Source organism: Marmota flaviventris, chromosome 11, assembly GCF_047511675.1.
Source record: "Marmota flaviventris isolate mMarFla1 chromosome 11, mMarFla1.hap1, whole genome shotgun sequence".
NCBI lineage: Eukaryota > Metazoa > Chordata > Mammalia > Rodentia > Sciuridae > Marmota > Marmota flaviventris.
This window is the reverse complement of record NC_092508.1, coordinates 117,829,410-117,887,289: the sequence shown is the minus strand read 5'-3', so window position 1 is coordinate 117,887,289 and position 57,880 is coordinate 117,829,410. Positions and strand designations below refer to the sequence as shown.

Below are 57,880 nucleotides of genomic sequence, written 5' to 3'. Positions count from 1 at the left end.
CTGCTGGTGCTGGGGCTGTCATCATCGGACATTTGCTTACCACTGGCCATTTGATGAAGTTATCACTTGGAAAACTTTTTTAAAGAGAAAAGAGAAGAGGGAAGAAATGTTAATCTAAGAAATCAATCAACAGCTTTTCCTTATCTTAATATCATTCCCAAATTGTATCTCTATAAAAAGTCTTCAAAAGTGTTCACATTTATTGTATGAATACATTACTGGGGATAGGATGAATCTTACAATGCCAGCTCTCAGGGATTGTCCGAAATCACAATTTTCTCCATTCCTTGGATAATCTATCAATTGTCTACTTTCTCAGAAGGCATGAAAAAGATTTGCCGGGGAACTGAAGGCAAGGAGTATTAACAACATAACTGTAAATAACAGTTTCATAAATAACATTTATGAAATGTTTCATAAATAACATTTACGAAAAAATGTTAAAAAGTCACTACACGTCTAAATATTCACAGACTGACATGGGTCAGAGCTACCAAATTCCCTTTCCCAAAGGAAAACATACCCTGTTAATCGCTCATATGCTTATTTAAGGTGAACATTCCTCTTCTATGCATGTAAAACCTTTAAAAACAACAATGGGAAGTTTAAAACTCAACTAACAAGCTGCTCTAGCCTTTTCCACGGCCAGCAGTGAAGATTCATCCAGCCGCCATCATAGGAAAAGCAGAATCCAACCTGCACTTTCGGCAAAGCTCCCCACATCACGAAGGTTCCTTGCTCAATCTTTACATCACGGGGGACATATATATCCAAAATTAACGAAAAGAAGGAGGAATAACGAAGCGGCCGCGGCAGGGAACGAGGCCGAGGCCGCCACCCTGGCTGCCAATATGGCTGCCACCCTCACTCCGACACCGAAGCCGACTCCCACCCACCCCGCCCCCCGCCGACACCCCCCCAACCGATGCCGACACCGACACCGACCACCACCCCCCCCAACACGAACCCCGCCACGCTGACCCCCCTACCCTCGCCGCTGCCTTAACTCGGGGGAATAACGAAGCGGCCTCGGACAGGAATGAGGCCGAGGCCGCCACCCTGGCCGCCACCCCCACTCTGACGCCAACGCCGAAGCCCAACCACCCCGCCGACCCCCCCCACCGATGCCGACACCGACACCGACCGCCACCCCCAACCCGAACCCGCCCCCCGCCGCTGCCTTACCTCGGGGAAATAACGAAGCGGCCGCGGCGGGGAACGAGGCCGAGGCCGCCACCCTGGCTGCCACGCCCACTCCGACGCCGACGCCCACCCCCTCCCCGGCCGACCCCCCCCCCCGCCGACCCCCCCCCCCCCGCCGCTGCCTTACCTGGGGGAATAAGGAAGCGGCTGCGGCCGGGAACGATGCCGAGGTCGCCACCCTGGCTGCCACGCCCACTCCGACGCCGACCCCGCCCCCCGCCGACCCCCCCCACCGATGCCGACACCGACACCGACCACCACCCAACCAACCCGAACCCCCCCCCGCCGACCCCCCCCCGCCGCCGCTGCCTTACCTCGGGGGAATAACGAAGCGGAGGCGGCCGGGAATGAGGCCGAAGCCGCCACCCTGCCTGCCACCCTGGCTGCCACCCCCACTCCGACGCCGACGCCCACCCACCCCGCCGACCCCGCCCCCCGCCGACAACCCCCACCGATGCCGACACCGAACACCACCCCCCCAACCAGACCCCCCCACACGCCGACCCCCCCCCCCGCCGCTGCTGCGGCCGGGAACGAGGCCGAGGCCGCCACCCTGGCTGCCACCCCCACTCCGACCCCGACGCCCACCCAACCCGCTGACCCGACCCCTTGCCGACCCCCCCCCACCGATGCCAACACCGACACCGACCACCACCCAACCAACCCGAACCCCCCCGCCGACCCCGCCCCCCGCCGAACCCCCCCCACCGATGCCGACACCGAACACCACCCCCCCAACCAGACCCCCCCACACGCCGACCCCCCCCCCGCCGCTGCCTTACCTCGGAGGAATAAGGAAGTGGCGAACAAGGCCGTGGCGGCAGGTAACGAGGCTGAGATGGCCACAGCCACCCTGGCTGCCATCCCCACGCCCACGCCGACGCCCACCCACCCCGCCGACCCCGCCCCCCGCCGACCCCCCCCACCGATGCCGACACCGACACCGACCACCACCCCCCCAACCCGAACCCCCCCCCGCCGCTGCCTTACCTCGGGGGAATAACGAAGCGGCTGCGGCCGGTAACGAGGCCGATTCCGCCACCCTGACTGCCACCCGCACGGCGACCCCCAACCCCCGCCTCTGCCTTACCTCGCGGAAATAAGGAAGCGGCGAAGAGGGCGTGGCGAACGAGGCCGAGGCGGCCGCAGCCACCCTGGATGCCACCCCCACGCCGACGCCGACCCGCTCCCCCGCCGACCCGGACGCCGACCCCCACCCCACCCCCCGACGCCGACCCCCACCACCCCAAGCCGACCAACACCCCCACCCCCGCCGCTGCCTTACCTTGCGGTAATAACGAAGCGGCCTCGGCCGGGGATCGAGGCCGAGGCCGCCACCCTGGCTGCCACCCCCACGCCGACCCCCCCTGCCGCTGCCTTACCTCGCGTTAATAACGAAGCGGCCGGGAACGACGCTGAGGCCGCCACCCCCACGCCGACCCCCACCACCCCCCGCCGACCCCGACCCCCGCCGACCCCCCCACCCCCACCCCCGCCGCTGCCTTACCTCGGGGGAATAACGAAGCGGAGAACAAGGCCGTGGCGGCCGCAGCCACCCTGGCTGCCATCCCCACGCGGACCCCGACGCCGACCCCGACGCCGACCCGCCCCCCGACCCCGCCCGACGCCGACCCCGACGCCCACCCGCCCCCCACCGACCCCGACGCGGACGCCGACCCCCACCCCACCAAGCCGACCACCCCCCCCGTGGCTTGGTGGATGGAGCCCAGGAATCATGGGCTAGGCGAGCGCTGACCCGCGCCCAGCCCCGTCCAAGTTCACGAGCATCCAGCACCTAGCACTTGCTCCTGACCACACTGCCCAGGGTCCTCGACACAGGAGCTGACCACTGTGTTGCTGTCGCTGATTTTTTTGCTTTTTCTTGGTCCTGGGATCCAGCCCAGGGCCGCGTGCACTGAGCCACGCCGGTCCCCATGCCCACTCCATCTGCTAGCCAGCCTCCTGCCACAGGAGGGAGACCCAAGTTAACCAGCTGCAAGGACGAAGGCTAATTTGGGCTCACAGGTTCCTGGACTTGGTCCAGGGTCCCCAGGCCTCCTGTTTGAGCCTGCGGGACAGCACCATGGCAGAGCCCCCTTCTGTCACACCTCATGCTCCCGCCAGGGCCACTATGCCCTTTGAAAGCACATCCCCAAGGACAGTCCTCTCACTAGCACCAACTCCCAGTAGTGCCCCAGAACGGCCACCGAGCCCTTAGGACATGGGCCTCTGGGGGCTTCTAAGATCCATGCTGGCTGGGCACAGTGGTATGGCTTGTCATCCCAGCGGCTCTGGAGGCTGAGGCTGGAGGATCGCAAATTGGAGGCCAGCCTCAGCAACATCGAGGCCCTAAGCAACTCAGGGAGACCGTGTCTCTAAATAAAATCCAAAACAGGGCTGGGGATGGGACTCAGGGGTCGAGGGCCCCTGGGTTCAATTCAGACCCCGTTTTCCCGAGTCTCCGCAGCGCCTTCCTCGCTCTCAGTGAAGACTGAAACGCTCCTTTCGCTCAGTGACAGCGGCCTCCCGTTGAGGCTGCTAATGAGTCCTCAGGGAAGCTGCGTGTGCTAATCACACACGGCATACAGCTTAGCAGGCGGGAGCCCGTCCCCAGCCCACGGCTGAAGCCTGGTCCCCGCCTTTCCCTCTCTCATTAACTAATAAACTGTTTGCTTTATCTGATGTCAAAACCGCCTCCTGAGAACCAGTCATTGGGAAAAACACTCAGAGACGTGTGCATCCAGCAGGCACAGCTGTGGACCTGCAGGGTCCGGAGGAGCAAGGACGGGGGGTTCACTCAGCCATGCCTTCCTGACCCTGGGCCTCAGTTTCCCCATCTATGCAATGGGAGGGTTGGACGGGGTCATGGAGTAGTAAAGTTTTACTTAGGGGGCTGGGGTGGAGGTCAGCAGTAGAGGCTCGCCTAGCACGTGTGAGGCCCTGGGTTCGATTCTCAGCACCGCGTGTAAATAAACAAGTAAGATAAAGGTTTGTGTCCATCGACAACTAAACATAAATTATTTAAAATAATTAGAATATATAAAGGCTCATCAGCAACTAACTCTATATAAAAACATCAAATAGTAGCCTCCATCAGTTTGCTCTGTGGGTGTAATAAGCTCCAGCACAGTCATGAGCAAACATGGTGCTCAATCATTGTCAAATCTTCTACCATCCTTTCCCAGAGGGGTCCAACACAGTCCACAAATCCATATCAATCAGGAGACGGGCATGTCGGCTCATGGCTGTCATCCCAGCAGCTCGGGAGGATGAGACAGGAGGATCAAAAGTTGGAGGCCAGCCTCAGCAACTGATTGAGGCCCTGAGCAACTCAGCGAGACCCTGTCTGTAAATAAAATGCAAAATAGGGCTGGGGACGGGGCTCCGTGGTCAAGGGCCCCTGAGTTCAATCCCTGGTGCCAATATATATATAAATCCATGAACCAGGAAGAGATGCCAACCCACGAGAGCCCTGACCTTGAGTCTTCACCCACCTTCAGCACCATCTACCTGTGACACTATAGCTCCTCACAGGTGGCCTCTGTCCCTCCAACCTTTGGTTCTGGATTCAGACGCATGGCTCCCATTGTCCAGTTGAATGAGGACAACATGCCCCTCCCGGCCTCACCCTCCAGAGGTGACCAGTGTTTCCACACAATCTCTGGCACCTTGGTCGTCACCATGGGAGACAGGAGGAGGAGGGACACATGGGCAAGGTGCTCTCAGCTGAAACTCGGCCTGAATGTCAGCTGACACCAGATATTGATTTGGGGGAGACATTTGTTACACGGCGATAGTTAACTGATACATCGAATGCTAAGCCGGGCACGTGAAGCTGTTTTAGATCTCTCTTTGGCTCTGACAAAGAAATAGCTTAAAAAAATAAACATTTGGATGGAGAGCAGATAGCGCTCAGAGGGAAACAGGAATGATCAATAAACAAATAAAAGCTCATCCTTTTTTGTACCATCAAGGAATTTAAATCACTCATAAAATTCTAATTTCCATCTACCAAACCAGTAAAGATAAACACACACATATGGTGATATTGTGTGTTGGCAAGAGTGGTAGAAACAAAATCTCGTCCCCAGCTGGTGGGTGTGCAGATTGATACAATGCTTTGCAAATGTGGTAGCATCTACCAAATTGGTAATGGGCATGTGCCATGACCCAGTAATTCTACTTCTAGAGAAACTCCCGCCTCTGCACCTCTATTAGTCAGCTTTGCATTACTGTAATGGATTACTTGAGAAAATTGACTTATAAAGAAAAAAGGTTTATTTGGGCCCATGGTTCTGGAGGGCCCAGGCCAAGATGGAATGGCTTCCTGGTTACATCATGAGTTCAAAAGCAAAGAGAGAGGATAGACAGGGTCCCACAGTCCCTTTTTAAAAAATTATTTTCTTTTAATTGTAGTTGGATGCAATACCTTTAATTAATTAATCTATTTTTATGTGGTGCTGAGGATTGAACCCAGGGCCTCACATGGGCTAGGCGAGCACTCTACCACTGAGCCCCAGCCCCAACCCTATAAAATAACTTTATGGGAAAATTCTCTTAGAAATTATTTTCTTGCTGGGCACGGGGGGTGCACACCTGTCACCCCAGCAACTCGGGAGGCTGAGGCAGGAGGATTGAAAGCTCAGCGACTTAGCGAGGCTCTGTCTCAAAATTGAAAAAAATAAATTAAAAGGGGCTGGGGAGGTGGCCGTGACGTGAGAGCATTTTTTCTTAGGAAAATAATTTTTCTTTTTCTTTTATTTCTTGGTACCAGGGATTGAACCCAGGGGTGCTTAAGCACGGAGCCCCATCCCCAGCCCTTTTTAGATTTTATTTAGAGACAGGGTCTCGCTGAGTTGCCTCAGCGCCTCACTAAGTGGCTGAGGCTGGCTTTGAACTTGGGATCCTCCTGCCTCAGCCTCCGGGCCACTGGGATGACAGGTGAGCGTCACCTGATGAAATATTTTTTTTCTTATAAAAACTTTGGGGCTGGGGCTGTGACTCAGAGGCAGAGTGCTTGCCTCACAGGTGTGAGGCACTTGGCCTGGCCTCGAGGCTGGGCTGCTGACCAGGCCTCCCTGCCTCCTCAGGCACGAGGCACGTCCTGGGCCGGCCCTGTGCCAGGTCACAGAGGGAACCTCCCGCCTGGAGGGGACGTGGGATGGCGAGTGCAGGCGGGTGGAGGGGCAGCCCTGCTGCCCAGGAGTCTGAGCGGGGCCCCTTCCCTGGGAGGCCCCTGTGACCCCAGCAGTTCCGCTCCCCACCCCCATCCGGGAGTGGGCAGGAGGCAGGGCTGGTCCCTCAGACCCTCCAGCCTGGCTGCTTGGCCTGGGTGCTTGCCCACTCTGACCCTCAGTCTTCTCCTCTGTGAAATGGGCCCGGGGAGGCGGTAGGGCAGCACTCAGCCCGGGGACAGACCCAGCCCAGGAGGAGGACGGTGGCACCCCAGCTGCTGTTCTGAAGGAGGCCGTGGGGAAGCCAGAGAGGGCTCCCGGGACTGGCTGCCAGGTGGGCGCCAGGTGAGGACACCATCTTTCCGCCAGATGTCCATGGTCACTTCTGCTCACCGTGACCACCACGTGGTCACCTGTTGACGTCTAGCGGCAAAGAGGGTGGGGAACCAGGTGGCCTGGGGATCTTGGCTCAGCTCCAAGGCAGGTGGAGCTCAGACCCTTGGGAAGAAATGGGGATGGACCTCAGGGACAGTGGGCAGCAGAGGCCCCTTGGCCAGGCGGGGAGCAGGAGGGCCCAGGAGCTGCCGAGGGTCGGGGGCGAGGAGGGCAGCGTGGCCGGGGGTGTCCAGGCCATGGAGATCAGCAGGGGCCAAGCAGGCAGGGGCCATGGCAAGGGGACATGCTCAGTTGACATTGGATGACGTGGTGGCAGAAGGGCAGGCCCGTCCCCCCGCGCAGAGCCGCTGGCTCCTGTCCCCAGCTGGGTTCCCTAAGGAAGGGTACCCTGGCCACAGTGGCCTGGGCTCGCCTGGGCTCCGGCGACAGGACGCGGGCAGCCCCGCAGTGACCACAGCCCTCGTGAGAACAACCACAGAACTTTATTGACCACACCAGGAGCCGGCCTCCGCGACATCCAGGTCGTCAGTGTGAGCTCAAGTAACAGGCAAGGCACAAAGGTCTCCGTCCCCAGCTGCAGAGCAGTCAGTGCTGTTCCCAGCCCCACGGTGGGCCTCAGAGGCTGAGCACTCAGCAGACACGTGGCGTGCAGGTGTGGCTGGCTCCAGGCGCACGGTGCACAGCCTGGATCCAGGGCCTGCCCTCCCTGGCCCCAGACCTGGAGGGGGCACTGGGCACAGCGGGGTCTGAGCTGTCCTCTGGTGGAGTCCCCTCCTGGAGGGCAGGTCCTGGGTGGCCGCCCAGCCTCCTCGAGGCCAGGGTGGGCTCGGGGCCTCCAGGAGGCTGCCCGGCGGCAGTGCGGGGCAGGGGAGGGGATCTCAGGCAGGAGGGGACACCGTGGCGGGGGGACACTGCAGCTGGGGGACACTGCAGCTGGGGGACACCGCAGCTGTGTCTGGCTCGGGTGGGCCGAGGTATTGAGCGTGGCACAGGAGCGGCAGGGACGCTGGGTCTCTGTGCTAAAGGGACAGCAGAAGGCCCCATGGGGGCTCAAGGACACTCCAGGGACAGGCTCAGGCTGTCCTGGGGGGCAGAGGTCACGCGGAACCAGGAGTTTCTACAAAGACGCAGAGCCACTGTCACAGTGGCCCCCGGAGGGGACGGAGCCGCCCTGGGTGCTTGGCTCTGGGCTCAGGCGTCCAACTGGCTCGGCTCCTGGTCGTGGCTGGGGACAGTTCCTGAGGTAGGCGGGGCTGGCCCAGGACACTGCTGTCCCCGGCCTGTCGTAGCAGCAGCCACAGGGAGAGTCTTCACGGGGAGGAGACACACAGGCCAGGCGCCCCACAAGCCCCAGCGTCACCAGAGAGCCCTTCCCTGAGACCACGAGGGTGACACACGGGTGACTCGCCTTGCCACGGCCCAAGGTTCTGAGGACGCAGCGCTTTTTAGCGGCAAGGAATACAAACACGAGGGTGTACGGGCTCCTGGTGGCCGCACGGAGTGGGCCGCGGGGCTCGAAGGAGGAGGGACACAGCACACTGACCGCGGGCTCCTACCCACGGGGCGCTCAGGAGCTAGTGGGAGGCGTAGGCTGGGCTCCAGAGCCCCAAGCGGGGGCTGCCTCTGCGACCAGGAGGCAAGGCATGGAAGGAGGCCGGAGAGGAGGCCGCTGGATCTAGGGAGGAGGGAGAGAGAGAGTGAGCAAGGGACCCTCTGGGGGAGTAGACGTGTCTTCAACCCTCTTAAGCCAAAAGAAGCATTTATGAAGTGCCTGCTGCATGCCTAGGACACTTTCCTGATGAGGCCTGAGGCCTCCAGGAGGCAGCAAAGGGAGATCCTCAGGGGTATGATGTGGAGAGGGCGGTCATTGAGATTGTGCAGTGCCCAACCTGTGCAGCTGTGCAGGGTGCCCCTGTGTCTCCCTACTCAGGGGGCTCACCCCCTGTAAAGGGAGCCCCTGGGTTATTTCCCCACTAACCCTCTGGGGTGTGGACAGGCTTCCAGGGGTCCCTGGGTTTTTGGAAGAGGATGTACTTCTGTAGACAGAAGCACTCTTCCAGGTGGGAAGAGGTGAGAGCCTACCGCAGGTATGGCTGTAAGGGAAGTGTGTCATCGAGAGCTCGGTGGCTCTCCTAGGTCCCGCGTCACAGGTGAGAGGCGTGGCAGGGCAGGGGCTGTGATTCCAGGGGCCAGGACATGTGTGGCATCTTACTTCCAAGGAAAATGCTTCTCTCTATGAAACTCTGCCCTCGTTCAAAAAGTCCAGTCCCCAGCCTCCACCCGCGGCTGCCCAGGGCCAAGCCTGGATGGGGGCCCCTGGGCGGCGAAGGGGAGCCTGGACCCAGAAAGGGGTGCCGTGAACAGCTGCACAGGATGGGCACTGCAACCCCGTTAGATGGTGCTCCCAAAAGGATGTGCCTCTGGAGGCCTGTGGGGTCACCAGGCCTGTAGGGCCACCAGGTCTCAGGTCCCTCGGAGACGGAGGGGTTTTCAAAGGAATAGGCTTTGCCCTTTCTCCCTCTGGGGGACCCCTCAGGACTGCCCGGACCCCCCGCCTGACTTGGGTCCCACGAGGCAGTCCCAGAGTGGACACCTGGGCCAGCATGGGCAGGAGCCCGGGGCTGTCCCCCCACACCCCGGCCCCGGGGCTCAGGGACCCCCCAGTCTGCCCATGGCGGGGACTACTCACAGTGGGGACTGTGCCCAGGGCTGGCTCGGGGCGTGAGGACCACGGGGCCAGTGAGCTCCCGGGGCCCATAGACCGTGTGGTAGGCTGCGAGGGCAGGCGGGTCAGCGTGGTCAGTACGGTCAGCAAGGGTAGGGCAGGCGGCACCCCCGCGACACCCCACAGCACCCCCCGGCTCACCTATGACGGTGACGGCCGTCCCGGCCAGCAGGGTGAAGAGCGAGAAGAACAGGGCCTGGTAGGAGTCCAGGAGGTGCTGGAAGAGACCGGCCCCGTCTGCGCGGGGACACCGTCAGCAAGGCCAGGCCAGGGCCACCCCAGGCCCCCGCCAGCCCCGCCCATCTGGAGGGTGGCCTGCCAGTGTCTGCCGGCCCCAGGATGCCCAGCAGGGCCACCAGGGCAGGGGACCCGCTCAGAGTCCACCCTGCGTCCCCTCTAGGTGGGAGGTTTCCCGTGGTGACCTGGCCCAGGGCCGGCCCAGGACGCACCTCGTGGCTGAGGAGGCAGGGAGGCAAGGAGGCCAGGAGTCCAGCCTCGAGGCCCGGCCAGCTGGGGAGACCCGTGGGAAGCCGAGCCATCGTCACGCTGCCCATGACAGGCGGCTCTGGCAATGGTGTCCGGGGACAAGAGGGTCGAGGGGTTTGGGAGCCAGAAATGGCTCAGGAGGGCGGGTCCCAGGAGGGGAGGACGCTGGCCAGGGCCCCCCGGGAGGAGGATGCTGTGGCCGGAGTGGGGGCCGTGGGGGGTCACAGGTGGACAAGAAGCCAGGGCCTGTGGGGTCCCATGGCCACTGCGGGGACCCAGGCCCACCAAGGGCCTCAGCGGGCCCAGGCACCTAGTGACCCCGACTCTGGATAAAACACTGGGGGGGGGGTTGCAGGGGCCGGAGTTCAGTCCTCGGTACCCAAAAAAGGTGACTGTCACCTCGAGGGACACCCTGCACTTAGGACCCTCCAAGTCTGCATCTGACCACAGGTTTCCACTGACCCCCAAGACCACGCTGGCCGTCCCTGCCCCTGCCCCCCCAGGTCCCTCCCGTGACGTCCCGTCCCGACACTCACAAGGACCAGCCCCACAGCGATCCAGCACCAGGGCCACCGTCACCGGGATGGTGAGGGCCTGGTTAGTGGCAGGGCTGGAGAAGGTCAGGGCGGTGGACAGAGGGCCCTGGCTGCCCGCCCTGGGGTCCGAGACGCCGACCGTGTAGGTGATGAAACTGGGCAGCCCTGGTGGCACCGCACAGGACGGACTCCCAGGAGGGCCCTGGGCCAGGCTGGACAGCGGTGAGCCAGGCCATGACCACCGGGCAGCCCAAGGCGGTGGGCAGAGCCCCTCAGCCCTGGCTCACCCAGTGGGACGTCGAAGTCCGGCTCGGCCAAGAACACGTCTGTCACTGGGAGGTCGAAGACGTCTTGCTGGAACCGAAGATGGCAGCTGAGGAGGGCCTCGGGCCCCAGAGCCAGGATGGCCGCCCTCTGGGCCGCGGAGCACTCGCCTGCAGACGGGCGGAGTCAGGAGGCCTGGCCAGCGGCCACCACACCCGGCCACCCAAGGCCAGGGACAGGCGGGCCCCAGGGAGGCGAAGGTGTCGGCCAGGAGCAGAGTGTCCCCTGGGTGGGGACAGCTGGCCAGGCGCAGCTTGGAGGCAGAGCACCTGCCCAGCCGTGGGGTCCTAGGCTCTGGGTGGCCTCTGGGTTCAGGGACACTGGGAGCCACCTCCCCACGGCATGGACCTCTCAGGTTAGAGCTTCTGTCTCCCACGGTGACGGTCACTCTGGAGGCTGTGGCCTCCTGGAAGCTGGCCTGGGCCGTGTGGACACGCCGGGCCACGCTCCTCTGGGGGACACTGACCACGATCTGTGGAGGGCGAGGCAGCTGGTGAAGAGCCGCCCGCTGGCCATCCATGCTGGGCCCCCCGTGACCCCTCCTGAGCCTGCGGCCTGAGGACACCTGGCCCCAGGTGACAACAGGACCAAGGCCTGTCCACCCGGCCAGCACAGCATACACTCAGTCCGCTGGACCTCATGACCCGGCCTGCGCCCCTCTCGACCTCATGGCACCTGTGACACCCAGATGACACACCAGTCAGGAGCTCCTGACCTGACCTCGCAGCCAAGAGGACCCACGTTAGTCTCCTGTCCTTTACTCGGAGTCATCAACCCCCACTGAAGGCCACAGGCAGAGGCCACACTGACCCCAGAGCCCAGGCACTGCCTCCTTCCAGGTCCCCAGGGGCCAGCTGGACAGGGCTGACCACCACAGCCCCGGACAGCACTCCTGGCCCTGGCTCCGCCCCAGTCCGTGTCCCACTTGATGCCTGTGGCTGGGCCTCGTCCCCAGCCCTGCGCCCAGCCCCTGTGTCCCGCCCACCCTCGGGGACACAGGAGGCCCCAGGTTTCCTGGCAGCCCCACGTGGAGGTGCGACCCCACCTGGACCCCCTGTGACCCCCACTGTGGTGCCCACCCCCTGCCCCGGCTCCCCTCAGGAAGGGCCGTGGGCGCCTGGTCAGCCACGTGGACAGGGTCACCCCAGCCCTGCTCCCTGAGGCCACCTGCGCTCAGCCGCGGGACCAGCTGCCCAGACCTCACGCCTCCAGGATCTGACCAGAGACCGGCCAGGCCCAGGACGTGCAGCCCTCCTTCCAGCAGCCACCCAGGGCCCTGCGCCCCGGGACCTGCCTGCTGGGCCCTTCCAGGAGGCAGGACACGCCCAGTCCTTGGCCACCCAGGCGTGGCACTAATGTGCCACCGGGGTCCACGCTGACCTGTCCTCAGCCGGACAGAAACACGGAGCCAAAGGGTTGCTGCCTCTAGAAGGCTCTGAAGGTGACCTTGTGGCTTCACTCTGTTGGTGACGTCACATCATTGAGCTTCCCTTGGTGGCCTCAGGTGGCCTCGGTGGCCTCAGGCAGCTCAGGTGGCCTCGGTGACTCAGGCGGCCTCGGTGGCCTGCGTGTCTTTCTAAGATTCCCCTGAGAGGAGCGGCCTCTGAGGAGGAGGCCCGGGGGTCTTGTCCCCCCTGAACAGCACAGCATGGTCACAGGGCACACAGTGCTTCCCTGCTGTCACCAGCCACCCGGGGACGACTCAGAGTGGACGCAGGGCTGCACAGGCCACAGGTCACACTGTGCCGTAGCACGTGAGGGACCTGACTGAGCACCTGCAGGTTTGGGGACCCAGGTCCTGGCCGACCCCTGGACACACGGTACTGGTTTAAAGGACAGGCGTTCCCAGCCACAGGCCAGGGCGCCGCTGCCCGCGGAGGGTGGGCCAGGCCCGGCGCCCACTGCCCTACCTCCTTTTAGGTCCTCAGGTGCCCGGAGACCTCGTAGTGCACCGTCACGGACCCCGCGTCCCGGGCCACGGCCACCCCCGTCTTGGGGTCGACCTGGAGGATGCTGTCGGCTGAAGAGCTCCAGGTTCCTGGGGCACCTGGGAGGAGAGGCCCCATGTCACCCGTCCCCCCCCCCCCCACAGAGGACCGGCCGCCCATGACCTCTTCCTGACCCCTGCCCACGAGGGGCCTTGTGGTTCAGCCTCCCTGCCCGCCTCCGTGGCCACGTCCTGGTGGCCCCTTCTGGCACACCTGCTCTATGGACTGTGGCTGCCCAGCAGACCGTCCCCAGGGGTGCCGTCACCAGGGGAACTGTCCCCAGGGCCACCCTCCCCAGGCGCCCACTAGGGAGTGGCCCTGCTACCAGGCAGGTACATCTCCAAAGCCAACATGGCCTATGTGGCCCTCTGGTGGCCTTCCTGACCCCTTCAGGGCACCCCAGGGTCCCCCTCCCACCCTGGCAGGCGCGGTGACCCCGAGACCGCCCTGGTTGGCTCTCTCACCCTTGGGGCCCATGAGCGCAGTGGCCAGGCAGAGGACATCCCCGACCACCACGGTGCCGGGCAGCTCTGGAGCGATGGCCGGCAGGACGGGCAGCGGCACGTAGTCGGAGAGGCCAGGGTGCTCGGGGTCCCACACGCGCAGCAGCGTCAGGCCCACGCTGACCGTGCGCAGTACGCAGATGTTGGTGGTGCCCTTGGTGACCTGCACGAAGTCCTCTCTGGGGACAGGGAGGCGCTCAGCTGGAGGGAGTCCCAGGGCTTCGCAGGCCTCCTCACGCCTTGCAGGACAGAGGCCACAGCCCCTGGCCACCCAGGGCCAGCACCGCCACCCCACACCCAGAAGGGAAGCCGCGGCCAGGAGGAAAGTGACCCCCAGAGAAGGCCTCTGCTGTGGGACAGCCTCGCCACGTCCCCTCTGTGCACCGGTGACACTGTGCCTGCCACGTGGCGTGACGGGCGCGCTAAACGGCTGGCGCTTAGAGAGCAGCTGGTGCCCGTGTCTCCTAAGGCCCCACTCTGCCAGCTCGGCCACCGGCCGTGGGAAGCCCAGGCTGCAGTGGTCACCACCGGCAGGATGCTCCCTCTGCTCCCCCAGACCCTGGAGACGGTCTGCTCCCTCCGCCAGGCAAGGTGGCCCCTCCCTGGGAAACCACGAGTGACCCCAAAATAAAAACAGATTTGAATTGGACAGCACTGGGTCCTGTTGGTGGCTGAGCCCAAGTCCCCACCTGTCGCCACACCGGGTGGAACCAGGGGCACCCCGGGTGGGGCTGTGACAACAGTGTCACCCACACCCTACCTGTTGGTGGCAAAGCTGAGGACCGAAGTGTGCGCGTGGAAGACGTCTCCAAAGTGGTCGTGGAAGTGGACGGTGAAGGTCACGGTCATCCCCAGAGGCAGGGCCGCCAGGGCCTCCTTGTCCTGGGTGTGCAGGACCAGGCTCATGGACATCCTCAGGTAGGAGATGGGGGACACCTGGAGGACAGGGGCAATACGATGACACCCTTGAGCCGGGGACGGGCCTCCAGAGCGCCAGGCCTATGACCCAGTTCCCGCCTCCAACCGTGCAGGCCAAGTCCCCCGGGTGCCACCCAGGACACCCACATCAGGACCTGGAGAGACCAGAGTGCTGTGCTCGTTGCTTAAGCACCACCGGCTGTCACCTGGCTCTTGGGGCACGTGAGGCGGGAACAATGCCCCTTGGGTCAGAGAGGAGCCCCAGGTGACGGAGGAACCCGAGTCCCATAAATCGCAACTCAACAAATCTCTCTGGATCCCAGGCAGAAACCTCCTGGTCACAAAGCCACCCCTCCCCAGTCCAAAGTCACCGCAAAGTCCCGGGAGGCAGTGGCTGGTATAGTTAGCGCTCAGCACGTGCGTGCTGAAACAGGATGAGCACTTAGCCACTTTCATGAGCTTGAAAGTATCGTGGGGGGTCCCCGGCAAGTGCACCGTGTTTGGTCAAGGATTGACCTCGCTCTTCCCTGGGTGGCCCCCGCAGGGGCTCCACTCCCAGGGGTGGCCACGTTAGGGATCAGGCACGTCAGGCAGTGTACCCTTGGGCCGGGGGGACGGGGCACCAGCCCTGGGCCCCCGGGCTGATCCAGGCCCTCATTGGACTTGTTTCCCATCTATGAAACAAGGTGGGTGGAATCGGTGACCTCTTGGGGTCTTTGGCTCCAACGGCCACACACCTGCCCAGGATTTGTCCCTGGGTGACTCTTACGTAAATCCCTACCCACGGTTTACAGCTGGAGAGTGAACACATACTTTTTTTTTTTTTTGGGTACTGGGAAACTGAACCCAGAGGTGCTTAACCCCTGAGCTCCATCCCCAGCCCTTTTTGTATTTTATTTAGAGACAGGGTCTCCCTGAGTCGCTCAGGGCCTTGCTAAGTTGCTGAGGCTGGCCTCCAACTGGCGATCCTCCTGCCTCAGCCTCCTGAGCTCCCGGGATCACAGATGTGCACCGCAGGCCCCCGGCTGGGTGAACCAGTTTTACACCAGAAAGAGGAAAAACGTGCCTCTGAGCTTTAGATTTTGTTATCCCAAACAGGGCCAAGTGCCACCCACCTTCACGGCAATGATGATGGTCTGGTTGGCCCCGAAAGGCTCCTGAGCGGTCACTTTGACAGTGGACGTCCCGATCACAGAGCCGGACACCAGGAAGCCCCTCTCATCGGCATGCACGACGGGAACCTTCTCAGGCCCCTCCAGGACACGGTAGCAAAGAGCCGCAGCACCGTCCCTTGGGGAAGAAGACATCTGTTTCTGCAGATGGCTGCGGGGGTGGGGGACGGCCCTGGTCGATGCCTCGAGATCGACCATCTGCCTGCAGTGCAGCGTGTGCTGTTGCCGTCTGCAGCCTCGTCAGCCACCCCCAGGAGACCTAAGCCAGAAAGCCTGTGGCTCTGAAGACAACGTGGCCACGCACTCCTCAGAGTGGCCGTGGGGTCAGCGGGCAGCGGGCGACAGACCCTGAGGACGGTTGCATCAGCGACACGGTCATTTATGGGTAAAGATGGCTTCTGCAGCTAACGGTCACTGAGGTCAGGCCGCCTGGTGCGGTGGAGAGTGCGGGGCGGGGGCAGGACTGGGGCGGGGACAGGACCCTGGTGGGGACAGGATCCAGGTGGGGACAGGTCCGAGGTGGTCTAGAGCTTCCTCCGCCTTCTCTCTGGCCTCGGTTTCGTCAGCTCTGAAAGGGGAGGCCGAGTGCCCCGTCCTATTTCTGGGGCTGCTCACTGGACCCTGAGAGGGGTCAAGGACAGCGTCAGCAGGCACTGAGCCAGGGGACGTCCTGTGGTGTCCTGTGCCCTCTCCTCTGCGGCCAGCCCTCCAGGTGATCTGGGCCGCGGCTCCCCTAAATCTGGGGGCCAGCAGCTCTTACTTGAGCCCTGGCTTGGCCGTGTGGCCCCTTTCTTGGTGGGCTCCTGCAGGACGCCTGCTGTCACCTGATGTCACCTCGTGCCATCCACCTCTGCCTGCATTCCTGGGGCCTAGCACAGTGCTGGGCACTGAGTTACTTCCGGCTGAACACTCCCTGGGTGTGCGTTCATAAAACATGGAACTCGGCCCCCGGGCCCTTAGCAACTGCCACTTAAGCGCAAATGCTCCTTAGGAAAAGTGTCCCTGTCCCTGTGAGGGTCAGGTGGGAATAATCACATCTGCTCAGAGCCTTTAAAGATGCACTTTTCGGACGTTAATGTGCATGGCCACCGCCCAGGGACCTCATTACAGGGCAGCTTTGTCCTTGCGGGTCTGGGCAGGGCTGCGAGGCGCACTTGACCTGGTCCCAGGTGAGGCCGCTCTGGTTAATTCATGGGCCCCGCTTCTGAGTCATTTGAAATATTTAACAGTCCAAGTTGGAACTTGTTCCCCTTTTCAACCCCGAGCTTCCCCCGTGAGTGGGAGATGTTTCTAGGCTGCGGTAGGAGGGCGGCCCCGGAGGAGGCCAGAGATGGGCAGTGGCCGCCCAGACCCAGCCCAGTGCCCAGAAGGCCCCGTGGTGTCCAGATGGGCATTGGGGGGGCAGCTCCCAGCCCTGCTGTGAACAGGAGCCGGGACACGTACCTGTTTGTCTGGAGCTTGATAAACGAGTTGGGGGACATTAATATTTGTTCTGCTTCTATCTCGGGGTTCAGCAGCCGCAGCTTCTCGAAAACCTGGGAAAGAGGGTGAGCTGGGTCTCCCACGGCACGCCTGAATCCCCTTATCCACAAGTGGGGGCTGGGGGCCAGGACGAGACCAACGGCAGACTATCTGCCCCATGGCTGGGGACACGATGGGGCTGGTGGCCCAGCCCAGGAGCAGCAGCTGTCTGCACCCCGTGGGAGCTGGGCCACCCGGCTTCACCCTCGGCCTCGGCCTCGGCCCCCATCACAGGAGACCCCACAGCAGGGAGATCAGGCCCGGCGTCCTGCTCGGGGGACCCCCGCCACTGAGACATCCTGTCCCTGTCACCATCTCAGAACAAGCCTCTCTCTCTGCTGTGGCCCATCCGGCTCCGTCCCCTCTGCCATGCTCGAGGGCTCCCGGAGGACACAGGGGCAGCAGGACTCCTAGGGAGCCCACCGCCTACATTCCCTCTCCAGACCACATAGGGCAGCTGGCTCCCTGCCCTCCAGGCAGCAGGTCCTGTGTCATGAGGCCCCACCCAAGGCCTGACCCCTGACCACAAGCAGGGCCCCTGACCACCTAAGCAGGCTCCGCCTTCCCCTGAGTAGGCTCCACCCTCCCCTGAACCAGGCCCCACCCTCCCCTGAGCAGACTCCACCCTCCCCTGAGCCAGGCTCCACCCTCCCCCTGAGCAGGCCCTGCCCTCCCCTGAGCAGGCCTCACCTTCCCATGGGCAGGCTCCGCCCTCCCCTGAGCAGGCTCCGCCCTCCCCTGAGCAGACTCCACCCTCCCCTGAGCAGGCTCCGCCCTCCCCTGAGCAGACTCCACCCTCCCCTGAGCAGGCTCCACCCTCCCCTGAGCAGGCCCCGCCCTCTCCTGAACTAGGCCCAGCTGCTGTTCCTGGAACCCACAGGCTGTTCCCGGTCACCAGGCCTTTGCTGCTCAGATCTGCAGCCAACCCTGCCACCGGCAGAGTCCCTCCATGCAGTCTGGCGACACCACCCTTGGGCTCCCCCCAGGGTGACACACACCCCCTCTGCCCGTCCTCCCCAGGCAGGCGCAGCCCCTCAGTGCAGCGAGGGTCCCCCACACCAGGGGCCCAGGAGCTCTGGGCCAGGCCCCTGCGCTGTCTGCTGCCCTCACGGCTGTGTCCCGTCAGTACCTGGACCTGGATCTCGTCCGAGAGCTCCTTGGCAAGGCCGTGCAGCTGTCCCGCCGAGGGGTCCAGGGCCTTGACCACCACCCTCAGCCCCGTGCGGCCCTTGGCCCGGCCCAGCAGGCTCATGGCGAAGTTGTACTGCGAGGGCAGCTGGACGGACGCCTGAAGGCAGAGAGCGGGCTCAGGGACGGGCCTGGGGGCACCCTCTTCCCCAAGGCCACTGCCCTCGGCCGGGGTCAGATCTGCTGACCCAGGGCCACACAGACGGCAGTCACCCACACAAGGCCACCGGCCACTCTGCATGGTGCCTGGGACGCGGGGTCACTGAGCGGGGCCTGGAGCCCTGTGTGTGCGTGGGAGTGTTATGTGGGGGCTGCTGGGTTTTGTGGGGTCCCCCACAGGGCCCACTGCAGGACGTCTGTGATAAGCCACAGTGTGTCCTGCAGCGGGCCCTGTGTCCCCTGCCCTGGGACAGGCCCCCGGGGCGATGAGGCCGCCCGCCCTCCGGGAGGCAGGCTGGGCCCTACCTCGTGGTGCCGTCCGCAGAGCTCCAAGATGTCGCGCTTGGTGACCGACCAGTGGAAGGTCAGGCCTGGCACGGCGTTTGCAAAGGAGAAAGGGCTCTGGTTGTTGGTGACCCCAGTGACATAGACGGGCATCTGGGGGTGAGAGAGCCGGGCCTGTGAGCACCCACGCACCCAGGCTGGGGACCCTCCTCCTGGAGCTCTGCCTATCTGCCCATGTCCACCCCAGGCCGGACATAGGTTCTGGGAGCCATGACCAAACACCAGATAGTCCAACCACCGGGCACCGGCCTGTCCCTCCCTGCCAGGGGCTGTGCATGGCCAGGTCCATTTCTGGAAAGACCCCTGGGGCTGCAGGAGGCCTGCGGACACCCCTGGCCACTCAGCCCATGCTGCCGAGGTCCGCACCCTCCTGCTGACCCTCCCAGGCCTTGTGGGGCGTGGACACCGGCAGCCCGGCTCCTTCAGCCTGTGGGCAGGCGTAGGTGAGCCGGCCACCAGCTGGCCCCCAGCCCGACTCCAGGTGGCAGACTGGGGACACGCAGTGCTAGCCACACCCGCAACCAGCTGCACAGGCCTGAGAACTGTCTGACTCGCCCTGGGGATGCTGGGGACATTGGGGTCAACCCCAGGTGCATGGGAGGACACACAGGCCTCTGCACCCACGGGGCGCTTCACACGAAGGACGAGGGCACTCTTAGGTCTTGGTATTGGCAGGGGCTCTGGGAAGCAGGCCTCCTGGGTGCCAAGGACAGCAGCCCTGGCTGTGCACAGGACTCGGGGTATCCACGTCCATCGCTCACCGGCCAACCTCACAGGTGCACGGGGTAGGGGCTCCTGCTATCCAGGTGCTACCCAAGGTGGGGGATGGGCAGCCTCGCCCTCAGGGAGGAGGCCAGGTGGACCCCAAGGGGAGACGCTATGCTTGTGTTGCACGCCCACCCCACCCCAGGCCCAGAACCGAGCCTAAGCTGGGCACCATGGACACGTGGCTCTGGCCCAGGGAAGTGCCCTCACAATGGCTTCGTCAGAACCAGAACACGGAGCCCCATCCCGACTGGTCCTCACCTGGGTGCCCGTCCTCATGCGCGTGATGGGTGCACGGATCCTCACCGCCCGCAGCTGCACCACCTCTAGCTCCACCAGGTCCTGGGAAGAGACTGGGCTCAGGCTGCGGGCCCTTCAAAGTCCCCATCTGGCCCCTGAGCCTCGAGGCCTAGCGGCCCAGCTGACCCATGTTAGCATGGCAGGCTTGCTGGGGCCTGTTCTCTCAGCGGGTGGCCCTCGCAGGACAGGTCTCTAGGTCCACTCAACCCCAAATCCAGCTCGTCCTTCTCCCTGACTCAGGACACAGGCAGGCACACAGGAGCCACAGGGTGCGGTGAGAACAGACTGCATATACTCCCACATTCTCATCTCCATGCTTCTGTTGATCTGACCAAATGCCCACTTCAGTGGCCTGACCTGCGCAGCTGACCTGGGCTGTGCTCAGGCTACTAACCCCTCCAGGCCTGCTGACAGGCTCAAGGGGACCCTGTGCCTCCTGACTGCTGTCAATCCTTGGCACTCAGCTGGTCCTGAAAAGCACTCACTCTCCCACCGGCCCCGGGTCCTCCTTCTCTGGTCCATTTCCACTAAGAGGCCTGGGCCACCCAGCAGGACCACCCAGCAGGTTGGGGTGCTGATTCTGAGCTGGGGTTGGACAGCTGGTCCTGGACGCTTTGACCAGATACAGCTCGACATGGACGTGGGTCCAGGGAGCAAGGGGGCCAGCAAGGCCAGGCCACAGGGAAGAAGGGCAGAGGGGAGGGGACAGGGCTGTCGTCCTCTGCCTGGCCCCAGAGAGGAGGAGCCGGGTCCCCCCCAGAGAGAGAAGCCAGCAAGGCACCCGGGGCCTCTGGACCCCGTGGAAGTTTCCGGGCGCTCAGGGCTGCCCTGCGTCTGCTGGCACGGAAGAGGGTCAGGGCGTCCCCTGGTGCTCACAAAGCCTCTGTAGTCACCCGGATGCTTGGAAGCCCGCACTGAAGCTGCGGGCAGAGGAGTCCATCCGTGGACTCATGGTTGGATCAAAGTCCGCCTGGGAAGCAGGATCACACGCCCTGAGCTCAGAGGGCTCGGGCTGCTCGGAGGGGACCCGCTTCTGGGCGAGGGACGCTGGCTGAGATCTGAAGAGGCCCTCCTCCCTGGTGGCCCTGCGTGCCCACGGGGCTGTCCTCAGCCCCCAGCGCTCAGTGTGGCCGGCAGCGGGACCCCAACCTGCACCTGAGGGCCTGGGTCACCACGGTCGAAGGATGCCAGGGGCACCCAAGGCCTCTGGGGTACCCCTGAGCCTCTCACAGCCGTGGAGATGACCCGGCCTCCACTCCAGGAGATGGAGGTGCCGGACCCCCGGGAAAGGCAGCGGACCTCGGATGCTGACCCCTGGCCTGGAGCCCCCCATGCAGGCGGGGCAGGAGGCCCGCCCAGCAGGGACAGCTGTCTGGTGACCAGGAGGAGCAATCAGGCCTGTCCCCCCAGCAGAGGCTTGGGGACACCTGACTGTGGCAGGTGGCTCACGGTCCCTCCTGGAGGTGCCACCCCTGACTGATTCTCAATCTGCCACACTTGGGGCACGACCCTGAGCGCACGCACACTGTCACCCACACAGTGTCCCCTCCTCTGTCCCTGGCACATAATCAAACCCCACTGGGAACGAGCCAGCAAGACCAAGAGCCTGGCCACGTCCCAGACCTGCCACACGAGGACAGGGCCACTGGCTGGTCACTCCAGGGGCTCTCTGCAAATGGGAGCCAGAGGCACAGAGCTGAGGACCGAGGAGAGGACCGCACAGCGTCCACCCACTGGGAGCACGGGGTGGGGTGGTGGCCTGGCCCGCCACAGGAGACCTGGGAGCCTCGGCCTGCAGGAGGCACCCGGGGACGGGGCCCACATGGGCAGTTTGTCCCGGGAGGGGACACACAGGGACAGCAGGTTCAGGGGCAGGTCCCCAGGAGTGCCTGGCACCGCTGGCCACACGGGGCTGCCTGGACCCAGGGCACCAACCCGCAGGGCTCCCCACCCCAGGCGTGGCCGGTGCCGGCCACCACGGGCTCAGGGATACCTGGGAGCCCACGATGACCTTGCCGGTGTCCGCGTCCGCCACTGGCACGACGCCCGACACGGTGCCGCTGCCCACGGCCAGGCCACGGACCAGCCCTGTGCTGCCCACGGTGGCCACGCTGGCATTGCTGACGGAGAAGAGGATGTGGGACTGCGGCTGGGGACCGCCCTCAGAGGTGACCTGCGGGGCAGACGCGTGGCTTCGTGGGCACCTGCACACGCGTCAGGAACGTCCACCCTCGGGCCAGCAGAGGCCACAGGCGGGCTTGTCCTGAGGCAGGGCGGTGGCCTCCTCGCTGGGACCCGCTGGGGACATGAGTGGGAAGGACAGGCCTCGGCTCCTACCTGCATCGTGGCCCCGATGATCAGCGTCACCCTCCTGGGAATCAGCCTGAATGGGGGGAAGACCTGAGGGGACGGGAGAGGACGGGTGAGCCTCGGTCACGTGGGTCACATGGGGCACAGTGCCCACGCCTCAGGAGCTGGTGGGCAGAGGTCGGGCGGCGATGATGGACAGTGGACCGGTAGCCATGGGTGACCGTGGGGGCCTTGGAAGGGCACGCGTCCTCTGGCCCAGGACAGAACCACAGAGCCCAAGGCGGGTCCTGTGATGGGGACACAGCCCTTGGGGGCTCACACACGTCACCGTCTGCCACCTCTGGCTCCCAAGGTCCCTCCAGATCCCTGAGGACGTGAGGAGCCCAGCGGCCATCTACTCCAGCATCCTCGGGATTTCTGAGGCTCAAAGAGGGGCCGAGGGGCAGGCAGAAGGGACACAGCGCCCCCCCCACACGGCAGGTCCCCACTCCCTGGGCAGCCCCACAAGTCCCCGCGGCCATGGGAGCCGCCAGGATGCTGCCCATGGTAGGAGGGTCAGCCTCCCAGGGCTGCGCCAGGGGGAGGAAGGTGACCGTGCCCTGGAGGCCAGCACCATCCCCTGGAAGCCTATTCTGTCCCCTGGAGTTCTGCACTGTCCCCTGGAGGCAGGCATGGCCCCTGCCAGCTTTGGACGCAGGTCAACAAAGCCCACTGGCCCCTGCGGGGCCAAATCCCTTGGAGGGTCCAAACAACAGGGTGCCCTGGCCCCGGTGGCCTTGGCAGTAAGACTCTAAGGATCCGACAGAGCCCAGCGTCACACGGAGACAGGGGCTTCAGGGCTGCCTTCCCCAGAGCGGCCGGCCCTGGGTGGCTCAGTGACCCCTCTGCCCGCACAGCCCCATGGCAGGAGCTCAGCCCCCAGGCGCCTGGGCGGAGGCTCAGGTCAGGTCTACACAGTGCATCTGCCACTTCCCTATGGGCCACTCTCTGGGAATAGTTCTTGTTCGTCCCCTTGCCATGTGACTAGGCATGCCTCTCCTTAGGGCCACACAGCCCCCTGTGTCACAGAGGGAGATTAGAAACACTCAGGCTGGGCTCAGGGGCCCACGCCTGTCATCCCAGCGGTTTGGGAGGCTGAGGCAGGAGGATCGCCAGTTGGAGGCCAGCCTCAGCAAAAGTGAGGCCCTGAGCAACTCAGTGAGACCCTGGCTCTAAATAAAATGCAAAACAGGGCTGGGGACAGGACTCAGTGGTCGAGGGCCCCTGGGTTTAAGCCCTGGTACCAAAAAGCAAAACCCCCAGCCACCTCCCTCCAGCACTGAGACCTGCCTCCCGGCCCCGGGGCCGGGTGGAGACCCTCTCCTCAGAAGCCAGGACGGGCACACATTTTAACAGGGCCTCTCCGTGGTGACTTCCTGGGCTGTTGCTGGACCGTCCAGCTTGTCACCAAGAAGACACCCTCCCCCAGCAGGGGCAGACCCCAGAGGGCGTGAGAAGGGCCTGTTTACTTCAATCTGCTGCGGGGTCGAGCTGATCCTCTGTCCGGCGGTATCGGTCACGCTTGCGGTCAGGCTGGTCTGGCCGATGGCCGTGCCATGCACCAGGAACGCAGCCGTGTAGCTGTCCAGGGCTTCATCCAGGGCCCTGAAACAGACGGGGCGCTGGGTTCCACCTCCGGGTCAGACCTGCCAAGGAGGGCGCAGTCGGTCCAGCACTGTCCCTGAGAAGCCCGCCTGACCCCCGGGAGGACTCACACCAGGGTGATGATCTGGGAGGCCGCCCGCAGCTTGAGGTCCATGAAGGCAAAGTACTTGGCCAGGAAAGACTTCTTGTAAAAGTCCAGCACTCGGACGTGGGCCTTGACCATCTTTCCAATCTCCACCTGTGTCGGGGGGACAGAGGCTTGAAGGACCAGTTCCCTCAGGTGGGGACAGTGACCTCAAAACCAATGCCCTAGGAGCTGGCGATGAGTCGCCCAGGATGACCTCTCTCTGGACTAGGTCAATCAACAAACGAACACCAATTAAGTACTTATTGTATACAACAGGGCTTGGGGACACTAAGAGACAAAAATTCCACTCCCTACTCTTAATGGATGAACCACAGAACCCCGAAAATAAGGTATAGCTTAGGCCAGGCGAGGTGGCCCACGCCTGTCATCCCAGCAGCTCGGGAGGCTGAGGCAGGAGGATCGTGAGTTCAAAGCCAGCCTCAGCAACAGTGAGGCCCTAAGCAAATCAGTGAGGCCCTGTCTCTAAATAAAATGCAAAATAGGGCTGGGGATGCGGCTAAGGGGCTGAGTTTCCCTGAGTCCAATCCCTGGTACACTCATTCAAAAAAAAAAAAGAAAGAAAAAAAATATATATAGCTTATAACTCCATCATGCATTCAACAGGAGCTCAATAAGTGCTCACCAACTGAACAGTTCACATCTGGCAGTGCATAATAGCAAGTGGGGGCTGGAAATGCTTAGCAAAAAAAAAGGAATCTAGTAAGGAAATGAGCAGAGAAATCACATTATGGGAGGAATATTTAAGACCCGGTCGGGAATGTTAGCACTTTAGCTAATTAATGATACTTTGTAGGTAAGTAGCCTAAGCTGCCTGAATATTTGCCTTTTAATTACCAACCGTTACACCCACTGGGTCAAACAAGAGGCTGACAGCACCCCCTGGAAGCCTGGCGTGGGTTACCTCTGATATTGGGAGTCATAAAAATTTCCTGATGAGCTGGGTGCCTGTAATCCCAGTGGCACGGGAGGCTGAGGCAGGAGGATTGTGAGCCTCAGCAACAGCGAGGCCCTAAGCAACTCAGTGAGGCCCTGTCACTCAATAAAATACCAAAAGGGCTGGGGACGGGGCTCAGGGGTCGAGTGCCCCTGGGATCAGTCCTGGTACCAAAAAAATATAATAATAATAATAAAAAGAAAAAGTTTCCTGATGAGGCCAAAGAAAACCCAGATCTATTATTTACCATTTTGCAAGAGCAATTGGAGGCCCTGAGCTCTCCCCAGGGTGGTGAAACTCCAGAGGAGCACAGCTGCACCCGGGATGGGGGGCCCGGCTGCTGTGTGACCTGCGGGCGCTGGAGGACACGGGTCCCAGGCCAGGCTGGCTTAGCTGACCTCGCCAGGGTCTATGGCTGAGCCCCGCGGATGTCGGCTGGATGAGGAAACCAGACAGCAGTGGAGATGCTGCCCCTCCCCACCCAGCCAGGGAGCTCAGAGCAGCCCAAGGGCAGTGGGAAGGCCAGCTTTGAGGGGACATGTCCACTGACCTTGTCAACCACGCGGACATACAGCTCGTGGATGTCTGAGATGTAGACGGTGGCCTCAGCTGGGGCCAGGAAGGGCAGGCACAGGTCATGGATCAGGACGGTGGCCGAGCCTGGCAGTAAAGGGTGCACCTGCAAGATGTGGGGTGGGTGGGGTCAGGCCCCCATCTCTGGGGTGCCGCTGCCTGAGACCAGTGCTTGGAGGCAGTGGGCAAGGACATCCACAACCCAAGGGGTGTTCTGTCTACTTCCGTGGGCCCCATGGCCAGCCAGCAGAGGAGCTGGGGATGTAAAATGTCCGTGCTGGGGATCTCAGAAAGAGCGTCTATCTCAACTTTGTCCATTTTACAAAGAGAAGAAAATGGAAGCTGCTCAGAGAGGGGCAGCGGGCGGCCTTGGGACACACAGCAACCTGAAGGCAGAGTCAGGATTTAACCCCAGGAGGCCAGGTCCTGTTCTGGCCGTCTGTTTCTGCGACTCCATGGGGCGAGGCTGCCAACCAGGAGCCGGCAGAATAGGAGACAAGTGCTTTCAAAAGTGAGTTCTAAGAAACCCCCATTAGAGCTCACAGTGTCACAGAACCTGGGGACCGACCCCAGAGGTCACTCAGGCAGATGCTCCTAGAGGCTCATCCATCTCTACGCCCTGGCTTTGCTTGAGGTAGTGACCACAGCAAACGCACCAAGTGAAGGAGCAAACCTGAGCTGGTGTTTTCTGGACTTTTACTTGCCAATGTCCCCATTTTAACTCTTCTCTCCCAACCCCTTCCAGGGACCCCACTTTCTACAGAATCTCCCCCCTAACAAATGGCACCCCAGTCTCTCTCTTGTGCTGCCAGATGATGGGCATCCCCACACTGGACGTTTCTCAGCTGAACATGGACCAGCTGCAACATGTCATAGTGCTTAGGTGAGTATTTCACCTGGGGGTTTTCGGTTGGGGTGGGCAGGGCCAAGGGGGGTTGCGGCCCGTCTCTAGCTCACTTTGCTTCCTGCTCTTTGGGATCCCCTACTCAGGGGAAGGGCGATGTGCACAGCGACAGGTCAGTATCTGCTAAGAGGACTTTCAGTACTAAGAATCTGGAGGGGGAAAAATCAGGCTTTGGACTCAAAAGGAGACAAGCAGCCAAGATCATATCGCACCCTGGTTAAAACACGTCCACGGCTTTCCAGTGCTCTGAGGTTGAGCCCGAATCCTCAACGTGTCCTACTGGAGACTGCGGTGGCCAAGGCCGCAACCCCCCTTGGCCCTGCCTGCCCTGGCTGAAAACCACTCAGTTGAAATACACGCCTAAGCAATACGACACTCGCAGGGCCACAGTCTCACTGCACCATCCCTCATAACCATCAAGCCCCAGCCACATCAACCTTCTCTCCTGTCCTCACGGTCAGCAGGCTCCTGCCCGCCTACCTGCCGTGTGACCTTATAGTCCACCTTGAAGGTCTGGGATACAGCCAGGATGGTGGTGCATGCCTGTAATCCCAGCAGCTTGGGAGGCTGAGGAAGGAGGATGGTGAGTGGGAGGCTGGCCTCAGCCAAAGCGAGGCCCTAAGCTCTTCTCCCTTGAGCTGTGCCTTCTGACTCCAACCCAGCCTCCACCCCATACAGGGGAGGCCCCTCCATTACTTTGCTGACTTCTCCCAGGGGCTCCTGTCACCATCTCTAACACAGCCTTAATGGAGAGCACCACTCAGCACCTCCTTCCCCTCCTGGCCTCTCCACCCTATGCTGGGCCTGGTGCCTGGCACAGCCTGGACCCTGGGCACCTCCCTCATCAGACAGAGGCACCGAGGGATTCTCCAGATGCACAGACACCTGGTCCTGGAGCCAGCCTGGCTGTCCAAAGTCTGAACCTGCCTAGTGAAGACATGGAACTTCCGGAAAAATACCCGTGCACCCCCATTCATGCGGGAAGTACTCCCCGTCGGGGCTCCTGGTGCCAGAAGAGTCGGGGGATGCCTGTGGCAGCCAGGACGGAGGTGTCGGGGGGAAGGATGGGCAGCCAGTGGGAAAGGCCAGTGGGTACATCTGCCCCCCAAGGAGAGCCCATTGGGAACCGCAGAGAAGAACGAGAAACTTCAATTTTTGCACATTTTAAACAGAGGCAGAAAAGGACAGTGGGAAGGTCACTGTCCCTTCCGCTCAGCTGTCAGAGGGTGGACGTGTGGCCACCTTCTGGAGGCTGGCCTGCCCCGTGTCTGGGGTGCCCTGGCTCCCTTCACCTCTGTGATGACGCTGGGGCCTCACAGGCCACGTTGGGGACAAACTGGTGGCTGTGGGGACCTGCACCTGACCCTACCAGGACCACAGCCCCTGCCTCTCATGGCCTGGGTCCCGGGCTCCTCGGCCAAGCTGGAAGGACAGAGCTGGGGACAAGCCAGGCCTGGAGTGAGCCCTGGATTCCAAGAGCTGGAGTGTCACCCGAGGACATTGGCAGACGGAGCCCAGGGCAAAGTTGTGTCACCTGTTTGCAGGTGACGAATGCAGTGCTGCCCTAAAGAACCAGTTGCCATCCCAGCCCCCGCCTCCTCCCCAGGCCCCCACCCTGCTTTAAAGTCCCCCGACAGGTGGCCTTCGCAGAGACCAAGGACACGGGGATATCTCTGCCTCTCCGCGGCCGCGGGCTCCTGTTCCCTGAAAACCTGTGCAGGCTCCATGGTGGGCCAAGCATGTGGGACAGAGGGGACTGTGTCTCTTCCTGTGCCCCAGGAGTCACCCTCAGCCCAGAGGATGGCCTCGGCTCGCGTGACAATCTCAGGCTCTGAGGGGAGTCCTGGCCTGGGTGCTGGGCATGTGCCCCTCTGTCCACAGACCAGTGTCACAGAAAAGTAGGGCCACCTGAGCTCAGGCCCAGCTGCTGCCACTGCTCCCTGCCTGCTCCCCAGCCTGTGTCCCCAGCAGCAGTGGCACCAGGCCCTGCACTGCTTCCCAGGGCCTAGGAGACACCAAGAGGCACCACTGTGTCCTCTGCTGCCCTGTCAACGTCATCCCACACCCAGCAGAGCCCTTGGCCTGACAGGAACGCCAGCCCTGCAGAAGGGACATAGCAGTGAGAAGTGGCAGTCGCTCAGGTGACAGGGGACGCTTGGCCCTGCTCCTGTGACCACGCAACCTCAGCTGGAGGGCTCATCTTGACCCACCAGGATATGTCAGTTGGAGAGGGACCCGAGCTCACGTCAGGGAAGTGCCCCTCTGTGTGCCCGCTGGACACGGGGCCGAGTGGCTGAGCTGGCCGTGGCCTGCACAGCCTGGCTGCCCCGAGCACAGGACAACAGGCCCTACGCCTCCCTTCCAGGGGCCAAGGGCTGTCCCTGAATTCTCAGTGTCCAGGAGGAAGAGGAAGTGTCCCAGCAGGGGTGAGACCCAGCAGGTCCCCGAACTAGCAGCTGAAGACCAAGGAAATGTGTGAAGTGTCCTCTGGAGGAGGCTGGGAGGACCTGCAGACGGTCAGCACTGAAGGGGACATCCCTCCCAGGGCCACAGAGGCCCACAGGGCAGGGCCCAGTTTCCCTCTAGAGCCTCGAGAGTCCCTGCAGGAGGAGGAGGAGGAGGAGGAGAGGACGAAGAGGAGGAGGAGGCGGAGGGGGAGGAGAGTACGAAGAGGAGGAGGAGGCAGAGGGGGAGGAGGAGGAGGAGCAGGAGGAGGAGGAGGAGCAGGAGGAAGAGGAGGAAGAGGACGATGAAGAGGAGGAGGAGGGGGAGGGGGAGGAGGAGCAGGAGGAGGAGGAGGAGGAGCAGGAGGAGGAGGAGGAGGGGGAGGAGGAGGGGGAGAAGAAGGAGCAGGAGGAAGAGAAGGAGGAGGAGGAGGAGGAGGAGGAGGAGCAGGAGGAGGAGGAGCAGGAGGTTGTTCCAGAGAACTTCTGGGGACAAAGCTGTTCTCAGGGGGCCTGCCTCACAGGTTATTCTGCCAGAGGGCTGGGTGGGCCCACCCTGGGGTGTGCCTGCAAGGGGACACTGTTCCCCTCAAGATCCCACAGAAGGGAAGACACAGGGATGGCCCAGTGACCAGTGCATGTTCCAGGGAGAGGCGGCTAGGGCTCTGCAGTGGCCTCTCCCCTCAGCCTCCCAACGTAACGGAGACAGGCACCAGCTGCCTACATCTTCAGGCTGACTGGGAGGGGTTTTTCCTTTCTTTTTTAAAATTTTTAAAAATACTTAATTATTTTTTTTAAATGACGATGTGGCCCAGTGGCAGAGTGCTTGCCTAGCATGCCTGCGGCCCTGGGTTCCATCCCTGGTACCAAAAAAAAAGAGAGAAAGAAAGAAAATGGAGTCCTACCTCACCCCACAAACCCAGCATATTGTTTCAAAGACTGAAGTGCAAGAGCTGGAATTTTAAGTCTAGAAGAAAACATGGATCTTCACGACCTCGATTTTTAACAGATTCTCAGATCTCACATCAAACACAGGAGCAAGGACACAAGGAAACAGAGACACCGCACCCCTCAAAATGAAAGCCGTGAGCGCAAGACGATGCTACCAAAAAATCAAAAGATGACCTAAGGAACAGGAGACAGAGGGCTGGTGTCATCAAGAAAGCGTGACAGTAAACCTGGGGCTGGGGCTGGGGCTGAGCCGCAGGGCCTGGCCCAGTATGTGGGAGGCACTGGCTCGATTCCCAGCACGGCCCCTGAATAAGTAAAGATCCATCAACAACTAATAAAAATATTTTTTAAAAAGATAAAATATGGGCCCAGGATCTGAGCAGACATTTGTCTAACAAAGCCACAGAAACACACGGGTGACAAGCACAGGAACAGTCACCACACCATCAGCCATCAGGCAGATGCCAACGGTCACCGCAGTGCAAAACCGCTGTCCAAAGATGGCTAGAACTTAAGTCTGATAAGTACAAGTGTTGACAAGGATGTGGGGCAGCCAGGGCCCTCACGCAGGTAGGGGACATGAGGAGCCGGGGCCCTCCCTAGGCTCCACCGCAGGAACGGGGTTGCTGAGCCACTCGGGAAATCTGCCAGGAAGTTCCTGGATAGTTTCCACAGTCCCTGCAGACTCGGGGACTGCATTCCTGGGTATAAGGACGACAGAAGTGAGAATGGTCACTGAAGTGGGCCGCGTGAGAGAGCGGGTGAGGACAGGAAGGTGGTGGCCACAGGGCCCCGGTTTCTTTTGGAGATAATGACAACACTCTCGACACTGACCATCGTGGTGGCCGGGCCTGGGTGTGGACACCAAAATCCACCAAGTCCTACCTTCAGGGGGCGACGCCCACGGTACCCGAGTCGCACTGTGGTCTAGACGTCACCAAGTGATAGGAACCAGCCAGGGGCACGGTGCAGCCCCCAGGCCCTCCCTGCTCCTCGACTTGCCTCCGTCCCATCACCTAGCACCAAGGTCACACCCAGGTCCCCTTAGCTGACACTTCCAAGTGTGTCCCTGACAGTGGCTTGTGCCCCTCACTTTGTACCTGTCCCAGCCCACAGGCCGTGACTTGGGGACCCCCACATTGAGACAGTCAGGAGGTGAACGGACTGCGGGGCTCACTGCACACCGCTCATGGTGACACGTGATCACTGGTGACACCATGGACTCTCTGCGGCAGTGGGTGAGGCCACCTCGCGGGCAGACGGCTCAGGCCCTGGAAGCAGGCTGGGTCTGGACGTCTGCTGGCCTAGGAGGGCCGCCTGCTTCCCCAGGCCAGGCCCAGGGCAGGGACCGGCGGGGGGACTGCAGGTGGCCCCCAGGCAGGTGCCACCGCTGGGCCAGGGCCCCGGGAGTTGCACCAGCACCCACGCCAGGCGACCACCCTGGCCTCCTTGAGGTCCATGGCCTGGTCCTGATGGTGGCCGCCTTGTGGGAACCGTCCCTTAGAACAGGGAGAGCAGTGCCTGGGCTCCAAGTGGCCCAGAGGCAGCCGGCCAGCTGTCCCTCAGCGGTGCTGCCTGGCTGGACACCCCTGCTGTGTCCCCTTGGGCCGCCCTGTGCCTGACTCACTCAGCAGGAAACGGGCTCCTTCTAGAGAAGGTTCGGGCCCAGGTGACGCCTGCCTGTTACCTCAGGACTTGGGAGGCCTGGGACGGAGGATGGAAAGTTCAAGGCCAGCTGGGAAACTCAGGAGGACCCTGTCTCAAAATAAGGACCACGAAGGGCTGGGGATGTGGCCCGTGGCAGGGACCCCAGAGACGTGGGGACAGGGAGCAGCAGGTGTGTCCTGGGTCCGAGAGGCACGATGGCTGCTCAGGTGCTGCCCGTGTGAGGATGGGTCACTCTCAGCAGGACACTGAGGGACACCACTGCTGACAGACAGGACACGCAGCTGTGGACACGGACTAGAGATCCCCAGGTGGCCCTGCAGTGACAAAGGTCCCAGAGTGACCCAGACGCACTGGCGCTGCTCAGTCCCAGCTTTGGAAACGATCGGCCATGGAGCCCAGGGGACGGCCCACTGAGGAAGCCACCCCGTGCCGGCCGAGGCCCTGCTCACCGTGGCGATGCCCCTGGCCTCCTGGTAGGCCACCCTGACCACGTTGGCAGCGCTCGTGTTGAGGAAGAAGTAGCTGGAGCCCTCCTTGACGTGCAACTCCGCCTGGGGACGAGAGGCCAGGGGCAGCGGTCAGGCAGGGCCAGGGCCCAGGGTCTCCCGGGCGGGGCGGGGCTGGCGGGGGACCCACCTGGACATCAGGGTGGTTGTAGAGGGTCACCACGTCCGGATCCACACGCACGTCCTCCACCAGGACCAGCTCCACCGAGGCGGACACGGGCGCAGGTGGGCCAGGCTGCAGGGACAGGGCAGGGCCATCAGACCCATAGGCCACCCCTGGGACAGGGGCGGGATCCCAGTCCTGGCCTTGCCTCAGGCCCCCGTGATGTCCAGGACACACACTGGGCCCAGGGCAGCCACCTTCCCATGAGGCCCCAGACCCCAGAGCTGGGAGGAGCCGTTCCCGGTGCCCAGCGGGCAGCTCTCCACCCCCACGGGTGGCTCTGGACATACCAGTGGCTTCACTGTGGCTGCACTGAGGTGGGACAGCTGGTAGCCGGTCACCGTGGCAGAGATGGAGGTGGTCCCTGATGCCTCATGGACAGCAATGGCTTGCAATCCTGGGTCCAGAGGAGGACACCGACGTTGGGCCTCTGTGGTCACCCACCCCTCCATCATGGGCAAGCCCCAGTGTGAAAGTCGAGGGGAGTCGGGAGTCTCCAGACCCTGAGTGGGGCCCAGGGAGCAGGGCTGGAGGGGACGGGCCAGCTTTGGCTGCTGAGGGGCCTGGGGACACACAGGGGCCACCGGGGACTCCCCACTTGGGACCTCTAGCTCCAGTGCAAGACTGCAGCCCAGGGAGCTGCCCGAGCTTCGGTGCTGGACGAGGGGACCCCAGCTGGCCAAGGGGCGCCCCAGCTGGCAGAGGCTCTGACAGGTGCCACGCTGCTTGGGACACTCATCTGTCGGGGTTTCCCTGGTCCCCAGCCTCCTGTCCAGGGCTCCAGGCCCACAGCCGCAGCTCACCGTGAAACTTCCTCTGGCCACTCCCGTCATCCCGGGACACCAGCTGCATGGGCAGGTCCAGCTCGATGCTGGCCAGCAAGGGCCGGGTGGATTCCCACTGGACGCTCAGGGAGCTGAAGTTGTCGAATTGGCGGCCCTGCTGGTCATAGGCGGCGAGGTCCAGCAGGGGGTTGCGGTGGCTGGAGACGGGAACCTACAGGAAACAGAGGTCAGGACACCCAGGCCTGGGCACAGCCACGGCTGACCACATGGTGTATCCTGAAGCTGGCGGGCTGCCTGTGGGTTCCTGATGGGGGAAGGGATGAGCTGAACACCAAACTCTACAGCTGCTGGCCACCAAGGCACCCTGCACTCAGGAGACTGAGGCAGGAGGATCGCAAGTTGGAGGCCAGCCTCACCAACTCAGCAAGGCCCTGAGCACCTCAGTGAGACCCTGTCTCTAAATAAAATACAAAGAGGGCTGGAGATGGGGTTCAGGGGTTAGCACCCCTGGGTTTGATCTCCAGAGCCAAAAAAAGTTGGTACTAAGGAATTAAGGAGCAGAATAGTGGTCAGTAGAGGCCAGGGAGGCAGAGGAGGATGAAGAGCAGAGGCCAAAACAGTCAGCCAGGAACAGGGACTTCCCTGTCCCCCATGGCAACACCACAGTCCAAAGGCTCCTGGCCGGGGCCACATCCCGGGGATCCAGGTGAGCTCAGGGGATGACTGGCAGGCAGTCCAACCTGCCCACCACCTGGACTGTGCTCTGCTAGTCCCTGGCCACCTCTCCAGGCCTGCCTCCTCCCTCAGCCCCTCCCCCACGCACCACCTGCTTGTCGTGCTGCAGCCGTGGACACGACGGGTCCAGCGGGGGACCGGCGTGGACAGGCGTGAGGCTGATCCTGGATGGCGGGGCGCAGACGACCTTCACCACGGCAGGCTCCACGGCCGGGAAAGGGTTGGTGAGGCTGGGCTGGTTCCCCACGGAGAGGGCGATGACCTGGGGGTGGGGGGATGGCAGTCAGGGCACGTCCCCCAGGGCGCGTCCCCTCCTGTGCTCTGCTCTGCAGGACGGCTGTGATGTAGACACCCACGCCTGGTGGCTGCCAAGGGCCGGGGACCCAGGGGGCACGGCTGCACCTTCTCAGTGCAGGGCGCTGTGGATGCTGTGGATCCCAGGGCCTCTGTAGGGGACCTGGGGAGATCGGGGCACTGTGGCCTCCGGGACCCAGGAGCCCCCAGGATGCCCCAGCACATGCAGATGTCCCCAACATGTGAGGAGGGGACACGCTCACTGCTCACAGACCCTGTCCTCAGGGTGGACGGGAGGTGCTGCTCAGGACACAGGAGGGTGCAGAGGGTCACCCTGCAGAGCCCTGGCTGCCTGCTCACTGGCCAAGAGGGATCTCGGGGGTGGGGTCTGGCCCTGTGTATACGCCCTACGGGATGGGTGCCTAGGCCAGTGCAATGCCACACCCCTCTGCAGACGGCCCGGGTCTGGTCCAGGTGCCCCGTAGGGCCACCAGGCAGGAGAGGGCGGGTCCCCTGGGCTTCCTTCTCTGTGCACTAATCTGGTCACACAAGCGTAGTCCTGGGCATCCTGGGAGCTGCCCGTGGGACTCTGGACTCCACCGGTGCCCTCTGTACTATTAAATGTGCAGGAGACACCCCCCGCCTCTCCGGGTCCACTCTGACCTCCTGCTCACTTTCCATGCCCTCTTTGGGGAACCCTGGCAACAGAGCGGTGGACCTCACAGGAAGACAAAGGGCGCAGAGCCCGTAGCTTCTGCCTGGCTGGAGGGCGCGGGTACCAGGCACCAGAGGACCTGCACCTCGCCACCCGCCAGGCCAGCCCAGGGGCTCAGGCCACACCATCCACTCAGTCTTCTGATATTTCTCGATTTTCACATTTAAAAAAAAAAATATGAAGAGCCAGGCACCCACGTGACCCACGCCTGCCATCCCAGCTACTCAGGAGGCTGAGGCAGGAGGATCACAAGGTAGAGGCCAGCCTCAGCAACAGCGAGCCCCTGAGCAGCGCAGTGAGACCCTGACTCTAAATAAAATACAAGACAAGGCTGGGACAGGGCTCAGTGGGTGAGGGCCCCTGGGGTCACTCCCTGGTGTCCCCCCACCCAACAGGGATCCCAGGGGCAGGAACACAGGCTGTGCCGCGTGCTGAGCCCCAGGTGACCCCCCTGGTCTACAGCCTCCTCACTCATGAGGCCCAACTCTGGCCCTGACCCCGACTCCGGCTGGGTGGGGGATTCTGCGGCCCTGAGAGGGACCCCTGAGGGCTGTCTCTGGGACAGCTGGTGGCCTCGGTCCCCGCTCAGCCTGCCCGTCGTCCCCTCACCTGGCCTTCACTTCCCTTCTGCAACGTGGGCACAGCAGGACAGCACCCCCAGGGTCACCCAATCTCTGCGAGGTCCCCCACCTGGAGGCCCTGAGCAGCAGCCACTCACCTGCTCGCCCAGGGCCCGGCAGGTGGCGCAGATGCTGTGCTGCTGGTGACTCCGGGAGGCGGGCGGGCCAAGGAGGGCCAGGCTGATGCTGTCCCCGTCCTCAGAGGTGAGGTTCCGGAAGAACCTGGCAGGCTCCAGGACCCAGGGCCGGGGGCCTCCTTCAAACAGCATGTCCTTTGAGGAGCCCAGGGTGACCACAGCTACGGAGGACGGGTCCACGGCCTGGGAGGGAGAGCGGGGCCTCAGCCTTCCCCAGGCAGGGCAGGGGACAGGCGGGGCAGGGCCTCGGGGCCACGTCTTTGCCCTCTCTGTGGGGACAGCCCAGTGCCTGAATCCCCCGTGCAACCCTCCTGGGAGACCCCAGGACGCAGCGGGCTCTGGAGGGAACCCAGCCTCGCTCCCCCCTGGCCTCTGAGGGACCCTTGGCTTGGCCTCCATTGGGACATCCGCGGGAAGAGCCCCAGGGAGCTGTGGGCACAGTGGCCCAGGGCAGCCGGCTCACCCTGAGGGGCAGGTAGGCGGCGATGGTGAGGCTGGCGCTCAGGTGGACGTGGCCATGCGTGTAGCTCACCAGGAGTGTGGTGGAGCCCCGAGCCTCGGCCTTCACCCGGACGCCACCACAGTGCTCAGGCCCCGGGGGCAGCCGCCCTGTGCCAAGGAGAGAACTGCGGTCACCATGGGAAGCTGGAGGGGCGCATGGCTAGCTCAGGGCCCCTCCACCTGGCTGGACACACAGCTGATGCCAACTTAAGAGCCTTGGGGCTGGGGTGTAACTCAGTGCCTGACACCCGACCCCGAAAACAGACAAAGAATCAAACAAGTCACCCACCAAGATGTCCTAAGGGAACGACTCACGGTCTTGTCTTTACCCCACAGACCTAAGATGGCCTGTAGCTAAGACTCAGGTCAAGAAGCATAAGATAGCAGGGTGGTGGCCCACGCCTGTCATCCCAGGGGCTGGGGAGGCTGAGGCAGGAGGATCGCAAGTTGGAGGCCAGCCTTAGCCACTCAGCGAGGCCCTAAGCAGCTCAGTGAGGCCCCATCTCTAAATAAACAAGAAATGCAAAGGAGCTACAAGCACAAAATGAAGTCTCTGACCCTGACTTGGTTCTAGATTTCCTTGCTGGTTCAATCTGATCCTTGCACACACCCAGGCAAGCTATTGTATTCAGGAACTGAATCTCTGGACAGGGTCCTCCACCTGACTGATGGACTCCCACACTCATTTTAAGACTGAACTCAACGATCACCTTTTTTGCAAAGCTTCACTCAACTACCAAGCAGTAACCCTGGAAAACTTTGTCAGAAAAATGACTCCATCACAGAAAAAAAATCCTGATTTATGAGATTTTATACCACAAACATTAAATTAGACGTCTTAATAGAAATAAGAGAGTTGATTTTCTAAGTAACAACTTCATTAAGCATTTCTTTAAAGATGTGTTTCTATTCAAATTGCTATGTTCTAAAGACACACATGATAGTTTACAAAAAAAAACTATAATCAAGTTGCTGGGTTTTTTTTTTTTTTTTTTAAATTAAGAAAGTACCCAAATGCATATTAGGTGATGGGAAGAGTTCATTTCTTGAGGCTAGAATTTACTAAACTTCTGAGGAGGAAATAAAATCCTTCAACCAGATATGAGAAGACGACCTGTTGTCTTGAATACTTCAAAATAAAAATTGCTCTCAAAGTCATTTAAATCATAGTGTGATTACAAGCAACATAATACATCATCTTATGTTCAATCACATTTACTTGAAAAATCATTTACCTTCCACATGAATAAAGCAAGAATGTACAGATTGCTTAGTCATAAAAAGCTGTTTGCTAATAGATTCCCAAATTTAGGATTAAAGGGAACCAATAATAATAGGGGAGTAAAAATAAGACAATAAAGAAGAATAAAAGTAAAACTTAAAGGAAAAGGTACACATAGAACAATGATTTGAACATAAGAACACATAAAGGTAATCACAATATGTTGATTTAGTATTGATTTTAGGTAGACACAAGTATTTCCTCTGCAGAATCTCAAAATTAGGTAAAGAAGACATACAAATTAGAAGCCCATGAATTAGCACAAAGACTGTTGTTTAAAAACATTTTCATTTGAAAATAAGCATTTTCATCTGTAATATATGCATTAAGTAAGACATAATGTTTATAGACCAGCTATTTGCTTGAAAAAAAAAAGCTCCATAAAATAGCAACTTATTCTTCATTGAATCAAACTACATATAATCTTTTTCCAGTACCAATTTTAGTTAAGTACTTATTCATGTTATTACATATTAATAACTGTTACTAACTTTCTTGGGGGTCTAAGTTACGTAACCTTGTCTCATCCTGTAAAACAAAACAAACCTACCCACCTTATCAGTCTCCTCCACACTTGTGGATTTCACCACACAAGAAGCTGGCCTCTCCTGTATGTTTGTAAGGTCCTGAGGGGCACTCTGAGATGCTGGCATTGGAGGCAATGGAGCACGCCTCTTCTTGGGTGCATCCGATGGCAGGATGTTTGAAACATATGGTTTGGAAATAGTATTGGACCTCGAAAAAGTTGGGCGGTGCTTATTTATTAGAGGGGTTTCAGGAGCACTTGCAGTCTAATAAGAAAAAGACAGTGTCTATATGCAATTTCAAGATAAAAACCACTTATTTTATACAAGATTTGAAGACTCTTCTAAGATATTGCATAAGAAAATACTTACTTGCTCCCACTTTTTCTTACTACATTGAAAAAAACTAAAAAAAAAAAACCTTTATTTTCTTTTTCCTTCATAATGTCCAGGTTTTGTGATATTTGGCAGGATTGAAAAAAAGAAGAAAGTCATCTTACTTTGGTACAGAGAGTTGAATATTCACTTCCAAGTTTTTCTTCTCTTACTTTCCCTCTAAAACCCTATCTAATACGCTAGGCATGGAGGTATATGCCTAGAATCCCAGTAACTCAGGAGGCTGAGACAAAAGGATCACAAATTTAAGGCCAGTTTCAGCAACTAAGCAAAATCATCTCAAAAATTTGTTTTAAAAAAGAGGGGGTAATAGGGAAGGTAACTCAGTGGTAAAGCACTCCTAGGTTCAATCCCTAGTACCAAAAACTTTAAAAATAAATAAAAACAAAAACTTAAGCAGTAATAAAAGTTGTCATTATAATCTGAAATGAATCACTCAGGACTACTTTTATCAAATTCTCAAAGAAACAAATATTCCTGTTTCACAACATAAGAAACTTAAACTAAGATATACTCAGGATCAATAATCACAACTAAGACATACACTCAATTCTTTATGACTCAGCCAGTGTTGCATAATTACCAACATTTCAGAAGTATAATGAAAGCAGTACTAAGATGGAATTTTATAACTATGAGTACATACATTAAAAAAATCACCACAGCAAACACAAATAATCTAATGATATTTCTCAGGGCATTAGAAAAACAGGAGCAAACCAAATCCAAAATCAGTAGCAGGAAATAAATCATAAATATCAGAACAGGAAATAAATGAATAGAAAGGATCAATTAAACTAAAAGGTGGTTCTTTGAAAAGATAAACAAAATTGACAAATACTTAGCTAAACAAACCAAAAAAAAGAAAAAGAAAACCCAAAGAAATAAAGAGATGAAAAAAGGATAATATGACACATATCACTGAAATTCATAGGATCATTAGCAATATTGAGTAAAACTATATACCAATACACTGGAAATTCTAGAAGAAATTAACAAATTTCTGGGCCCAGATGACCTACCACAATCGAACCAATAGGACATAAAAAAATCTAAATAGATCAATAATAAGCAATGAGATTGAAGCAGTAATAAAGAGTTTCCCAACAAAAAAGTATAAGAACCAGACAGATTCATTGATGAATTTTTACCAGATTTTTAAAGAACTACCACCAATGCTCCTCAAACTATTCCATGAATTAAAATGGAAAGAAACCCTTTCAAACTCATTCTGCAATGTATCACCCTGTTACCAAAACTTGATGAGGATACAACAACAACAACAAAAAACTATAGACCAATGTCCCTGATGAATATAGATGATATATATCTTCAATAAAATACTTTCAAATGGAATTCAACAGCACATTAAAAAGAGCATATATCATGATCAAGTTGGTTTCATTCCTAGGATGCAATGATGGCTCAATATATATGAATCAATAAATGTAATACAGCATACAGCACATAAATAGAATCAAGAATAAACATCACATGATCATCTCAATAGATGCAGAAAAAGTCCTTGGTAAAATTCAACAGTCATTCATGATTAAGTTCTGAATAATTAGATATAGAAAGAAGATACCTTATTATAATAAAAGCTATATATGATAAACCTATATCCATCATCATTCTGAATGGGGAAAAACTGAAAGCATTTCCTCTAAAATCAGGAAAAAGAGTATCTATTCTCAACCTTTTCATTCAGTACACTGCTTGAAATTTTAGCCAGAGCAATTAGGTAAGAAAAATATATAAAGTGATATAAATATGAGAGGAGGAAGTTGAATTATCCCTATTTGCAGATAATACAATTATATTCTGAGAAAATCCTAAAGATTCCACCAAAGGACTCAAAACTGATAAATAAATTCAGCAAAGTAGTAGGGATACAATATCAATATACAAAAATCAATAGCTTTTCTATATATCAGTAATGAATGGACTGAGAAAGAAATCAGTGTTTCTTGAACAAGGAGGCGAAAGATTGCTACAGTGAAAATTGGAAAGTAGTGAAGAAAGAGATTAGAGAGTAGAAGATGTAAAGATCTTCCATGTTCATGGATTGGAAGAATTAATATTGTTAAGACAGCCATAGTACTGAAAGTGATCTATGGGTTCAATGCAATCACAATCAAAATACCAATGACATCTTTCACAGTTCTTCACAGAAATAGAAAAAAAATCCTAAAATTCATCTGGAATGAACAAAGACCACAAATAATCAAAATCATTCTGAGCAAAAGGACTAAGGATATAGGCATTGTAATCCTTTATTTTAAAATATACTATAGAGACCCTCATCAGTATACAAAATATGAAGATGTGAATTTGGTGTCAACATACCTTATATACAATCAAATATATGATAAATTGTGGTATGAAGGTGTATTAAGAATTGTAATGCAAAAAATAAATAAACAAATGACTAAACAAGCAAATAAATATACTACAGAGCTATTTTAATTAAAAAAAAAACCTGGTATAGACATAAAAACAGATATACATGGATACAACAAAAAATAATATAAAGGGGCTCGAGTTATGGCTTAGCAGCAAAGTACTTGCCTAGCACATGTGAGGCCCTGGGTTCGATCCTCACTACCACATTAAAATAAAGGTATTGTGTCCAACTACAACTAAAAAAAATAAATATTAAAAAAGAGAATATAAACATAAACAAGATATATCTCCCTATTTACAGATAATACAATTATCATTACAACTTCTCTCTCTCTCTCTCTCTCTCTCTCTCTCTCTCTCTATATATATATATATATATATATATATATATATGAATTGAGGACCCAGAAATAAACCCATGTATCTTCAGACAGCTGATCTCAATAAAGTGCCAAAAATCATATACTGGAGAAAAGCCTTTTCAACAAATGGTACTAAGACAACTGGATATCCACATGCAGATGACTGAAACTAGATTTCAATCACCCTGAAGAAAAATCAACTCAAAATGGATCAAAATCTTAATTTAAGACATAAAACTTTGAAACTACTGGAAGAAAACATATAGGAAACACTTCAAAATACTGGAACAGGCAATGATTTCCTGAATAGTACTCTGATATCTCAGGAAACAAAAGCAACAATTGACAAATAGGATTACAATAAATCAAAACTCTGCTGCATAGCAAAGGAAACCACCAAGAGAGTGAAGAGGAAATCTATAGAATGGGGGAAAATCTTTGCCAGCTATTCATCTGACAGAGGATTAATCTTCAGAAAGAACAAATATTCCAATCAGTAACTGGACCAATGATCTGAACAGACATTTCTCAAAAGAATACAAATACAAGACAACAAATATATGTAAAAATAATATCTTTAGCCTTAATAAATCACAAAAAACTACATGGAGATTCCTGTCACCCTATTCAGAATGGCTCTTGTCATATAAATAAACAAACCAAAGCAAAAGCAAAAGCAAAAAATAAAATAACAAATGCTAGTTGAAATGTGGAAAAAATATGAATCTGTATAAACTGTTGATGAAAATGTAAATTAGTATAGCTGGTATGGAAAACCCTTTACAGATTCTTCAAAAAACTAAAAATAGATTTACCATAAAATCCAACTAGAGCTGGGCATAGTGGTGCATACCTGTAATCCCAGCAGTTTGGGAGGCTGAAGTAGGAGCATCGAAAGTTCAAAGCCAGCCTCAGCAACTAAGCAAGGCCCTAGCAACTTAGTGAGACCCTGACTCAAAGTAAAAATAAATAGACAGGGGATGTCAATGGCTACGTACCCCTGGCTTCAATCCCTAGTTCCCCCCTCCCCACCACCACCACCAAAAAAAAAAAAAAAAAAGCCAAATAGACCATTACTTAGTGTTCTTTCAAAGGGTAAAAAGTGGGAAGGAGATGAATTGAAAAGGAATTATTGGGAAGGGGGAAGGATACTGTGGGGTGGGCAAAGAGCAAGAGAAAGTAGAATGGAGGGTAGACATGATCAAAATATGATACATGTTTATATGGAAATGTCAGAGTAAAACCCATTACTTTGTATAATATATATTGATAATAATAATAGTAATAAAAAATGCACAAGATGATCTTGAAACAATTAAGAAAACTGTGAAAATATATTGGAGTTCATGTTAGAGGGACTCAGGATGGTTTCTAATGCAAAAATCTGAACAAATTTGGTGTCATGATTCCATAATTGAAACAATCACATACGTTTCATTCTGTGCTTTCATAATGATACTAAGAAAAGAACTCTTCATCATGTTCATGCTAGAGAACAAGTCCATTATTTAAAAAAACATCCAGTAAAGAGAAAGAAATTATCCCATTTTCATATGACCTTTTCTGACTGAATTTGATCTAGGGAGCCAAATTGCTGATATGAGTGAGTCTGTTTTATAGAAATATCTCAACAAACAGTTAAAAGTAATGTTTACATACACTCTTGTCCTTTATCAATTACTGTTTAAGATGCAGACAATAATTGTTGATGGTTAACATTAGAAAAGATGATAACATGTTACTGTCAGTTAATAGTAACACAAAAATAATACCTATGAAGTTTTCTTTCTTTTTTTCTCTATTTTTTGGAGGCAGAGTCTCCCTATGTTGTACAGGCTAACTCCTGGGCTCAACCAATCCTCGTACCTCAGCCTCCAGTGTAGCTGAAACTACAGGCGAGTGCCACCATGCCAGAGATGTGTCACTAAAACCTGATTAAGGCTCTAGATTTAATAGTCAAATTTCAGGAAATAGAGGGGACAAAGAAACATGTGACAAGGATACATCACCAAAATTTTGAGTAAGACAAACTATAAAACAAATGACCTGGTTTTGTCAACAAACCAATTGCAAATAAAAAAAAATTAGGACAGGAATAAATTTCAAAAGCATTATTTTACAAAAAACAAGGGTTTTATAGCAAATCACAATGTAATTTCAATGACATTGAAAACAAAGCACTGTGTGTCAAAATTTGATATAGCTAAAGCAGAGCACAGTAAATATACATTCTTAAATGTTTATTTAAAATAAACGTTCAATAAATGAAATAAACCATGATAATGTAGGGACTTCTCTAGGAAGGCAAAGATAGTACCAATAAATATTAATGCAATTTGTCTTGATAACATTAAAGAAAAACTATATTCCACAAATTAAAACTCATATCTGATAATCCAAATATTAATTAAGTAGCATGCATTCTGCATGAAAAGCCTAACAATAGTAACAATTAATAATGATGAACAGGTGGATAGGACTTCATGTTCAAAGAATTTTTCATAGGCCCATTTTACTTCTTAGAACATCTTTTTGAAGGAGTTATCATTAGTTATAATTCTAAGCCCTTCTTATTTGAGTAATGCCAGCATTTACCCTATAGATATAAAGAAATATAAGCAATGTTATCACTCGAATTCACATCCAAGGAGCCAGGTGATCAGAGATTTGAATAACTTGCACAAAAATACACAGGTTATACATGGTAAAACTAAAACCAATATCTATTTAAAGACTTTCTGTAATACTTGTGGTTTTTCTTTTTTATGCCGCTATTTCATTTTAAGATAGAATCCCCTAATAAATAAATATATATACACACACAATTAAGTTTAGTTAAAAGAACAGGTTGAAAATTCATATGGCGGCACAATAAATAATATAACCAGAGTGCCAAGCATGGTGGCACATGCCTGCAATCCTAGCTATGGAGGAGGCTGAGGCAGGAGGATCACAAGTTCAAGGCCAACTTGGGCAATGTAGTGAGACCATGCCTCAAAATAAAGCAATTCTTACAAGGGCTGGGGATGTAGCTCAGTGAAGAGCACCCTTAAGTTCAATCCCTAATACTGGGAGAATATTTATTTATTTATCTGGAGAGTATTTCAAATAATGATTTTTCCAGACATCTTGTCATCCTCTGCACTAGTTAACCCATCTTCCCTAAAGTTCTAAGTAGGGATCACTACAAGTCAAAGTGAAACACTAAAACAAGTGAAAATTTCAGCCTATTTTTAAAAAAACTCGATACTATAGTTTCCAATGATACCAAACAACCTAAGAGCTGAGGACACTTAACAGCACTTTGGACTGACCTGTAGACACTGTAAAAAAAAAAAAAAAAAAAAAAGCTTTCTTAATCTTATTCAGAGCATTCAGTCATCTGTAAAATCACAGACTTCCACTGCTGGAAGAGATAGTAGCAATCTATATATTCAACACCTTTAAAATGAGGTACAAAGGATTATGAAATTTGCTTAGGGTTAAATACATACAGAGTGGCAAAGTTAGGAGCAGAAGCCAAGTGCAAGTAACTGCTGTTTCTGGAAGGAACACAGAAACCATTTTTTTCCAATTTTTGTGCATAAAGGCAGACGGGGGGAGGGGGCGCTTACCTCCAGCGCTTCAAAAGGGACAAAGCTGGTCCTGGCAAACCCATCGATGATGTCCTCTTTGGCCAAGGTGGACTCGCTCCGCTTCCTCCGCGGGGGTCTGGGCAGGACCGGGGCTTCCCATTGTCTTCCTTGTCGGAGCCGGACGACGAAGCGAGGGAGGGCGCCCGAGTCCAGCCGGCCCCGCCGCCCGCCGAGCCGACCCCCAGACCGACCCGGGAGCGCATCTCCCGGTCTCGCTGCGACCTTGACCGCAGCTTTTTGCGGAGTCCAAGGCCCCGATCCGGTCCATCCATGGCTCTGCCACGCCGGGGTCCCCGCGCTCGCCACCCGCGCGCCAAGGCTCCGGCCGCGGTTGGTCGGTCGCACAAAAAAACTGACACGGAGCCCTCCCTCCCGGGCACGGCGTCCCTCCGCCCTGCGCAGACGCTCGCCGCCCGCAGCCGCCGGCGAGCCCGCAAAGGTCGCAGCAAAGTGGGGGCGCAGAACTTCGCCCGCCCCGGCGCGGGAGAACGCCCCCGCCGCTGCTCACGCAGGAAACTCACCGCCCGCAGCCGCCGGCGAGCCCGCAAAGGTCGCAGCAAAGTGGGGGCGCGGAACTTCGCCCGTCCCGGCGCGGGAAAACGCCCCCGCCGCTGCTCACGCAGGAAACTCACCGCCCGCAGCCGCCGGCGAGCCCGCAAAGGTCGCAGCAAAGTGGGGGCGCGGAACTTCGCCCGCCCCGGCGCGGGAGAACGCCCGCGCCGCTGCTCACGCAGGAAACTCACCGCCGGGCCGCAAGAGGTCCAAGCCGCGCAGCCAGTGGCGGCCAGGACCGGACCGCAGCCAACAGGATCACGTGGGCAGCTGGGGACCAGCAGCGCTCCGGAGCCCAGGGCATGCGCGCTGGGGCGGCCGCGCCTGCGCACTGGGGATAGTGGGACGCCGCGCGCGGGGGCTACCCTCCGGCGCGCCCGTCGGGCGCCCCCGACCCTCGGCGCGCACCGTGCGTCCTCCCGGGACACTTGCTCCTCGACCCGCCCGAGGAGCCCCAAGGCGTTTCCCCCGGGCGACCCTTGGGGTCGGAGGAGGAGGCTCCGGGCGGGGACGCTGCGGGGCGCTCGGGGCCTGGGCGTGACCAGGCGCCGCAGAGGGAGCGGGCGTCAGTTCGCGCGAGGCCCCGCAGCTTCCTGCAAACTTTTCCCCACGTGGCGCCACCGCGCGAGGCCGAGCCTCCCCGCGCCGGGCGGCCGCGAACTTGACCCATGGGAGCCGCCGCCGCCACGGGCTTTCGCCGCGTCCCTGCGCCGGAAGCAGCTGATGCTTGTGGAGAGTTGTCCTGAGGAGCTGAGGGAGGCAGGGCCACCTCCCTCCAATGGGTTGGGATCCCGCGGACCGTCACCAGCCCCTTGGCACCTCATTGTCCATGCGAGCAGAACCCCACCGCCCGTCACCCTATCGCCCTGGACAGCCCACTCGGGGAGGAAGGGAAGGGAAGTGACCGGGTCTCCAGGCTCTGTGTGGGACCCTTCTTAATTTAGAATTCCGGCTCACACGTTCATTAGTTCTATGGGAAAGAGGTGGAAGGAAACAGCGGAGGACCGAGTTTTCTCGGATACACCCCGGACTGACTGGCTGCTTTTCTTTTTCCTTTATCCCCCACGCTGCCCCTCCTTTCCCATTTCAGTTTTACTCACCATAACACACTTTGATTTGTAAACATATCACATGCCTGAGAGAGAGCTGATGCAAATAGCATGCTACGTTTCTTCAGAGAATTTATTTATAATAGCTTCATAGATAAAGAAATTTGGAAATTTAATGATCACAAAGTTAACACTAATACTTACATTTAAATTAAGAGCTAAGAACGTTTGTGTTTATTATAAACTGAACATTTAATGGCACATAGAAAATGTAATATTCGATTAAAACCTAAGTTGTCCTGGTTGGACATATTTATTTCGAAGTCCAACACTGAATGGCTGTTCACTTTTCTCTATTGCCGATTTGTCTGCTTCAGTAGGTTCTGGATCTGGAATTTCAAATCTAAGAAGAAAACCAAAAGGAAAGGAATTTGTTGATACATAAATTAAAAAAAAAAACATTTTAAATACAACGGAGAAAATTAATCAACTGAAGATTCCAGTTTCCTATCATTTTATAGAACATACAAATTCTATAAAACCTTTTCTACAGTACTGCATACATAGAACTACAAAAAAGTTGCCTTCAGCTATATGATCCTTAATTAAGAGAAGCAAGGGCTGCCATCCAATTATTTTTCTCTTCTTCAGACTTAGCAGCAAATATGATACTGTTGTCATTTGGGGGTACTAGTGCAAAGGCATGTCTGCCCCACAAGTATCTTCCTTATCACAGATTTCTACTCTCCACATAAAAGAAAACTTTTCTTTTAATCTATAGTCTGCACTACTGTAACCTGGAAGCTGGTCTGGCCATGATTAAATTTACTTCTGATCATTAAGCCATCAAAGAAAAAAATATGTCTTTCTTCTTAGCACCAATTCTTGTCATTTGTCCTTCCATTATGAATTCATTGCAGCACTGTGCAATATCTTTGCTTATCCATCCATCTATTTTTCCCAATTTCTGTCATTTTTCTGTTGGTCCAGTTCTTTCTAATTAATTGATGATTATAAAAAGGGCAACCTGGATCCCTAATTTTTTTTTTAAAAAAAGATAAGAATTTAAGTTTAGTCAATAATTGCACAATCCCAATTCCTAATTGCCTCAAGGGCAAACTTTCAAATCAAGTTGCAAAAATATTGCATTGGGCTAATGGTGTTATTCAGTGGTACAGAACAAGTTATCAGTATAAATAAAACCATGGGTATAATCCACAGAATTTTAAAAGAAAAAAATAAATAACAAAATACTAAATTTTATAAACAAAATTTATGTTCTTTTAACTTTGTCACTAATACATATATGTCCTGTTTCATTGCTGTGAAAAAGAACTATTACAGACTCTATATTTCAAAATTCCTATTACCCTAAGTAGTAAAATTACAAAGAAACTTAAACTCTTGTATTGATTATAAAAATAATTAAACACATTTTAGGTGTCTTATCTGTGAAAGAGCTAATAAAAAGTAAAACAAACAGAAAATTGAAAGAAAAGCACAACTTTTAAAATTGCAACTTTCATTATAATTTATATTTTTGAGAAAACCAAGCACCAAATATAATGAAGCATGAAGAAATATTCATTGTTTCATCAGTTTGGAATTAAGAAGATTGGTGTCTAGATGAATACAGTTTTTACATTATGTCCATTCTACGTTGAAGATTCATGAGAGAAGTAACAGCTTGGTTCAAATCTTACTCTGTCTTCTGGCTCCTCACCACATGCTTCCAATTGCTAAGAATATCCAAAAAGATAAATTAAAACTGCATTGTTTAATTCTTGCCTCAATTTTTTGTTACTAGAGAAAGCATCATCAAGCATTTAAATCTTTAAATACAGTTTAAATACATTTAATAAAACAGTTATTTTACACTACTCTGTTTACTTTATTATCCCTTAAACCAAGCCTCTTTCTACAAATACAATATACATGTAAATTATTACTAGCAAAACAAACAGTAAAAAAACTGAATATCATTTAAACATCTTCTAGATTTACAAAAATAATTTAAAATATCTAAAACAAGAAAACTATGTTACTTTTATTTATTAGTAACTGTGACTGCATGAAACAGGATAAACTCCTACAAATGATTTCATATTCTTTTAAGGATAACATACTTGAGTTTCAGCAACTTCAAAAAATTTACATATCTTTGTTTTACAACAAAATAAAGTAGAAAACCTTTACCACTTCAAATCTTCAGAAACTTTTCTGCATACAGAGTCCATAAAGGATTCTCCTAAAATTTGTATAAGAAAAAATAAAACCAGTATAGTCAGTATCAAGAAACCATGAAAATAAATATTCTGTTATAATCCTGAGAAATCATAGTTAAAAATCAGTTTGTTAGTCTGCAAATCTCCGGTTTTATTTCATTTTCCAAAACTTCTCTTGTATCTCCCTCTCAGAAAGAAAGAAAGTTTATTTTTTCTAAATAAATTACATTGGACTATGCTTCTGTATTTCAGCTCTTTTGACAGAAAAATTCAAAGTGGAATAATGCATAGATATCATATAAAATTATATAAAGGTATGTTTATGCAAGAACAAATGTAACAAATTATTATCACTTCTTTCAGAAAAAAAATAAAACTTAAATCTATTTAATGATTTTAGTGTCTAGAAAATGTGTGCAAAGTTTATATTTTCCCCATATTTCAATCAATATCTCAAAAGCATCCAGGGATATTTTTTTTCTCAGTAAGGAAATGGTGAAATATTATTTGAGAACTTGGTCCATTAACTTTAATTCATCTCCTAATAATTATTCTATGTATGAAACACAGAGGCACTTACCTGGAGAAGTTTTGCTATTAAGAGATTAGCAATAAAAATATTTTAAGTGACTATCATTTGAAGTAATATCTTAATCTCTAGACTAAGAAATAAAACATTAAAGTATTAGGAAAAATAGGTGAAATCACCATATAAAGTTTCCAAAAATATAACACTTGCTTATTCTGTACTTTTAAAGGTGAAATTTACTAGCATAATCACTTATTTTGCTGCTTTAAAATTTCTGATGTTTCTTCTCAACTCCACTTTAAAATGTTCTTAATAAAGATGGATATTGATTTTAGAAATGGTTAAAGCATTTTATTCTGTTTTTGTTGACAGCAATTTCTAAATTGCCACTAATGTTCAACATAACTCTTATGCGTTAACTTATTTAATCTTTATTGGATTCTAGGGCTACAATGATACTAATTTTTTACTGTCTACTTAGCTTAAGCCCACCCAAACGGTTACATATGTCTTTTTTTAGAGAGAGAGAGAGAGAGAGAGAGAGAGAGAGAGAGAGAGAGAATATTTTTAATATTTATTTTTTAGTATTTGGCGGACACAACATCTTTGTTTGTATGTGGTACTGAGGATCTAACGCATGCCAGGCGAGAGCACTACTGCTTGAGCCACATCTCCAGCCCCAACATATGTCTTTTTAATAGAGTTCTGTAATAATTACAGGTTGTCAAGCAGGAAAAAAATTCAGATATTTAGAATTTGAGATTTTCTATATTTATTGGTATATAAATCATGATTCTGGCATAAACTTCATCCAATAATTTGCAAAATATTTCTTAAATTTTCAGCTTAAGAATATCTAAGCTAGTTTCTGTATAGACATGTGAAGGCCTATATTCTAAATTTTCCACACTGACATGCAAATTATCATCCTGAACTACTTACAAATTAATCATACTCTTTCATGGGCTCCAGATCCTTCCTACATGTTGGCTTTGCTAAATACCCAATGAACTTAGCCTTCAGGATATTTACAATGGCTCTTAATGAACTTGTCTTCCAAGTAAGCCTTTTCTCTCTTTATTTTTTTTCTTTTGAAGTGACAGCACATTCACAGAAAAGTTGCATAAATAACACATACACTCCTATATATTTTGGTCAGTAATTTGTTTTAACATTTTGCCACAAGCTTCATCATTCTGTCTTCACCATTTTACTCCTTTTTAAGAGTAGTTTTTGATACTTTCCAGTTCCTTGGAGAAGAACAGGAAATATTTATGAATGCTTTTGAGATCATTTTTGGAATATATGAAAAAATCAAATGAATCACAAATTATCAAATATTATTCTTCCCATTGACTCCTTTAATATTTCAGTGGTACATTTTATTTATTTATTTTTTTGGTATTGATCATTTGTTTTTATTTTCGAAGCATAACAGCTTTAACATAATTATATTCATTAGTCTGACACCTAGAAAGCAATGAGCATTGATTTGTACAATGAACAAATGAGCAAGTTTTCTTGTGTTCTTGAATTATAATTCCTTCATTTGAGTATATTCAATTTATTCACATAATATTAGGTTCATTTTACATGACTGGGACACTTAGAATTTAGTTAACAAGGGGTAGGAAATCTCCAACATTGTAATAATAGACAAGTGATGCCCACCTACAGCCAAAACCGTCCGATGGGGAAATATATAATTCTTTGCTTTCAGAGATGATAAAGAGGCACATGATCATTGTATGGGTGTTTAGGAGAAAGGAGAAAAGGACTCCCCTCACTGCAATAAAAATAGATATTTCAAAAATTTCTAATGTTTCTTCCAACTAATGTTTCTTCCACATTAGCTCTAAAGAGACTCTAGGTTTTGAGTTCATCCTTTTCGCAGGTGGCCCATTCTATCCTTGGATTACTTTAATTCCTACAGAAATCATTTTCCTGAGCCAGAATTCGCCTCCCCCAACTTCATTCTGTAGGCCTCACTTGTCTGCTCTGGAGACCTCTAGGCCAGTTACCACCTCCTTCTTCAGCCAGTCAGGACCGCACCAGTCCACGGGGCAGTGCCAGATCCACTTCTCCTCCTCCTCCAGGACTCACAGTACAACCAACAGTCTGCAGCTCTGAGACACCGGGCACAGCCGCCGGGTCCCAATCCACGAGGCGTGGAGCCCTCAGTTTGTGTGGCTTTTAAATTTTATTTTAGCTAAGGAATCGCTGCATAACACCGTATCATAACAAACGTGAAAACACTTTCGGGGAGATGTTGGGAACACTGGTGAGTACATTTCACGAGGGACAAAATGTTTGACATTTCTGGAGGCCAAGGGTGCAGCGCCGCTCCGTGTCTGTGAACCGGGGCTGCGTCCGCGGCCTTCGGTGCCCAGGAGACGCCGACGCAGGGGTCTGACAGGGCGTCAGGTTCCGGGACCCACTGGCCGGCCCCAGCGTCCCAGGCCGGGAGCCCACGCGGGCCGGGCGCCGGGGGCGGGCGGATGACGGCGTGGGGGCGTGGGTCTGCGAGGCGGCGGGTCCGAGCGTCGCTGGCCCGGGGAGGGCTCCCTCGCTGGCCGGCAGGCGCGGCGCGCGGAGCAGGGGGCTGGCGCGGGGATGGCGCACCCGGGGGTAAGCCGCGCGGGCGGCGTCACAGGCACTCGCAGCCCGCCGCGCAGCAGCCCGGCAGGCACACGCACACGTGCACGCGCGCCCCGCACCCGACCCCCTCGCGGCCCCGGGCTCGGGGCGGCGGCGGCGGCGGCAGGGGTCGGGGGCGCGCGGGCCGGCGCCGGGCGGGGCCCCGGGGACCCCGCGGGCGGGCGGGGAAGGCGCTCGGGGGCCGGTCCGCGCGGCACCCATTCTCGGGAAAGGCCTCACGGTCTGCGGTGCGGCGCGGGGCGCCCGCGGGCTCCAGACGCCGCGGGCGGGACGCTGGCGCGGGGCGCTGGGCGCAGGCGGGCTCCTCCGGCGGGCGCTGAGCGCGGCCTGTCCCACAGGTCTGGATGCTTGTGGCTGGCTTCCTGTGGGCGCTGTCACCAGGCCGGGCGGCGGGCGCGCTGAGGACGGGCAGGCGCCCGGCGCGGCCGCGGGGCTGTGCGGACCGGCCCGAGGAGCTCCTGGAGCAGCTGTATGGGCGGCTGGCAGCGGGCGTGCTCAGCGCCTTTCACCACACGCTGCAGCACTCAGTGGTACATTTTAGAATAAGTATTTTCTTTCTTTCTTTCTTCCTTCCTTCCTTCCTTTCTTTTTATTTACAGAAGCTCAGTACAGTGATACATTTCAGGAAATTAGATGGTGATAAAGATCTATTACCTAGTCTACATTTCATATTCCAGTTCTGTCAGTATTCCCAGTAACATTTTTAGCATATTTTTCCCCAGTATAAGATCAAGTCAGAATTTTACTACATTCTCCCATTTCTATTTGCAATATAAATAGTTCTTCAGTATTTATCTTTCATGACTTATTCAAATAACTACGGTCAAACACACTTACTAGGTAAATCATTATTCACCCAACAAATTCACATGAATTTTTAATCTGATTGCTCTATGCAGATTTAGTGAGTTCTACCATGGTGGTCTCATAATATTACTTGCATTAACCACTTATATTATAATTCAGTGTTCTTCTTCATTAAAATGTAAACACCTTAAAATATAGTTTTTCTATTCATTTTTACTAGAGTTCCTACACATGGTAAGTACCCCCCCAAAAAACTGGCAGAATTTACTAAAATGAATGACTTATTTTATAAACACTTAAAAATTAGATATTAAACCAAAGAAAGATGACTATTTTTGTATTTCTCTGTCCATGTTCTCTTACACATTAGCTTATTAATCTTTATTACATCCCTGTAAGATAAGCCTTTTTATCATAAACATGGCACAAATAAAGGAAGTGAAGCACAGAGAAGTGAAGTCATGTGCCTAAAAGGTTTAGGAGGTGTAACAATACACCTTCCCCTGAACCTTTAAACTAGAGGCATCCTAAAAAAGGAAACAGTACTTACTCTAAATTTGCTGAAGTCAGAGAGTACATATGTCTTTAGCAATGAAGGACAGACTTGATATTTTCATGTGAATATAAAATTATATCATAAAGAATTTGTAAATTGGGAAATGAGATTATTTTCTTCTTCCTATTAAATAATGATTGAAGAATGTTTTAAAAACTAAAATTCATCTTTATAAAGAGGAGTTTATATGAATTAATATGAGGAAAAAAATGAAAAACAAGATTTATAATCAACCATGAGAGGGACCAATTTGTAAAGAACAAAAAAGAAAAGTGTTTTCTACAAAAAGAACTTTAAAATATTGCTATCAGTAACAGCAATTCAGCAATGTATTTGAAAATAAATTTTAGGCAACTGTGTATGTACAATCTCTAACAATTTCTCATTATATAAATGTTTTTTCCATCTGACCATATACTGTATGTGCTTTGGGGAAATAAAATTCAAAAACTATTTAAATACTAAGTTCACAAATAGATTTTTCTTGTCACTGAAGTGGATAGCCACTTTAAATTAAAACAGTGGCTTAAATCTGGTCTGATATTGTGTTTTATATTCCTAAAGAAAGTGATAACCTTAAGTCACACTAGTCCAGCCTTATTTCTTATGATTCTCATTCCAAAGTAACAGGAAATTGAACTTATTTTGAATTAGTACTAATTAGTACTAAAATACTAAATAGTATCATGAAAATCATGTCTCCAATACATGTCCTGAATGTATAAAGAATTTCTATTTATAAATTATTTAAAAATTCTGGTTAGAGAATGGGCAAAGGACTTACATAGATATTTTTCAAAAAAAGGGCCAAAAAGGTACACAACACCACTAATCCTTACGGAATGAGATGTGCATGGTAGCCAAAAGGTGGAAGGAATCCCAAGAATTCGTCAGTAGATGAGCAGATAAACAAAATGTGGAACATACATACAAAAGAATATTGTCATCTCTCATATGTAAGCATCACAGATAATGGTGTTTGTTGTACTAAATTTTCTTCCAGTTTTCTGCATAAGATGTAATTTATTCTTTTATGGTTGATAATTTTTATGCTTTTATTATATTTTATTTTTATGTGGTGCTGAGGATCAAACCCAGCGCCTCACACTTGCTAGGTGAGAACTCTACAAGTGAGCCACAACCCCAGCCCAACAATGTTTTTCTATTACTGATAAAACTTGCTATTATGAACATTCTTTTGTGTAAATTATTTTAACAATATTTGTTGAACACCTACTATGTGCCAGGTACTGTGATTTTTTTGTCCTAACTGGTTTTACATGACAGTAAAGCAGAATTCATTTTGACACAATGTACACAAATGGAGCATAAATTCTCATTCCTCTGGGTGTACATGGTGCTGAGTCACACCAGTACTGTAATTATAATATATATAATATATATATATATATATATATATATATATATATATATATATATATGCTAATAGTGTCTGTTTAATTGTAATGTCCTTCCCATTCCCAATGCCTCACCCCTCCCTTCACTCTCCTTTGCACTATCCAAAGGTCCTTCATTCTTCCCTACCCCAACTCCCACTGTGGATCAGCATTCATTTATCAGAGAATACATTCAGCTTTTGGTTTCTTGGAATTGGCTTATATCATTTAGCATGATGTTTTCTAGTTCCACCATTACACCTGCAAATGACATAATTTTATTCTTGTGCATGTCTCTTGGTGCACTTATGCAGTTAATTACTCTGTAGTACATATTCAGGGATAGAAATGTTTTGTCATCAAGTATGTATATCTTCAAGTTTAAGAAATAATACTAAGCAGTTTTCCAAACTTGTACAGATTTCACTGCTATTAGAATACATAAAAGATCACGTTGTTCTTTATACATATTTTCAATTATTAAGTTCTGTCATATGTGTGTATGTAATGGTATCTTGTGGTTTTAGTTTGTATTTCCTTGAGTAGTAATAATGAGCTTGAATATATGTTCACTGGCCATTTGGATAATCTTTTGTGGAGTTATTAAAATTTTTTCCCGTTTTAAGTATCTTCTCTTGGCTTATCCTTCCATTTTACACTTCCACTTGTTTTTCAAATCTGCCATGCTTGAATTAAAACTAATGATATTCCATATTTATGCCAAGGATTATAGTTTTGTTGATTACACATGGGTGGTTTCCTTGTAAAAATTATTTAAAACTTTAAAGTACCTAGTAAGAGAGAGTAACTGCTGTCCTTAAATAAGAATCAAAACTAATCAATGAGTTTCTTTTCTCACTTCAAGTGCCCACGCACTTTCCTTTAATCTTTTAAAAGCAGGAGGGACTACCAAAGAGGCATGTGGGAGAAGGAGATTTTCTGGAACCATCCAATCTCATTCTCCTCCACAAGTGCTACTAATTTCCACTGATTTCAGCTATCATATGAGCACTTTCATCTACTTACAGATTGCTTTTGATTTTTTCAGGTGTGATTCCAACAAATATTGTTCACTGAAATTTTCTTCTCAAACATTTTTAAGAAGCAAATGAATTTTCTGCTTGACTATTCTGTACTTGCTTTCTTTTGGGGGAGTTCTGGGGATTAAACTCAGTGGCAATCAATTAATGAGCCACATCTCCAGCCCTATTTTGACTTTTACTTACAAAAAGAGTCTCACTAATTTGCTTAGTGCCTCACCATTGTGGAGGCTGGGTTTGAACTTGTAATCATCCTGCCTCAGCCTTTTGAGCTGCTAGGATTACAGGCACACCTGGCCTAATTTAGTTCTTTGATTGTGTTGCTTCAGACAGCCTGTTTACACTTTTTCCATCTAATTGTTTTAGTAAAAATATTAAATAAATGTCAGAATAATTATTGTACATACATTTTAGGCACATAGGCAAGAAATTTATTTGGTGATTTTTTCTTTTTTGTATAGTTTGATTTTGCTGTCAGCACTGAAAACTGAACCCAAGAGTGCTCTACCTCTGACCTGCATCCCCAGTTTTTTGTTGTTGTTGTTTGATATTGAGATAGTTGCCCATCCTGGCTTCCAACTTTCAATCCTTATGCCACAAGCCTCCTGTGTTTCTGGAATTAAAAGGATATATCACCCTGCATAGCTCATTAGGGGATGTCTACTGAATACTTACCTATCCCAAGAATTCTCTACTTGGTATGGTGGGTCATACCTGTAGTAATACCAGCTACTTGGGAGGATGGAAGATCACAACTTTGAGGCCAGCTTCAACAAATAAAAACAAAAAATAAAAATAAAAATAAAAAAGGTCTGGGGATATGGCTTCAATCCTCACTACTTCCAAACGAAAAGAAAAAAAAAATCATTGAGAAATATTACACATATTGAGGAAATAATACTTATATAATTTGATTGCACATATCTTCATAAAAGCTAATCACTTCATAAAGAATACATAAATATAGTGCAGTCTTAATATGAATAATACATACATTACCCCAGATATCTGCTTAGTTTCTTAAAACATGTCTAGATTATGTACAGTTCTTCTTAGAAGTCCTATCATTGGACTTATACTTGTCTTCTATATTTATCAACATTGGAATCATCCTTATTTTACTATATAGTACAAATATTTTCCCTATGTGGATAATTACACTGTTGTTCGTATAGCCACTTAAGTCTACATATAAGATTAAGATATTTGACTATGGTGGCTTGACTCAGCCTAAATCCACAGCTACTTTTGTCACCAATCACTCACTAGATCTCTTGACACTTGACAAATGTGATTAAGACTAATATGTATATTCTAAATACATATAAAGTCTTAGTCCTAATTGTGAAAGAAATAATACTATACTGCACAGTAAAAAAAAAAAAAAAAAAAAAAAACACTCAACTTAAAAGTTACTTTCTTTTAAAGATATTTTTTAGTTCTTGATTGACATTTATTTTATTCATTTAAATGTGGTGCTGAGAATCAAAGCCAGTGCCTCATACAAGCAGGGTAATTGCACTTACTTGCCCACAAAAATTATTTTCTTAAGAAGTTAAAATAACATGAAACTTTAGAGCAATATCATACATAAAATTATTACATAAATAAATCAACAATTAAAAGACTAATATTGTGTGTCTCTAAAAGTTCATTTCAAAAAGTAAGCTCTTATCACATTGGTAACTCAAGATTTCACTGTGAAATAACAGATAAATTTTCCTGTCTATCTACTCAATGGAAATTACCTGAACATAAGAAAGATATTTATCCAAATTTTCTGGAAAGTTTATTACACACACACACACACACACACACACACATTTAGCCGTAAGATATTTTATTTTTGTGAATAAAATGTATATAAAATACTATGACCAGTTCAAAAACTAGATTTCAGACTTCATAAATTTATTTCCTGTAAGGCTCAGGAAGTTTTTGCCTTACCTTTAATAATTCAAAATAATGAAAACTCTCACCAGCATAAGATGAGGAAGGACATAACGAACTGCTTCCTTAAACTCATCAGCAATGGACTGCAAAGCAAAAAAAAAATGTAACAATGTTCCTCTGACATCAAAGATACATAATCACCATTCCTAACAAATAGTTTTTAAACTATATAATACAAGATTGTCAAAACTATAATGAAAAAAATAAGCTACACTGAAACTCAAGTACCATAAATTAAGTTTTGCCTCTCCTTTTCCCACTTTATTAGAGATAACTTCTTTTCCCACTTTATTAGAGATATACTGCCACAGTCTGGCTGGGCACAAATGCCGCAGTCTGGCTGGGCACACAATCACGAGCCACCACACAGCTTGTAGATTCAGACAGCAACTCTTTATTCCCGAACTCACACCAGCCGTCTACAATCACGTTCTGGGGAAATCCACGTTCTCTGCCCAAATCCACCTTCTCTGCCCAAATCCACCTCCACTGGGCTTCTATCTCCAAAATATACTGTCTAAATCCTGTGAGAACTCAAGGGGAACTCAGGCAGCAGGATACGCCCTATTCCCAGCAGGAATAATCTTAAACCTTAAACCTGGAACTTAAACTGGGAACGCCCTAAACACGATTATCTTAAAACCGGGAACACCCTAATCTGCCTTGGTCCTTGAGCAAGGTCACCTACATTCAATGTCGCTGCAACATGTCAGCAACATGGGGTACGCTGGCAAGGAAATTGTCATACCTACTTGGCTAATGGCTCCCAGCATC

At 53.1% G+C, this 57,880-nt stretch overlaps 2 protein-coding genes across 2 annotated transcripts; one reads left to right on the top strand and one right to left on the bottom strand.

Moving 5' to 3' along the window:
- Nucleotides 1–1,124: 1,124 nt before the first annotated feature.
- On the top strand, nucleotides 1,125–2,947 carry LOC139707677 (uncharacterized). The gene is made up of 2 exons (XM_071619319.1): nucleotides 1,125–2,027; nucleotides 2,312–2,947. Exons 1-2 carry the CDS (start codon nucleotides 1,125–1,127, stop codon nucleotides 2,945–2,947), a joined length of 1,539 nt encoding a protein of 512 aa, XP_071475420.1.
- Nucleotides 2,948–7,235: 4,288 nt separating this feature from the next.
- Nucleotides 7,236–44,612, bottom strand: LOC114080642 (nuclear pore membrane glycoprotein 210-like). The gene is given in 28 exon segments (XM_071619318.1): nucleotides 7,236–8,448; nucleotides 9,463–9,546; nucleotides 9,640–9,735; nucleotides 10,521–10,713; nucleotides 10,716–10,954; nucleotides 11,193–11,316; nucleotides 12,755–12,891; nucleotides 13,297–13,514; nucleotides 14,096–14,271; nucleotides 15,369–15,543; nucleotides 16,869–16,960; nucleotides 18,076–18,234; nucleotides 18,600–18,731; nucleotides 19,665–19,745; nucleotides 21,697–21,876; nucleotides 22,041–22,103; nucleotides 23,522–23,657; nucleotides 23,768–23,895; nucleotides 25,290–25,418; nucleotides 31,729–31,830; nucleotides 31,916–32,020; nucleotides 32,239–32,345; nucleotides 32,752–32,944; nucleotides 33,557–33,730; nucleotides 35,196–35,417; nucleotides 35,698–35,843; nucleotides 37,568–37,752; nucleotides 44,320–44,612. Coding segments are annotated over 28 exon segments (4,170 nt in total). The 3' UTR covers nucleotides 7,236–8,347.
- Nucleotides 44,613–57,880: the final 13,268 nt, after the last annotated feature.

Excerpts from the sequence above, each read along its gene's own strand:
- LOC139707677 (XM_071619319.1), top strand. The coding sequence starts at position 1,125 with ATGCCGACACCGACACCGACCGCCACCCCCAACCCGAACCCGCCCCCC. Across the intron at positions 2,028-2,311 it reads GAACAAGGCCGTGGCGGCAG|CGGCGAAGAGGGCGTGGCGA; the intron begins GTAACGAGGCTG and ends GAAATAAGGAAG.